The sequence below is a fragment of the Physcomitrium patens genome, chromosome 12, assembly GCF_059467195.1.
Source record: "Physcomitrium patens ecotype Gransden chromosome 12, ASM5946719v1, whole genome shotgun sequence".
NCBI lineage: Eukaryota > Viridiplantae > Streptophyta > Bryopsida > Funariales > Funariaceae > Physcomitrium > Physcomitrium patens.
Genome location: NC_143421.1, coordinates 14,072,859 through 14,144,947, shown reverse-complemented (window position 1 = coordinate 14,144,947; position 72,089 = coordinate 14,072,859). Strand labels below are relative to the sequence as shown.

Sequence of the window (72,089 nt, the reverse complement as noted above, 5' to 3'; positions counted from 1 at the left end):
TGGATATACAAAGAAGAAGACAAATGCCACCGCCTTCTATAGAAGTAGATAATAATGAAGAATTTGAAGTGGAAGAGATATTAGACTCAAGGCGGCGCCGAAATAAGCTGGAATATCTTCTTCATTGGCGCGGATATGATATTAGTGAACGCACATGGGAGCCATCCAGGAATCTAGGAAATGCATTAGCTAAACTCAAAGTTTTTCATCAACGACATCCATCAAAACCAAGATGAAAATCTCTCTTATAAAAGAGACAAGATTGAGGCAAGATAACATTCAATTTCCTATCCTTGTTTGTAACTTCTTTGCATTTGTGACGCTAATTAGATGGAGAGCCAACAACCAGTGGATTCAACTCAAGAACCTTCGTTTGCTGACCTGCCGGATGAGACATTACGATTGTCACAACCTTCAAGACGACGCAATCGAGATGAAGATCTTCAAGAACGACATGTTCTTCCTCGAACAGATGGTATAAACATACAACATGTTTGTTATCACGATTTGAGAAGGGACTCTCGATATTTGGTGATTTTGCTAGAGGTAGGAACAACTCCTGATGGTGTTCCAAATATTCTATTCGAAAGAAGTTACGAAGGCCTCAATAATGATCAAATAACTGGGTGGTCTTCCCGCCCTGGTATGGGACACTACCGATGGTTGAGAGGCCCTATCAATCATCTTCGAAGAGAACAGAGATCAGAGTATGTGGCGAATACAATTCGTCGCATCATAGATTTCCTCAACATATGATGACCGCTCCTCGTGGAACTCGTCTCTAGAAGGGGGGGTAATGTCACGGCCATAATCATGTAAGCTAATAATTACATATAGAAATAGGTAGAAGTAAGTAAAAGTAGATAAAAGTAAGTTAATTCTATAATATTTAATATAGAAGCTTCCTAGAAACTTCCTAGACGCTACTTTGACTTCATAGGTGTCTTTAATTGACTTTTTGGATTAGAAACGTGGTCAACAAGTTGGCCATGTGCCACACATGTTGTTAGCTTGAAGATCAAGCTAACTATGTGGCCCACACGTAGAAAAACTTGCCTTATAAGTCAAGGCATGTGTCCTACAAAGTCAACACATATTGGAGGTCCTATAGAACGTCGCCACGTAGCCCCTAGTTAGATAGTATATATAGAGACAAGAGTGAAGGCTTCTTCACTCTTGTCAACTCCTTTCTTGCTTCTAGTCCAGGTTCAAGAGTCTTTAGTTTCTTGTCTTGTAGCAATAGCCATTCCAGTTTCCTTTTAATATACCTACTTGTTTATATTTTGACTTATTATATCGAGATAGCTTTTTTGTGTATATTTTCCCTCATCGAGTCTTTGTCCTTGACATCAACTAGCCTTTGCAATAATTATAAATAAAATACAAGGACTAACTATGAGCATTATTGGTCCATCTACTGCATCTTATATTTACTCATGGGCAATTGTATGTGTCACGGACATAGAAATACAGACTCGAGATCTAACAAGAAGTTCAAGAAGAACTAGCAAGAATTAGATTAATCAGATGAGAACAAGACTAGAGAGGTGAGCTAGAGCTCCAAGAGATGTGTTGTCGAGACTGAAGAACTCTTCAGCCTCAATTCCAATATATACTTCTATTTAGGAAGCTTCTCAAGCAACTTCTACCAACTAAGAAGCTTTTAGAAGGTTCTAGAGACTTGCTTCTAGAAGGTTCTAAGGACTATGCCTCTAATATCTTCTACCAACTAAGAAGCTTCTAGAAGGTTCGAGAGACTTGCTTCTAGAAGGTTCTAGAAACTTGTCTCTAGAAGGTTCTAAGGATTATGTCCCTAACATCACCCCCTCCTTTAGCTTCGAGGTCTTTGAGAAGCAATGTTGTTGATCAATACCAATGCAAGAAAATGAAGATCTGTCGCATAACGTCTGCTATGAACTCCAACTGTTGTTCACGAGGCAAGTGGTTCATCGGCCCTTGAAGCCAACGGTAGTGGCCCATTCCTTCAACTTCTGACCAAGCATAAACTTCCGTGTCCTCATTATGAAATTGTCCAGCAAACACGCCTTCTGGTTGACCATCATAAGCAGGCTCGAACTCAAATACAATCACTAGTGATCGGTTACTCAGTATCCTTCATTGTCGTCGTGGTGTAGGCAGTTCTTCATCTCGGGGTCACCTTCGTGAGCTAGTCGGTTGAGATAATCTGACTGGCATAGTATCTATCTCTTGGCTATCCATATCAGAAGACCAAACTATGACTACTGAAAAAATTCTATTTTATCTTGGAGAAAATAACTGCATCAACTACGAATTTTGGTAGTGCTCTCTCCTTTTCTTATATTCTTGGATGAACAAGCTTCAGAAGGAAGCTATTGTCGAACCAGCTTAGGTTTATGAGGATGTTGTTGATGAAACTTCTATACCTTTTGTAGCGCATTGGTGAGATTTTTAGTTGGCTCCCACATTCGCTCATTAATATCGTAGCCGCACCAATGATCAAGATACTTCAACTTGTCCCACCTTTGCCATGAATCCAATACCTTTTCAACCTCGTATTCCTCGTGGTTCTCGATTTCAATACTAGGTGGCAGACATTCTATTCTTCTAGGAAAAAACGACTCTCGATAAGGCTCTAACAGAGAAACATAAAAGACTGGATGTACCTTCATAGAAGTCGGTAATTCCAGACGGTACGCCATTGGATTGATTTGCTTCTGAATGATAAATGGTCCCAATCTTCGATAGTCCAACTTATCACATGGTCGCTTGGTCTTGATATTCCGTCGAAGAAGCCATGCTTTATCTCCAATTTTGAAAGTAGGTGCTTGATTCCTAAATCTATCTATAGACGGCTTGTAGGATTCTTGAGCGGATTATAATTGAAGCTTCAACGTATTTTGAAGCTCTGATAATTGTTTCGCAAATCCTTCAGCTGCTGGATTGTTATTTGTTGACGGACTCAATAAATCAAGCTTTGGATGATATCCATAGTTGGAAAAGAATGGTGTGTATTGAATCGACGCATGGAGGGTGTTGTTATATGCAAACTCGACTAGTGACAGATATGTGGTCCAATCGTCTTGTTGATAGTTGATGCTGCATCGTAAGTATTATTCTAAGACTTGGTTCACCCGTTCCGTTTGGCCGTCAGTTTGAGGATGAAAAGCCGAAGAAAGCTTGATATCCACCTTCAGTATCTCAAAGAGAGATCTCCAAAATTTTGATACGAATTGGGTTCCTCGATCTGATATGATATCATCTGGTAGACCATGATATCGATACACATTATCGAGAAAGAGCCTTGCTGTGACTTCAGTGGACGATGTCTTCTTGCAACGAACAAAGTGTGCCATCTTTGTAAGCCGATCTACCACGACAAAGATGCTATCAAATGAGTTCGATGATGGAAGGTCCGTGATGAAGTCCATGGAAAGTGAAGACCATGGTCGACGTGGAATCGACAATGGCTGTAGGAGTCCATAAGGGCAATGCCGAGGATTCTTGGATCTTGAACAGATGTCGCAGAGGAGGATAAAATCTTTCACATCCTTCCACATTTGGGGCCACTAAAAATCTCGAGAAATAAGCTCCAAGGTCTTGTTGAATCCAAAATATCACATAGTTGGAAAATCGTGGCGAGATTGAAGAACTCGGAGTTGTGTTGGTCCTTTTGGGATATACAACCGCTCTTCAAAGTATAAAAGATCTCCTTCCACCTTGAATTTGTCGTCATTAGCACGCTGCTTGATATCAATGGCTACTAAATCTTTAATGGTCGCGGCACGTACCTGATTCAAGAAGTCAGCATCAATTGGCACAATAGTAGCGCAAAGCTGAATTTGCTCTAGCTTCAACAATATCGTACATTGTTGATCAAACGCTGCTTCTCCAGCCTTTGGTACAAGATACGATCTCCTCGATAAGGCATTAGATAGTCCTTGCTGCTTTCCAGGTTGATAAGTAATAACAAAATCGAACCTAGATAGCAACATACTCCACCGAGCTTGACGTCGATTTAGAACTCGAGCCGACATGAAATACTCCAAATTCTTGTGATTTGTGTATACGGTCACTGGATGTGCAGCTCCTTCAAGAAAATGATGCCATTCTTGGAAAGAATCCACTGTAGCAAGAAGTTCCTTATCATGGATCTCATAATTGATTTCAGCAGCAAAGAACTTTCGAGAATAGAATGCAACCGGATGGAGCTTCTTGTCTTTTCCCATTTGTAAAAGTACAGCTCCCAAAGCAAAATCCGAAGCATCAGTTTCTAAATAAAAGGCCTTTGTAAAGTCTGGATGTACTAAGATTGGAGCTGTAGTAAATGCGGTCTTCAGGTCTTGAAACGCCTTCTTCGCTAGAGGTCCCCATTCCAGCTTATCCTTGCATATCAACCGAGTGAGAGGAGTAGCAACTTGAGAGTAATTCTTGATGAAGATCTGATAGAAGTTGGCAAAACCAAGAAAACATTGTACGTCTCTCACTGTCTTCGAAACCTCCCAAGATATGATTGCTTCCACCTTCTTGGGGTCCATCTTCAAGCCTTCCATAGTCACAACGAACTCCAAAAATTCCATCTCTATTTGGTGAAATAAACACTTCTCCAATTAGGCATATAGTCCTCGCTCGCGTAGTTTCTCCAAGACCAAACGAACGTGCTTTTCATGCTCTTCCTCATTTTTGGAGAATATCAGAATATCATCCAAATAGATGACAACAAAATCATCAAGGTACTCTTGAAAAATGTCATTTATCATATGTTGAAAGACCGCTGGAGCATTGCTAAGACCAAAGGGCATGATATTATACTCAAAATGGCCATACCTTGTATGGAACGCTGTCTTCCACTCATCTCCTTCCTTGATTCATATGAGGTTGTAAGCTCCCCTTAGATCAATTTTTGTTAAAATCCTTGCACGTCCAAGTTGTTCTAAGACACCAAAAATCAAGGGTAACGGATAACGATTCTTCTTTGTTATCTTATTGAGGCCTCGCTAGTCCACGCACATCCGCAATGAGCCATCTTTCTTCTTCACAAATAAGATGGATGCTCCAGTCGACGATTTTGAATGACGAATGAAGTTCTTGGCTAGATTCTCGTCGATGTACTTTCGCAACTCCACTAACTCCATCTGCGATAGATTGTAGATTGGGCCAAAAGGTGGTTGTGCTCTTTCTTGTAAGTCTATGGCGCAATCATATGGTCTCTGTTCCGGTAGCATGTCGACATTTTTTTTTTGAAACACGTCTTTAAAATCCTTATATTGCTCTGGTATACTTGTTGTCGAGATCTTCTCCCCGGTAGTTGGAGCCGCATAAATGACAAACGGTGTGCCTTCCTTGGATGATCTTATAAACGCTCTTGCTCCAATAAATAAGGAATTCTCTATTCAGGTTTTTCTACTAGGCTTGCTCTTGGGTGGTTTTGTGGGAAACGTCATCTTTCGCTGTCATATTACGTGCTTTCTTGCTCGAGAACGCGCCGAGCGTCTGGCTATAGAAGGTAGTATGGAGATTCACCAATATTCAAGTAGTTTATCGGTTTTTGACTGTTTCATCATCATGCAATGTACCTAACTTGCGTAATTGTCCTTCAATATCATATCATCTTTTTCTTTCTTTTCTTTTAAAATCATCAACTTTCTTATACATAATATTTCCATTCTCCAATATATCAATAAAACTTGCATCAAACGGATAAGACGTTGTATCTTGAACAGAGAAATGTTGCTCCATCGCAACATCCCCAATCCAAATTTTGACATCTGGACAAGCTCCATATAATTCGCCCCGTGTGTTATTAACTGCTCGTATTGCCCATCCATGTTCCATATCAATTGGCCATTTTTGCTTCTTATAAAGATCTTTAGATATGAGATTTATTTCAGAACCATGGTCGATTAAAGCAACAATTGGTTCTTCTATATCTCCTACTTTCACCAATACCTCAGTAGTTGCCTTTGTCTAATGCTTTCGAGTATAATGGCTCAAAGCTTCCATTTCCTTATCACTATAATCTTCAAAACGTACTCGTTGATTATACCCATTCTTTTCATTTGTTGGTTGCTTATAACCAATATCAACCTCTTCTTCATCTTTATATATTCTTGCATCAATAGCATGACTCATTCCAGTTTCGCCCATTAATTGCCTTTTTCGCTTAATGATGTCAATGATAACATCATGAAACTCCTTCTTTGCAATTCCCAAGACTTCTTTCAATGTGAATTCCACCTTAGCGTTTAATATACGTTCTTCCAACACCCCTTTCAAATTTGTTGCCGCTTCAATGTCAGAAAGTAGCTTATAAGCAATTGATTTACTCTTATCTTTTGTATCCTTTGTTTTTTCTCTCAATGATGCTGAGGTATCCTTTACAGGCAATTCTTGTGAAGCTGCCTCCCGAGCCTTGTCTCCTCAAGTTTGCCTCTTAGAAGAATTTCCTTCTCTAGTATCATCAAAATTTCCTCGTCTCTTTTCTTCCATCAAAGCTTCATGTTGGCTCTTAGCAATATATGCATGAACTGAAAGAGACTCAACAGGATCCTCCCAACCTGTTCTACCTCGTATTGTAGCTGCAATCCTCAATAATGCTTCTCGAGGTAATATCCCTTCTTGCATTGTAGAAACGGCAGAAGCCCAAAACTCACTAGTTTCCATACTTCCACCAAGGTCATCATCTACTCTAGCACCATAACTTGCACTTTCTCGTGCTGCTGTTTCATGCTCTTATAGGTAATCTTGAACCAATGCTCTCATTCCTCCCTTGCCAAAATTAGTTTGAAGAAGATCATCCCTATCTTTTAATGCTATTTTTCCATCTTTTCAGCAAATAATTCCCTGCCGTATCATATTATTAAATTCATTGCAATCTTTTCTAGTGTGTGAAGCGTCATCACACCAAATGCATCTTTGTACATATCCTTGTTTTGAAACATTCTTTGAATTGTTTGAAGAAGTATTTTCTTCAAGTCTTGCCAATTTGATTTGAAGATCTCGCATTCCTCGTATAATTTCTTCCATCCCCATATTAGCTTTCTTCGATAAGGATGTCGAAGGTTGAACTGTAGGCATTGTTGGTGGTATTGTACGTACTGGAGCTTTGGGTGCTTGTATTGTTTTCGGAATATTACTCCTATCCTTCCTCCTTTCTCTTTTTGTAAGCAATCCCACCGCATCTTCAACGTTCTTCCACTTCATTGTCAATCCTTCATCTTCTTCTTTGTTTTCAAGGAGTTCTAATTTCCCTTGCAATTCTCCATCAGCAGCTTGAAGAAATAGGTCAACTTTGTTCGGCTCCAATGTCAATTTTTCTACCTTCGATAATTGAGAGTACTGCCTCTCAAATTTCCTTAGTAGCTCTGTTGCTTGCAAATTCTTATTGGGCCGTTCAATCCATTCCAAAAACAGCTTCTTAGTAACGCGATCAACATCTTCCAAGAAATATTCGTCTTTCAATGCATGTGAAAAAACCTCCCATGAATTCCCATAACGATCCGTAATCGATGTAATGTGGTCTCTTATCTCCGGTATCATGGCAAGTCCAAATAATTCAACCATTTTCTTCTAAGAAACCCGATTTAATTCCATTTCACGAACATAACATCTTAAATACCTTGAAATATTCCTCCCATCAAATTGATCAATTTTATTGACCACTGCTTGCAATACTTTGGTTGCCAAAGCTTCCTTTCGATCATTGCTTTGCTGTTGCTGCATTGATAATGAGAAGGCTTGAAACATACTAGCAATAGATGGATCCATGTACATACCTTGTCTTTTAGAAGAATCCCCACTAGAAACTCCTTCCAAAAATCCTTCAAAATTTTTATTTTCGTTTTCCATAAAATAAAGATAAAATCAACCGAAATCCAATACCTTCCACCTCAAGCTTTCAGGTCGGATTCACCACTTTTGTCGTATTACGTGCTTTCCTGCTCGAGAACGTGCCGGGCGTCTATCTGTAGAAGGTAGTATGGAGATTCGCCAATATTCAAGCAGTTTATCAGTTTTTGACTGTTGGAATATAAACAACTGCAAGAATACACCGTAAATCTATACGGATGCCCTTCGATTGCTCACCAAAACCCTTTTTGTCCCAGCCGGTAGGTCTCTAGACATTATAGAGAACCTCGAACAATCCAAACTGCTAATCTTCGATACCACTTTATACTCACAATCTTGTATCCACTAACTGTCTCGTTAGATTAACCTAATAAATTTAATTCACTCCGCATACTCAATCCTACAGACACCCTTTTAATTCTTCATCACAAACGTAACTCGATTTCACAAAACAGTCAAGAGTAATCAAACCCACTTTATTAAAAATCCCGATTCACCATTACAACACTGACTTCAGCAACGATTGCCTCAGTCTTCCCAAAACCCTATGAAGAAAAAAAATCCAATTCTCTGTCTTCTTTCCCCGCCCGAAGCATGAAGCTAGCTCTCCCCCCACAAACCCTAATGAAACCAAACTAGTGACCTTGAAAAGAGCTTGAAGCTAGCTCTTTGATCCAAAAAACCCCATCTGAAAAAAAACCCCCCACTTCAAAACCTCTCCAAAAACTTATTCCCTCCCCTAACCTTATCCTCTGAATTTCTTCAATCTTCCGTCTTGGATCCAGAATTGGCTCCCACCGTCAGAGCTTGGATCCGAAATTGCCTCTCACCGTCAGAGCTTTCTCTCCCGTTTTTACCTTTAAGAGATCTTTTTACCGAAAACAACGTTCCTTGAAATGGCATAGAGAACATGACAGCCTGAAATAGAATCGAAACCCCGTAATCGGGACCACATTGAGTCGCCCGACTAATTCAGGTCTCATATTGGGTAAGAAGACCAGGATTGGATTCTTGAAATTGGATCCAATTGGCTCTTCGAACCAAGCTCATCCGTCATGTGAATTGGTCGTTTCTCTTCCTGCTGACTCCCGTTATTGGAATCGAATGGAGCATTTCAGTATGCCCCAGCTGACTGTAACGGGGTGACTGAACCTGGCCACTCAGTATTTGCACTGGAGTTGGTCGTTGCTCCCAATATTCGAGGTAACTGAACATTAATAAAAGTCCCCTTTCTTTATATTTTCACGGTATACTCGTGTTACAACACGACACCGCAACTTCCAATCTATAGATGGATTATGCTTTTCCAACCAGGAAAGACCAAGAATAACAGGATTTGATGGGGTTCTAATAATATTGAAAATAATATGTCTACTATGGCCGTTAAATGTCACTTCTATAGATTTTGATTCATAGGTGATACTACTAGACAATAAAGGTCGTCCATCTATGACCTCAACGTGAACAGGTTTGGATTTTTGTACTAAAGGAATCTTATGATGCTTTGCAAATTCTTCGTCTAAGAAACAAGCAGATGCTCCTGAATCTAATAATGCTAAGGTTCTCAATTTCTGAGGGCCAATAAGCAAAGGGATTGTAAAGCAAAGGGCAGGTTGAGCGGAAAGAAAGGAACCTAGTTGTTGTTGCGATATTTCACTGTCCAACCGCATGGTTCTTATTGTGGCTGGGCATCCTCGTTTTCCTGAATAAACGTGTCCCTAGTCCTAACAATACGTTGATTTTGCTTCTTGGGGCAATTTCCAACTTTGTGGCCTTCTTCACTGCAATACAAGCATAGACCTCCCTCCATACGCCGTTTTTTTTCTTCTAGAGTAAGGGATTTGACACGTACCGCATCAATTTGTATGTCTTTCATCTCTGAATGTGAATTCATGCTGCTTGTCAATGTAATTGGGGCGTGGCAAACCATATGTTGTCTTGAACGTTGGTCTTGGCGACGTTGGAGTAGGTGGTTATTGGACTTCACAGCTTGGCTAATAGCTTCGTTGAGCGTTTGGGGATCAAAAAGAGTTAACAGCAAATCCTTCACATCATCTCTTAAACTCCAATAGAATTGACTCATCAACGCTTCTTCGTCCCAATTGATGTTGCATGCTATTTGCTTGAAGTCCGATGCATAGACTGATGTAGACCGCATCCCTTCTTGTAGTAACCGGATCTTTGTTGTAGCCCATCAAACCTTGTCGTATTCACCAAATGCTTCCGCAAATGCCTCCAAAAAGGTTTCAAAGTTGTTTAGTATGCACGATCATTTCTCAAACAAAGGAGCAAATCATGATACAGCTTGTCCTATAAATAAGGTTCCAACAAGCCCAACACGTGACTCCTCCATTGGATAGCATTCGGGCTGTAAAACTGTTATCAATCTGATTTGGTTGACGAATCCTCAAAACTTAGAATGCGTACGATCGAACTTGTCCGGAAGGCTAACTCGGGGCTCCTTATGTTGTAGAATTAGTGGTGCTTGTCAAACCTGAGGCAGAGTTGCTTCTCCAAGTGCAGAAGTTTGAGGCTGGTGCAACCTAAATTGTACCATCTCAGATGCTCCATCATTATGAAGCCTTGCCATGACTCCTTCAATCTCTGCAATTCTTTGCAATAACGTAGAGAAGGCATTCATGATAGCATCTAACTTGGACTCTGAACTTTCCGTCATACTAATGTCATGGCCCCCGGCCATTCTAAGAGAAGGACAGAAATGACTCTACAAGAAGACAATATTGGTTTAGAGGAAGGTACTCCGCAACCTCTAAAATGCCTTAAGAGCTTCAAGAAAAGGGGTAATCCACTCTTTCCAAGAAGAATAAGACTCCAATATTGTAACAAAAGAAGTATCAGTTTAGAGGAGGGTAATCCGCAACCTCTAAAATGCTAGTACACTTCCAAGCAAAGGGGTAATCCACACTTTAATGAGGAAGAAACTAGCTCTGATATCTGAGGTGAGTGAAGTCTCGACAATCTGTCATGGACAAAGAAATACAGACTCGAGATCTAACAAGAAGTTCAAGAAGAACTGGCAAGAACTAGATTAATTAGATGAGAACAACACCAAAGAGGTGAGCTAGAGCTCCAAGAGATGTGTTGTGGAGACTGAAGAATTCTTCAGCCTCGGTTCCAATATATACTTCTATTTAGGAAGCTTCTCAAGCAACTTCTGCCAACTAGGAAGCTTCTAGAAGGTTCTAGAGACTTGCTTCTAGAAGATTCTAGAAACTTATCTCTAGAAGGTTCTAAGGACTATGTTTCTAATATCTTCTGTCAACTAAAAAGCTTCTAGAAGGTTCTAGAAACTTGTCTCTAGAAGGTTCTAGAAACTTGTCTCTAGAAGGTTCTAAGGATTATGTCCCTAACAGTATGTGACATTATCATGTACAAGAAATTCAAGTACAATATTTGTGAATTGTTTACTTGAGTAAAAAATAATGAATGTGGTGTATGATGAATTGTTGAGATGATGTTAGTTAAGATGTAAGTACTTACAATGGTTTAAAAGGTTGAAAATCTTTATGACTAAGCCTAAAATGGCTACTAGAATTGCCATCTTTACATAGTAGTGGCTCTTTAAACCAAAGCAATCAACAAAGAATTGTGTGGCAAAACAACAAAGATTGTATTGTTTTGCGTTTTGTTGTTTAATGTTTTATTATTTTATGTATTTAATTTTTTGTTGTTTTATATTTGGTTTTTTTATGTTTTATTGTTTTGTACTTTGTATCTTATATAAAGAATTATTTTAAAATTTAAATGCTTGATTGCAAAGGCAAAGTCAATAGATTTAAACTCATACAGAAAAAAAATTACACAAATTGTACTATGTCAAAGACTAATCTGAAATTGATCTTGTCGCTGAAAAGACATCTCAATTACATAAAAAATTCCAAATTACTCTTTGACTCTATACTATCCATTTAAATTTTTTTAATTGCATTAAGGGGCACTAATTTTCTACTAAGATATATTGTGTTTTGATGTATATATATTTTTTAAATATCAAATTACAGATTGACCACTTGATATCAAAAAACTTTGGCAAAGGACTCTTAATCATAACTTCATTTGCCTTTATTGCAATTCTTACTTCTGAAGACGGCTCTTCATGGCAACTTCATTCACCTTCATTGCAACTTCATCACAACTTGATGTTCCCCTTACTGCAATTAAATATATTAAGATTGTTCAAAAGGTTGAAAATCCTCTGTGCTAAGCGTAAAATAGCTACCTTCATGTGGTGGTGGATGTTTAAACCAAAGCAATCAATAAAGATCAAAATTGTGTATATGTTTTATTTACTTTTTTAATGGACATTTTTTGATATCATGTTACATGTATTATGAAATTTTCATGTTTCTGTACTTTTTGTGTATTCAGTAGACATAACTTATTTAAGCCAAACGTACTCAACATCTTTACCAACTTGATAAACTTGATAATTTCAAAAAATATTAGGAAATTTTCAGATTATACACATAAAATTAAAAATTGTTACACAATGTTAACAATCATTAGAAGAAATCAATGTGTGTGTGTGTGTGTGTGTGTGTATATATATATATATATATATATATAGTATTAAAGACATATAATCTTCTATGGCAAAGGTAAATTGAGTTGAAGAAAAAATTGTTCAAGTATTTTAAAAGAAATAAATTCAAGAAATCCAACCACATCTTTATATTAAAAATAACTGTAAAAATACACCTCTAACTGCAGAAAATAAAATTAGAATTTCAATAATAAATTATTTTCATAATTAATTTTTTTTGTCAAATTATGTTAGGTGAACTGATACTATGAATGTTAATTTTGAAAATTTGAAATTCATCCTTCTTTATATTTTGATTATCTTTAATATCATGTCAAACTTTGTTTATTTATTGTTACATAAAATTATCATTATAATATTAACACTTATACTTTTACAAAATTACAAAATTAGATTTTGATATTCTACTATTTTATGTATTTTGTATCCATGTTTTATTTTCTGTATCTTTTTATTTTAAAAGAATGCTTATGATCATGATTTTCAAATTATTTTAGCATAATACAGACTTTTTTTTTGCAGTACTGACAAGATTCCATTTTTTTATTGTGAATTTTAAATGCTTATATCTAACTTACTAAATTACATATTCAAATGTTAGTGACAAACCATATGTGTCTCAAAAATTATTTCATAAACACATCATTATTCTATACTTCAAAAAACATAATTCAGAATTAAAATTCCTTTTTCTACCTTTTATATTTTTCCAATAACAATTCAATTTAAATACTTTAATCTTTTAATTATTGATTTCATTCACATCTTTTTAATTAGAGATTTCATTAGTTTGGAGGGTGCCCTAACCTTGCCCCTAACTCCATCCAGTCAGCACCTCGAATAACACACACCCAACATCATCATTGGTGAGTTCCCATATAAGCTTTGTGGGCTTTGAGAAATAACCTTGTTTGCTGTGAGTATAGTCTTGTGGGCTTTGAGGAGAATAAGCTTGTGGGCCTCTCCATGGAGAGAGCTAGCAAGGGAAAAGGAGGGAAAGCAGGAGAAAAACCAAGGCAAAGCAATCCAAGTCCTCGGGCATCGCTTACTCCGCCGCCTCCAATTGCTTCCGATAATGTTTTTCTTCGCTGCCTAGGCTGCGGCGTGTTCTAGGTTCTTTCTGTTCGCATCGGAACCCGTCGACGCTGGTTTTCATTGACTCTTCGTCGCATCAACCGCACCCAGAGTTGCTCAGTGATTACTTCTCGGGTGATTCGCAGCATTTGTATTTAGAATTAAGCGCCTGGAGAAAGTTTGGTGACTCGCAGCGCTGTCATCCGGGTCTTGACGCAAGTCCGCTTTGCCAATCCTAACTGAAGGTACTCATTCGTTTAAGGTCCGGGATTGATCGCATATTTACCTTGAGTGACATGTTACTCAGCATATTGTTACAGTTTTTGGCAACAAATTCGTGGATATTTTCGTTTGGAGTGGAATGATGTATATCCAGGCTTTTGCTGCAACATGCAGGAATTTCGCCGATGAGTAACTTAGCTCTCTGGACTGTCCTCGGAACTGCGTGTAGTCAAGATATTCGTAAATCCTAGGGTGAACCCTTAATCTCTCCATGCAGGCCTCTGATTTCGTCAGCACGCTCAGTCGATTTTTCTTCGTCCGCATGTTCACACAACTAGTAAATTGTGGAATGGCCGGAACCTGAGGGCTTCAGTTTCTGCTTTCTGGTGTGACTTTTAAGACATGCACATAATTCAGGCCAGTTTTCTCCAAGCTGGCATCTTAAGAGAGGTCAGATTGTCCAGTTGGTTTTCATGTTCATATCTGTCTAGTTGCAGTTGATGCGTGAAATCTATCACCCAGCCAAAGAGAAAATCTGACTCTCTTTCTTGGGCCCCCACTACCTACAAACCCCCACCCTAAGTTGCCCACGGATCAAGAAAGTTCTTTTTAGGATGAGTAGAATGTAGACATTCAATGAAAATGACAAATTGAACCAGTCTGCTACCAAGAATTCGTGACACAGACTCGTGTCGTTGTCGACTCTATGACACAGCTTTGCTTCGTGTAGAGGAGACATATGTTGGAGAGTTCGAGGGGAGAAGCAAACGAATGCTAACCGGGCGGTACCTCTTCGGAGCCTAAACTTTGCCAATGGTCGTTTCGTGCACTGACAGTTCTGTTGCAGTGCATGGATCTATCTCAACAACTTCGACAACCTTTCGAAGGCAGCAGTCTGACATTATCTGCGTGGAACTTAAAGTCTGATCTTATGTGATTTTCCTTAGATATGCGTCCCTTGATGTCACTGTTGGGTTACTTCAACATGCAGTTTCTGGATACCCTACACACGGGAAGCTTGTTGAGGAATTTTACTGACTTCGGCTTTGGGTTTCCGGTAACCCACACTATCCACCAATTTCACATCAATATCCAATTCTTGTTCAACAGCAAGTTGATAGTCCCTCAATATTGATGAATCAATCTGCAGTGTTATCTGTGTCAAAACAGAAACAACGCTGGCAACCCGAATGAGTGAGGCTATTCAATAGAAAGCATAGAAAGCTTGTGAGCACATCTTGTGGGCAATCTCCTATTATCTGCTTGACGATTCATATACTCCGATGAAAAGATTTATCCAGAAAATTGCCAACCACAAGAATGAATGGTTCTATATCAGACTTCCGCTGTCGATGATGTGAAGTGCTTCTCTAAAATGAACCTCTCAGTGTCATTGAAAGGGAACCTTGAAGGAAAAGATTGATAGTCAGGTTTTGATTCAGAGAACCCTCTCTTTAGTGAGCTGATGTGTTCCTGTGAAAGCTGTAGCTCAGTATGTGTGATAAAAGGTTGAAAGGCAGTAACAATAGCTTGTTTATGAACCAAAACAATTGTGTCAAAAGAGCGATTCCATACAGGTTGTAGCACCATTGTTTTATCAAAACTTCCAAAGCTTGGCAAAGAAGGAAGCTTTGTGAGTTGAGTCCTTCACAGTTGTGGCAGCAACAGCATGGAAAAATGAAGCATCCTCAAACAACATCCCACAACTAAGAGATTGACAGTTTCTTTGTCAATTCCTTTTTGTGTATATTGTTGTGTTTATTATCATGTCATACGGTAATATTCAAATAAAAGGTTGCAATGTATGTTACATTTGCACATGTAACTACCTCTAAGTCAACATTTCGTTCTGTGCGGATGTAAACGTAAAATAATTGAAGAAGGAATATTAAGATCAATCTTTTTGTGTAAAAATTACATGCAAGTATATAAACAATTATGAATAAGACCCATATTTATCTTAGTTATATATATATATATATATATATATATATATGACATTATACAAAAATAATTCTATTACTAATATTTAATTGATATCTTATTGATTACAAAAATCATTTTATGGTAAATTTCAATCTAATAATGTTGTTAAATAATATAGATGTAACTTAATTGAAAATTGTTTCAAAGATATACTTAAATTTTTGATGAAAAATCCAAAAAGTACAATGTTTTTATTTTATGAACTCTCTTGCAAAATATATTTTAATAAATTTAATAAATTTAAAACAAATATTATATACCTTTTAACTTCAATTATTTGAATTGATAGTACTTATAATATAATTTGTACTTGAATTATGTGCAATTGATGTGAATTTTGAAGGGAATTTGTTAAATAAATAAATAAAATAAACTTTTACAATGATATATTAAATAGATAATATATATATATATATATATATATATATCAAATAAAATCAAATGAAAAATATGGAACATCAATCAGTTTATAAGTTTAAAATAATATTTTATATAAATTATAAAATATTTAATTATTAATTTATTAAAAAATATAGTTAAGTTATTTTTAAATACATATTTTTATCTTAATTACATTCTTAATATGAAAGCCCTTTGATATAAGATATTATAAAAATGTAGGACATTGTCGACTTACTTTGCTCTTCTAATATAAGATAATTAGAACATCTACAACCAAATCTAGGACAACAAGTAATTATTGAATATTAATAAAGAACATTGCCCCCCTTATACAATTCTAGCATACACCAGAATTGAAGCCTTCTATTATGTTTTACTTATTGATTAAATCTTTGTCCTATACTAGATAATATAGAACCATATCCTATATTAAAATGACATGTTAATTTGTATCAAACATCTTATGAATATAAAAATAATCTTTGATCAAAAATTAAAATTTTCTTATTGTTCAAAATTTACTATGCATATGACTTTAGAAAGTAATAACAACCAACAAATAATTTATATATTTAATTCTATTTTTTATACCATTCTTTAAACTCAACTAAATACTATTCTATTAAATCTTTTTAGTCTACAATGATTTAATGTTTAGTTTTGAATGTTGTTTAATATTCTTAACTTTGACTTATATTGAAGTGATGTTTATAATAATCATTTAATGTATCTTAATTCAATTAATTAGATAAAAATTTAATAAATCTTTAAAGTTTATATAGATGTAATATGGTTTAGTTAACATTTTTTACAACTTTTTTGCCACTATTGTATTCACTCTTTTGATTTACAAGCATGTTTTAGATTTAATATTAAGCATAATTTTTCAAACTATGTAAATTCAAATTTTGCAATCATTTGGAAGTTAATTCTTTATCACTACCAACGATTACTTTTTCCATCAAATCCAATTATATTATTCATTCAAAAAAATTATATATATATATATATATATAGATATATAATAAATGAAGTAAAAACACAATTCCATGTGTGCAACTCTTGCCATGTTTCCACTTGAAACTTAGCAATAAAATTAACAGTTACTTTACTACATAATCTACTAAGTACATATCAAAAGAAAAAGAAAGAAAAAAGTTGAAAGAATACAAAGGAAAAAGACAAAAGAGCCAATTGAAGTCTAATCTGCATGCATCGACATCTGAATCACCGGTAACCCAACTTTTGGAGAAGCCGACTTTGGTTGGCCCTTCAAAACATATGATTTTTTTTTTTTTTTTTTTTTTCGCGATAACTTTTTGCGAAGGCCGGTTCCAATCCACACGACTCGTACTGCAATACTTGAGAGATGAGCTCACTCACTTGGCGACGAAGTAAAAACAATAAATTCTCGGCGAAGGAAGAAAGCAAGGAAGGAAGAGAGCTCAGTCAGATCTCTCTCTCGTGGCTTCCTTCCTTCCTTCCGTCTCGTGTTGCTGCTGCTGCTGCGATCTGCGTGGCTCCATGCCGCTTTCGCATCGCAATCGCTGCGATGAACGTTGCCTACTTGCTGGAGGGGGAGATCGGAGCTACATGCGGCACGTCCGCATGGCACAAGACGGCACCAAGTGTGAGCTGGCTGGTTTGACTGGAGATAAGAAGAGGCTGTGGACCCCATCTCTGAGATTGCGAAATTCCAAAATGAAAAGGAGATGGGAGCTGTAAGATTTCGGTGACGACGACGATGCTCGAATCTCTGGGGACTTGAGTGGCACAAACTCCACAACCCACCATGCAAGAGGAGATTCCCTGAAGGCTAACCTCCGGTTCCAGGATGAATCGAGAGTGAAACGTGGTGCCGTAGCCCTAACATTGCATGGATTTGTTCGTCGTCACCTCCATCATAGAATCATCGTCACAGATCGCATCTGCAAATGTGCGAAGGAAAGGTGGCCCTTGACGTCCCCATGTGGATGCGTTGGAATCTGCTCCCCGCCTGGAAACCTCAATTGGCCCAAATTGCTTGGCACAGCTCGAGAGCTGACGGTGGCGCCGAGGATAAAAGTTGAACAAGCTAAAACACCATCAGAATCCAGATCAACGGAGCTATTAACGATTCTTCACGTCACCCAGGCGTGTCGCCCCTCACCTCTCGCAAATCGATCCCACGCCCTTTCAAATCCCCTCGTCTACGAACTCTTCGCTGTTGGATGTGGAAGCAAGTGAGGAAGATTCTCGTAGAATGCCCTTCAGGACCACAGCGTCACGCGAACGTACGAACGAACGCCGCTTTGCTACAAAATTTCGTTTTCTCTTCGGATGCTGAAAATATCATTCGAGCAAAGAGTTTTGTTAAACTAGAGTTCTAGTTATCTCAGAACATGCTTACCTTTTACCTCTATTATAAGGTGAAAACAAATATTATGATCTTCTAAACAAGAGAGTGAATAATTACTTTGTAGGGATTGGGTACGAGGATTTGGTCGGAAAACAGCAGAATCATTGAAAGGTGGCCTTACTTTGAGGGATCGTCCACCAAATATGGTGGATTCTCCGAACGGACCAAGAAGGTGGTTGATGAGTTTTTCTCTTTCTCCCCTCCTCGTTGCAAGAACTTTACCAATTTGGAGCCACGAAGAGGGGAACCCTGGCTGGGAATATTCTACCACTGAAATGGAGAATATTCTATTGTAGGATTCTAAAAATGAGCATTCTGGTTATCTCCGTTCCACTTGATTTTCTCCATTACTTCTTTGTCACTGGTGAGTTTCTTTGACTGTTGACCCACTCTGCATGGTTCACTGATTAGGGCAAATAGAATCACAAATAGAATCACAAATAGAATCACACGTCATGAACTGAAAGCTAAGTACTGGAATTCTATCGTAAAGAAATGCATGAAACGGTATCACGTTTTTATTAAGATAGAATGTGGAAGATAAATGACGATACAACAGCAACTTGAATGCTGAGGTGTTCCATCTCTTTCCTATTTATTTTCTTCGGCGCACTTGCCTGCCGAGTTGATTAAACTGGGATCATCCATGATTAGCAGTAGCTACTTATCTTGGTATGGTCTCCAACCCAGGAGCAGGGAGCTGACACGGACACAACTCTCTTGTTATTTAATTCATAGTCCAAATGCAGAAGATTCTATTGCAATTACCAGTGTCTCCAATGAGAGAATCGAAAACTTAACGTTTATCATGCTCTGATTAACAAAACATGTACCGAAAAAACATGAATAGTAATTGTTTCGCTCTAATCAAAACTTAGCTGTGCTACTCACACCAAGTGGATTTGAAAAATGACTACGCAGACTTTGAGCTAGTGGAGCGAGCTGAAAAAGCTGACATGAAACGTAACAAATCCTAAATGACGGTAGATGAAAACAAGATTCATAGTGCATACATATAAAAGGAAAAGAGCCTTGTTTCATAGTGAAAGGACCGAACCCCCATCCAATCTGGGAAGGTGAAGAATCACTAAAGAAATCAGTTTGGATATCTTTTGGCCTGCGGTACAACGTCAAGCTTTTTCGCTTCTGTTTATCTTTGCCAGGCCAGCCTTTTTCTCGGGGGCTGAAAAGAAAGGACCTGTCGACCACGCTGAGCCATGATGAAATCACTCTCTCTGGAGCCAAGCGGCTATCTTCCGCAGCACCGCAGGCCCACCGAACCCGATTTTTCTCTGTATGCTCCTGGCAATTTTGAAGCTTGGGCTTGGAATTGGTCGGCCATACGGTTGTGGAATGATGGGTTAAGATTGGAATGACCCCTGACAAGGCTTTCATTTCTTTCTCTGCTGCTGCTTCATCTCTCTGCTCTCCAGTGCTGCAAACAAAGCTTGGCCCTCCAGTTCGATGAGACAAAGCGAATTGAAGAGCAGCCACTGGTCTCATGTCTCAGGGTGAAGAAGCTGGTGGGGGCCTGCTCATCTGCACCCAAATGCGACAAAGTCTCTTCATGTGATCTCTTCAGGCACATGCGCCTTGCCCTCCCTACACAGTAAAAAAGTATCAACCCACAGTTAAAAGCTGTTCTTTTGGGTCATGTCTGTGGATGACAGTTTTGATCCGAGTTCGATATTTTGAACCCAACTTCGTTCTATACGGGACATTGGTAACAGTGTTAAGATAAGAACATGGAGATTTTATGGATTTCGATTGTTAATAATATTATTATATGTTGTTATTATCATCATCCTGGGCAATTTTAATTCCTTTGAGGTATCTTTGTTTCAATGGGATGGAGATTAGTGGTTGTGCAATCAACACAAACATCGAACCACTCGAACGTCACCAACCCATATACTCTTGTTTATTGTTAAAGAGCCACGTCTGAATGTTCTGCTTCTCAGTTGTTATGGTATCAATTTTATATGATTGACCTCTCAAAATCTGTGCATCCGAATTTATAGTCGATGTGTGGGCAAATTTGGTATATTTGCAGTGTGTTGACTATATCATAATTTGATTTCAGTTGATATGTGTATATATAGAATAAAATTTCCTCTTCAGAAACAGATTAAGGCCAAGTCACATGTCATGTAGGGGCAAACAGGTCGAGGATGGATCCAACAACCCTATGGAAAAGGACAATTCCTTCTATTACATGTTGTTTTAACAAGCATATCTGTACATCATTTTTATACATGTTCAATCGTGAGTAATTCGCCAAATAAAAAATAAGAATTAAAAAGAAGTTAAAAAAAAGTTAATATAATTTTAAAATCAACAGAAAGTGACAAGCAACATTCAATCAAAAAGTCTCTTGAAATTACTTCGTTTATTTCTTGTTCAGTATTAGGCGTTTGCTTTATTTTATATTTTAGATAAATCGAAAAAAAAATCACATGGAATATAACATCGTTTTACTACAAAACCACGATTCAAGTTCACATGCTAATCTAATGCATAACTTTGTCAAAAGAACATAACAAAATGAGATTTTTTATTTTTATTTTATTTTTTATATTTTTTGCTGTGGTGTCGAAAAGAAGTAAAGATCTCAGTCTAAGAGGAGGAGGAGGATGAGGAGGAGGAAGAAGAAGAAGAAGAAGGCACATGGAAGGGCAAGAGGGAAGAAAGCTCCTGAAGAAGGAGTCAGGCACTCAGCTCAGCTTGTCAAAGAGGCAACGGTGCTAGTAAGTGTAGTTGGCGGACAAAGCTGGGGTGGCTCATGTCTCGGTTGGATAGGGCGAAGACGGATGAATGCGAGTAAATATGGATGAATGTGGTGACAAGAGCCAGGGTGGAAGGGGAAGGCGGTTGCGGGAGGAACTGTTTTAATCGGGACGGGGACGGCTTGACATTTACGTTGGCGCCGGAGAGCGGGAGTGGAGATGATGGGTGCGACGAGAAAATACGGAGGCGTGAATTTGAAAGTGGAAATTGGGGGGAAGGAGGCGGAGGGAGAACGATTCGTGGCCTTCACGGCCGATTCATGATTGGGGAATGATTGTGATTGACAAGTATGCTCGCCGGCCCTTTAGATCGTGCGGGGGACTCGAGGGGTTGCATGCTAAGCGTGGGGCGGAAAAGGGAGAGTAGGGACTGAGCAACATGGCCGGCAGAAGGCACTAGGCTAGTGTAGGAATTGGCTGCGCGATGATGCGCAGAACGAAGCAACAGGACAAGAGCAGTACTAGTCGGTTGCGTGCGAGAGGGGCAATCGAAGTACAGGTGATGGCGACGGTGACAAAGACCCGGAGGCATTAGACACAAAGACTGGTGGATGGTGCATGCAGGGACGAGGAGGAGGCTGGGAAGGAAGACCTAATGCAAAGGAGGATGTAAACATGGGGCGGCGACTCCATCTGATGAACACGACTACTTGCAGACAAGGGATGTGGAATAAAATAGACACGGAGATTCTGTACCTGCTTGTGTGAAGTGTAGAAGGATTTTGCTAAGCGTACTTTAGAAACGGGCCGCCCGTTCTGAGCAGGCGGAGGGGAGTGATCACGTAGTAGGCGGAAGTGGAGCATCATCGTCAGTCCCGCCACGAGGATGAGGCGAGGGCGCCATGGTGGCGCTTACCTGGCTGAGGGTGGGCAATCCACCGTTTGGCGTACATGCTGCACTGATTCCCGGAGGGCGTTGAGATTCGCCAAGTATCCATCCAATCGTTGCTGGATTTGAAACCATTATCCAGAAAACATTCTTCCCTGTTAAGGTATTTTTAGGCCTGCAGCCCTTTCATCGTTATACACATATAGTTGCACCAACGACTCTGGCAAAGGAAGTGCGGATTGGATACTCAGGTATATTTTATTTCCAGCCAAGTTCTAACTGTTTTGCTTAGAGTTTCTTGAGATGCTCGCCCCCTCACCTTTGACCCCCCAACCACGCGGAAGCAGATAGTTCTAGATAGTGGAAGTTCAGGTAGAGTGCGTGGTAGTTGATTAGGAACATTATCGAGCGCGAAGCATCATAGTTCTCACAGTTTTGATGTTTGCGGTATGCGCGGGCTCACGCTGCCGGCTTCTCGGGAACGACTCTTGAATCTTCTTACGTCACCCGTGTGGATCTTGCCCAAATCCATCTTGTTCACCCTGTGACAATAATTCATGTTCCATATCAGACGATCAAGTGGTCATAGTTTATGTCAGCACGTTCCCACATATAACATTCTGCTGATCCTCACGGGTTTATTTCTAATGAATCTTCATATTTGTGTATGAGGGAGATCGTCACTGGCGTTTTTTTTTTCGTTTCGTTCAAGACTTCATTTCCAGCTGCGTTCAGCTTTGCACGATAGTTCTGGTTTTAAGGAAGGGCAGTATGTAGAATTCGGACACCCTAGAAGTCCTTGTATATTAGAACTCCGGACCAATCTAAAGATCATCTGGATTCGCTCCTGTTGGATTCAGTGTTCAACTCCCTGACTTTCATAGAGCTACGGTAATTGTGACCCAGTTTAAGCCGCTGAACTCTAGAGGTGTGTTCCACGAATGCCCAGGAAGAATGCAGACTCCAGCTTGTGTCTGCTAGATGCACATGTACTGGACGCACTTGAGTAAATTTCACTCATATCAAAAGCGCATTCAAAGCGAAATTGTATGATACGTGTCCGTCGAGAATATGGTAGAGGCATAGACGTGATTTTTTTTTTTTTTTTTCACTCTGCCTCCTTACTTGACGCAATTTGTCTGTTGGACAAGAACCGAATGCCATTCCTTAACCACTTTTCAGATTCATCTGTGACGCTTCTCATAGGACAAGTTGGATTAGTGGAGATTACTCCTTTTGGGTTTTTAGGTTGATGAACGGTGTCATTACAGAGTCACTCGATTTGAATCTTCATTCCTGAAGCCTCTCAACTAAGAACTCAGCAGTGCTGCTTGGGACAGCGATAGAATGAGGCGTATTTTTCTGAAGGGCCACTTGTTTCTATGACTACGCCTTCGCCACAAGCAGAAACTGGTTAGTATATCGTAGGCCGGGATCTGAGTTGCTTCCGTTCTACATCATACGCACCTCTCGTGGATGTAGTAAGGAGGTATCGTAGGCGAACCGAAATGTTTCCACTTAAGTTGTACTTAATAATTTAATTGTCTACCTTTGAGAGCTTTCCTCACCTCACTGGAACTACGAAGACAATAACTGACTGGCTTGTCCTTATCCTTGATTATCCTTCAGCAATGTTGGCAATAGCCACAGTGACCTCTGATTTTAGAGAAGGTTGGATCTTGGTAACATATTCTGGATGCTCCAGTGATATCTTGCAGATTTGTTGCGTTAATGTCCCATTCCCACTGGATCACGTGGTGTCAAACAACCTCCGCATCCGACAACCAGATGTAGTGTTTTGTAAAACCATGCACAATCGCACTATATGTCCGGAGTGCATGTTGTGGACAGTCGTTTAGCTTTGTTTAGTCACAGTGTGTCCCTGGAAGAATTACCTCGGGAACATGATGTTGATGATTGAACTAGATCCTTTTGAAACGTCGTTAATGTCGATATTGAGCCCTCTTTCAGGAAGGACGCATTCGCTAAACCTTTCTACTAGAGGCAGTTGCGATGAGAGGCCATGAAAGTCATGATGCAACAATTTCATTTGAGAGCATTGTTGGATCTCCCAACTCTGAAGTTCATAGAGCGCTTATACTTGCGAAAAGTAAGTACTTGCGAAAAGTAAGTACGTGCGCAACGATACGAGCATTTGTGAATTTCGGGCGGGCTGATATGCAAGTTGTATTTTACATCAAGCAATATCAGTACTGTACAACATGATCTTTAGTGAAGTTTCTGAGGGTTTAGTTGATAACTCAAAAACCATATGGAATGCTTTGGTTTGCAGGTCGTTTTCACGCTTGGATTACTGAGTGAGCGATCCACATTTTCAAGCTGGAATCTGACCTTGATGTTGAACGTTTATTAATGTATTCGATTCAGATACGGTCTTCGAGATTGCTGAGAAACAAGAATTGATTTGATCTTATCAAGGAAACAATGGATCGAATATCTGAAACAGTCATGAGCCGACCACTTGAGGCAATTGGCAAGACGAGCTCGACAGAAGTCAACGAGGTTGCATTGTTGGAAAATTTTCTTTCAATTCCAAGTATAGAAAAAGCGTGGACCAGTCCATCATGGAGAGGTGCGGACTTCGAAAACGTTTTGGGAAGCGTGCCCTCTGATTTCGTGTGATTTATCAGTTTCTCAACCCAATGATGCGAATTTATCTTGCAAGTTTCAAAGCGTTACCGGAGCGTAATTCCCACTCCTCCTTGTGTGTGGAGTTTTCAATGTCTCTCATATTAAAAAGCAAAAGTAGCATTGACAGTCCAGATATTCATGCTCGTGCAGTCCCAATGTTGTGGAAATTGCGCCCTTGGTTACGTAGAGTTCTCTTTGGCTACTCAGACTACAATTCAGTATCGTGAATGGAGAACGTTCAAGAGAGATCAGTTCTTATATATTTTTTGTGTGTAGTCTTTATCCTCTGTTAACTTTTGAGTGAATGGAAAATACACAGGAGACGATGGATTTGACGTGATGGTGACCATAAGCCAGATGAATATCTCTGCTAATGCGACACGGATATTCATGTCAACAGTATTTATTCCTGACGTTGAATCTGGGAACGTTAAAAATTGTCGCTGGGCACCATTTCCATTTGAGCTCAGTGGGGCTGCTCTTGTAGTTCCCTCGCCGTCGGGGACGAAATTACTGGTAGTTCGTAATGACGATGTCAAGAATGGAACAAGCCAGACTAAACTTGAGATCTGGGGTCAAGGACAGCTTCTCAAAGAGGTGCACGTTCCCGCGTCAGTGCATGGGTCCGTATACACGGATGAGTGGTACTGCCGATCGATCCTCAACTTCATTTCTTCTTGTCATGATCGACTATTTTAGATGAACGTCCCTATCCTTCAGTGTTGAGCATTTAAGAATTCAAAATTCAACCTAATTCCTAAGATAATGTATGTGTTTATTGCTTTGTTCACGAATCCATGCTTCATTCGTGTCGAATAAAATCGGGTTCTTTGCGAAGTTTGTAATATCAAACTTTCTGATTTTGACAACTTAATAATTAGAAAATTCATTTATAGGTTTCAAGGTGCTTCATGGAGTCAAGATGAGGATTACATTGCCTATGTAGCAGAGGAACCTGCAAAACCAAGACCGGAGTTTGGTCAAGGATTTCTTGGGGCAGGGGCATGGAAAGGACAAGGAGAATGGATAGAAGATTGGGGAGAGACCTACACTGGAATGAGAAGGCCCATCATTTTCGTAGCCGATATTGAAAGGTAAACTGGTGTATCTTACCTCTCCAGGAGAACATGACTTCAAGTAATTTGTGACATTTAAAGTGAATCTAGTTCTTCAATTGAAGCTAATGATTCTGGTATATTGATAAATAAACTGACGTAGATTCATTTACATTGAGCTCCCCGTTTAAATATACGAGCTCATGGTTCTGATTCCATCTTAGTTCTCAGTGGAGCTGTGCAAGTTGTGGAAGGCATTCCTGAAGATATTAGTGCCGGTCAAGTTGTGTGGGCTCCGCGAATGACCACGCGTTCTTCATGTCCTGCGGAAAAGAGTATACTGGTGTTCGTTGGTTGGACTTCCTACGCGTCTAATTTCAACTCACCAAGAAAGCTTGGAATGGTTTATTGTCAAAACAGACCCTGCCACCTTTATACTGTTGAGGCTCCAGTTCCTGGAAGGTATACAAACTTCTTCTTATTGGTCTTTCTTAAATCATACATGTTCTGCAGAGCAATTTATCTAACATGTTAGTTTTTACAGTGTACCTATCGTGATCCGAACTGGAGTTTTTTGTGTGTGTGATAGGTTGTCAATAAGCCTTCTTATAGATAATGAAACTTGTGTTTCAGAGATTGTTTGGTTCCTGCTTTACCAGCTGTCAAACTTACAGAAGGCATCAACAGCGCAGTGTTTCCACGTTTCAGGTTATTTCGATCTCCAGAATGTTTACGGCCTTTTCTTTTTCAGTTTTAAAATATTTTGGTTGGTTTTCTGCTTCTTTGCGCATATCATTCAAATTTTAGTAATTAGGAATTTAGAAGTATCTTGTAGAACTATAAGACTTACCCGGTGTGAAACCTCCAATAGAATTAGACGACATGATATTTATGAGGGGAGAGAGTAACTTTCTCTTGAGTCATTCCTGAGGTGAATCGTAACCGTCCAGATTGCTCTTCTTGTTTACAGTCCAGACGGGAAGGTGTTGGTTTTCTTGTCATGTGAAGCAGCTGTCAACAGCGGGGCACATGCTGCGACGAACTCACTGCATTCGATCAGCTGGTCATCTGGCAGGGTTTTGAGCATGCCCATGCAGATCAATGATGTGGTACAGTCTCCGACCTCGATCAGGCTTCTCTTAACGTAGATAAATGTTCATGTCATTTTACTGAACCTGGGTGTAAAATTTAGCTGCTACAAGTCCCTAGAACATCTTTATTTCTTGACATATTTAACGCCTTTGCACAAAGCCATGACCAGTGTTTCCTGGATCTTTTAGTACTTCTTCAACCTTAACAAATTGTTTAGATATTTAAGACCACCGTCTCAATGGAAGAATTCAACGAGCTTTGAGTTTCGTTCTCCTCCATGTCTAGAAAGCTAAATATGCATTATTTTCCAGGTCAAGATTGTGCAACATCCGGACAACGATGGTTTCCCAGGTCTGTATTGCTCAGATCTCATTGCCAACCCGTGGTTGGCTGACAGCTGCACATTGCTCCTTACTTCAATGTGGCGGAGCCAAGAGGTTATTCTGGCTATTAATGTTGAAAGGTTAGTACAATCCAAATGATGAGCTGCTGATCCTATTCATGGGCATTTAACATTTTAAGAGTGGGATGTGCTTTGATTCCTACAGCCATGTTAAGTGCTGTTAGTGATTGTAAATTGTACATTCGGCCAATTAAACAGAAGTTTTACCTTCAATATTTGCAGTGATGTCAGATAATGAAGCTAAGTAGCTCTGAGTATATTTAACAGTCTGATTTTTCGATTGTTGATGCAGCGGCAATGTGGAAAGAGTCACTTCTTGTGCTTCATCATCTTCATGGAGACTACTTGGATTGCAATCTAGCTCCTTGCTAGCAGGTAACTTTGTGCTCGCAATCATTCGTGTACTTGCTTGATCTGTATGATGTTGCATGCCAATTTTTCTACTATGGATTTGTACTGAATTGAATTAGTTCTGTTGTGCATAGTTACACTGCTGATTTAGTTTGTTTCTTTAATTTGTTGCTACAATCCCTCCCCTAAGTTGATGAATATACTGCAGAGAATTTCATCACTTGTGTGATTGTTAATTCAAGGTTTACTTGTTATTTCTGACGAATAGTTTCGTTGATTTATGCCTTCTGTTGGGGGGATGATGATTTTTGTAGTTGCAAGCTCCCCGCATGAGCCAGATATCTTGATGCTAGGTAGGCGAGTCGAGACTAACAACGATTGGAGCTGGGTTAATATTAGTGTTCCGTCTCTTAAACTTCCGAAGAAGGTTCGTACTGTCTCAGATGCTTCCAACCTGGATTTTTTGCTATGAAGTTTCTTTTCTTTTCTTTTGGAACGCATGATGCATTCATCTGTAAGGAGCACACGATGCGCCGTGTGCACAGAAACTGCAATCCTATCAATCGTGATAAAAGCAGCTATTCCAGGAATCCAGTGTACAGTAGTGGCCATGCACATTTTTAGATAGGATTAACTTAATCTCTTCTGGAATTGGTCACCAAATTACCACCGCAAATCACTGGTTCAGTATAAATGTGATTACATCGTCATGCTATCCTTCGAAAGCACGGTGAGGTGCAATCTCAAGGTCATTCATTGATTGAAGTTTTCCGTAAGCGGCGTGACTGGTGATGAATTGTGTTGGGTTACGTGGTGCAAATCATTCCAGCAGCATGATATCTCTAATCCAATATTGTTTTTACTTATTCCACTTCGAGTACACAGTAGGATATGACTAGTCTCGTCTTCCAGGTGGAAACATCACTGAAGGAGATGCTGTACAAAATCATTCAAATTCCCGTTCCCAGTACAGAAGTCGGTGATACTCTAGCTGAAGGTACGCTGGAAGCTCACGGTGGTTTTATAGTTCCTCTACCTACTTCAATCATGTGCCATTAAGAATATCTGCTCATAATCAAAGAGTACTACAGCATTGTAGTGTTTCTGAAGTGTTTGCAAACATGCAGGAGCAAAGCAGCCGTTCGAGGCTGTTTATGTTTCTCGGAGGAAGGGGACGGTTACAAAGTCCCGTCTTGGACGTGGGGGCGGGTCACAAAATAAAATTCCTCCACTTTTGTTGATTTTACACGGGGGTCCTCATTCCATAGCACAATCAAGCTTTTCGAAGCCGGCAGCATTCCTTTCAGCACTTGGATACAACCTACTATATGTGAATTACAGGTGCTCTGGTGCCACCATATTTAGTATCGGTTTTCTGATCCTCAATGCAGATTGTTGAATACATGTGTTTCGTGGCGATGCTTCTGGTATGCATTGAAAAATCAATAACGCAAAAATATAAGTGGTACTCAACATAATCTGAATCGTGCAGAGGCTCAGTTGGGTTTGGGGAGGAAGCATTAAGTTCTCTTCCTGGAAACATCGGTAGACAGGTGACATTTGAGTTAACAATCGATTGACTATACTAGTTACTTTGTTTTGACTGGACCAATTAAGAGTAGCTGCATTTTTATGCCATTTTACATTTCACACTTTCAGATGCTGTACGTGTCTTGAAGACCGTATAACGGTCGCACCTGCTGTATATTCCTGATTGTCGACGGTATGTGTTTTAGGATGTTGGGGACGTGCTTGCTGCACTGAATCACGTCGTGAAAAACGGGATGGCAGATCCTAATAAGGTTTCTGTAATGGGCGGTTCCCATGGGGGATTCCTGGCGTCACATCTTTTAGGGCAGGTCAGTGAATACCGAGTTTTTTTGTCCCTTCCTATTGACGATGAGTTTCTCGCTTGGTTAGATTTGTCGGGATTTGGTTGTTAGTTCACAGGAAAAGTTAAACGTTATATCCTTTAGTATCCCGTGTAGAGTCATCAGGAAATCTGATCCACACTTGGTAAACAATTGCTGGTTTTATGTATGCAGGCACCAGATAAATTCAGAACCGGTATCTTAAGAAGTCCCGTCTGTAACCTTGCTGCAAATGTAGGTACCTCTGACATACCTGATTGGTCTTACTTCGAAGCGTTTGGAAAGGAAGGCCTTACCACCTACTCAGAAGTACCTTCTGCAAGTGACCTGAGCGTCCTCTACCAATGTTCACCTATAGCCCATGTTTCCAAGGTAATAATTTATTCTTGCCCTTCTAGAATTGTTATGAACCAAGAGAATGTATTTATCTCCGCAATATAGAAAGTAACTTCAAAAGGGATATTCTCAGGATGTCTGAGGTTTTGCTGCAAAATTGTATGCTTGACTTCGGTGAATGTCTTTCACCTAAGACTCGTAACTAACCTCTCGAATCCTTGCAGGTGAAAGTTCCAACTTTGATCATTGTGGGAACCCAAGATCGAAGAGTACCTGCAATTTCAAATGGACTACCGGTAGGTTTGAATATTCAATAGCTGTGATTGTCTTCAAATGATCAGTCACAAAACTAGGAACAGCCTTTCTGCTATGCTAACATCGGTCAACTGCATAAATTGGTGGAGCCGGGTCCAGTTTCTGTCGTCATTATATCTTCTTTCTTATCAATTTGAGCTACTTCGTATTACAGTATGCACAAGCCTTGCGGGCAAGAGGCTTAGAAGCTAAGGTTATTTACGTTCAAGATCGGCACTCTTTAGAAAGGTAATTTTTTCTGTGTTTCCTTATCCTGGTGCCCTTCATTTTGTTCACAAATGTAAGAGAAAGAAACCAAACCATCGTGTTTCAACTTGGCCCAACGATGAAGGATTAGCAATGGGCTCAATCATGGAGTTCATTTACTCTTACTGATATTTTTGTGGTTTGGGTTCATGCATATGCAGACCTCAAACACAATTTGAAGGGTACTTAAATGTCGGACTCTGGCTCAAGAGGTTCATGTAACAATACATGACGGGGAAGAATCTCCTGTGTCTGTATACGATGTTTATAGAAACTGAAGAACATGGCCCTGGCGGTATGTCCAACCTGATCAACATGTCGAACTTCCGTGCAGCAGAATTCCACAAATGCTTTTTTTACACCTGAAACAAAGTAGTCCGTGGTCACTCGCGTATCTCCTTCATAACAAGCAATTCAGGTGCCTTGATATTTAAAGAAGTCGATTTTATTTGAAGGGAAGTTGGAGGACGGAAGGGGAAACACACATATACATTTTTCTACGCTAGTAGGGCTGGTTTAGATTCCACCCTTTAAGATATCCAAGATAAAGTCAAACATGAGTTTAGCAATATATTGAACTACCCTTACTTGATTTGTAACCATGTATCATACCTTATCTTAGGTTTGTCACGGAGCTCAAGTGTGACCTAAATTTGGGCATTCTGTTCCAAAAGAAGCACGCAGCCCTAATCTAATGGCATCAAGCTTCTCCGCAGGTTCATGCTGAAACCATCGTTCTGTATGTGTTGGAATATTGATCAGTTTACTGCCACATCCTGTGTAACACTGCTGTCGTTACTAATGATGCCGTAATATAGCAAGCTCTCGACTGTACCGTGAACATTCTATACCATGACGAGTTTTTCACTAATGTTGAGAAACTCGAGTAGACGGAATGCAGCTTTACTGAAGGGCATTGGATCCGCCATCCAACCATGACATTTTTATAATGAGACCAATCAGCCAGGGAGTACTGATCAGAACTGAATCCCACAATGTTGCAGTTCTCCAACATTGTATTTCAATGTGACTCGGATACTGGTGGATGAATCGATGAAACAACGGCGCCAAGCACTGCAGGACATCGGACACGACCCGAGGTGCGATTGACGGAAAGTAACTTTCTACACGCAGGCTAATCAACAATTCTCCGTCCATCGCACAAGTGGCTTCGAGTTTTGTAGTGTTATTATAACTGCGAGACCAGCACCAGAGCCGAACAGAAGCACTGCGGCCCTAGTTCCATTGTTTCATCCATATAGTCCATCACGAAACGCTGTGGAAACTAGAGTCCGATGACTCGCCTTCAGGGCAGAGGGACTGTAACCATCGGACCAAATCGAAGATTCGATCCGAGGACGACGGGACTGCAGATATTTGTAACTAGCAGGTGCTGCGTTCCACCTGTATTCTCAGTGGAGCGTCACGTTTACCTGGCCCGGCTAAGTCCTATTGGCTATGGAGCTGACGTGGAAGAAGATTGGGTCGGCCTGGATCGAGCAGGGCGGTGAAGACAAATCTCTGTCACCCTCACGTTGAGCTCCCCATCCTGTAAGAGGAGGGCTTGACAAGTACCCAGAGAAAAGACTTGTCTGCGATATTGGGCTTTGTGCTTGACCAAGATTGGTGAAATTTATTCAAAACCAAACCTTGTCGATTTGTTTCATTACTCCTCACATTATGGGGGAGTAGAGTAGGGGATACAAAACCATGCGCTTTTATTATAGACAATGTAACATCCTCAAATGAAAGGATAGAACTGTCTTATTTTCTTAGAAAAAAATTAATGGTGGTAGGCTGGTTGGACTAAGGTAGACCTCCATCTTCTTGTATGAAATACTTTTTGTAATTCTCTATTGTTAACAATGGTTGCTATTTTCAAGAACATCAAGATGTCTTGAGCTCACTCTAATAGAAAATATTGGTCCACATCAATTTATCCACTTTCTTTTCTCCACCCCTTGCCCCTACTCTACTGCCCCACAATGTGAGGAGTAATGAAATATTCGACAATTTTTGGTTTCGAATGACTTTCACCAATCTTGGTCAAGCACAAAGCCCAATCCCAATGTTGCAGGCAACTCCAACTTTTCTCGGTACATTTTCTAAAAATAAAATCACATGAATTTGAGATTGATTTATTTAAAATTCATAAAGTTTAATTTAATTTTTTAACATAGCAAATGTATAAATTGGTTGCCTATTGATATTTGGACTATACTTGTATAGACTTTTAAAACTACTTCAATTTTTTATTCTACATTGTGGAATTTTAATTTTAATTTTTAAATCTAAAAATATTAAATTAATTTTTTATAAATTTTCTATTTCTTTTGTATATTTTTCATTATAGAACTACAAATAAATTTTATTTGTTGCAACAATGTTTGGACAACCTTATTATTGCACCTTGCTACGAAGTTCAAAGGACAGCAGCATGTGTTATAATAAGGACTTTTTAAGATGAATTTATTAATTGATGACGTAAAAGAATAATAATTATTTTAGAACTTAGATTTGAATTTTTTTACTAATTACAACACTATCAACTTGCAAAATATTTTTAAACATTTTAATCTCTTAGTAAAAATTTTTAAAAGCTTCTATAGAAGTTTTTATAAAACTTATTTCTTACAAAATAAATAAGAAGTAAAACTAGGATGCATCTCAATTGTGTCAATATGCTATGTACAAAAATTAATGTATTACAATATTTTTAGTTTAATAGCCATTCTTAATATTAATTTAACTTATTATTTCTTTAAAAAATTAATTCATTTATGATATATATATATATATATATATATATATGGAGAGTTCTTAAAGTTACATCCTAATATTGTTAAAGCCACATCCCCCTTACCATCTCATAATTGATTCCATCCATCTCCTATCTGAATACTTTGTTTCTGTTTTCTTATCTCTATTCTCCTTCGTTGTTCCATATCTCCCATCTCAACCCTCCTATATCTCTATTTCTATCTCTTATTTTTTGTTCCATGTTTCATGTCTCAATCCTCCCATATCTCTATTTCTATCCCTTGTTCTTTGTTCCATGTCTCCTGTTTCAACTCTCCCTTGTTCTTAGTTCCTTGTCCTCATTTTTTTCTCTCACTCTTAGTCCCATGTCCTTGTTCTCTTATTTCAGTCTTTTTTCTTTCTCTTATCTTATGTCTCCATTCTTGTCTTCCATTTTTAATTCCATGTCCATGTTCTCCTCCTTTATTTCTTGTTCCATGTTCCTTGTTCCAAACCCCCTTCGTCTCCATTCTCATCTTTTGTTTCTAATTCCTTGTTCCTATTCTTATCTCTCATTTCTAATCTCCCATCTCCATTTTCCTTCCTCATGCTATGTCCCTTATTCCAAATTCCCTTTCTATCTCCATTCTTGTCCATCATTCCTTCTCTCCTAATATTTCTTTTATTCAATTAGCATAAACTAGTATACTCCATCTTCAATTCTTTCAAGTTCCTTGCATCATAATATATTGAATAATTTATAAAACCTTATAAAAAATTCTTGCAAGATCTTTTTAACACAATTAAAGACTTGATATATGTATCCAATACTAAAGAAGATAAAACTCTAATTCTTACACTATTGATAGTAGAATATCTAATTTTGACAATAGTGGTCAAAAAAGAAACATAATAAAAGTTAGTCAAAACTATAGGTCTACACAAACTTCTTAAATGTATCTCTATTTTAATTTTTTTTGCACCATGCATGAGAACAAGGAATGAGGGATGGAAAAAAGAAGGAGAAGGAAGGGAGGAGAGAAGAGAATTTGGACGAGAGACAAAGCAAGAGGGAAGAAAATAGAAATAAAAAACAAGGGAAAAAAACAAAGGTATGGAGTTGGGAATGGGAGATAGAGATGGAAAATAGATGGCATCAATTATGAAATGGTAAGAAGGGGTGTGGATTTAATAACATTGAGGTGTGGCTTTAATAACATTGGGTATGGCTTTAACAACTCTTTCTTTCTTTCTTTCTTTTTGTCTCTCTCTCTCTCTCTCTCTTTCTCTTTCTCTCTTTCTTATGCTATATCTATATATATATATATATATATATAGAAATAAATGTACAACTATTTGATGGTAAAGTCTACAAAATTTACTTATGATTTCAAAATATACTACAAGATTTTATATCATTTTTATAAAATATTAGTATTATAAATGCCAATTAGAATTATTATTGAAAACATATTTATAAAATTTAATTTATATTATATTTAGATTGATCTTATGCAAGATAAGTTTTCAACATGTTCTTTTAAAAACTATGTATTTTATTGTGGTTGTTATATTAATAATTTTTAAAATTTTAATAATTTTATAAAATTAATTAAAATATCTCAGAAATTATTTTAGTAATTTTTTAAATAAATATAAAATTTAAATAATAAAATATAAAAACATAAAAATTAAAACTAAAAAAACTTAATTTTTTAATATAATTTAGAGTTATAATAAATTAAATATTATATAGTTTTTATATCAATAAATTAAATAAAAAAAAATTAGATTTAAAAAACAATGCATATTAATTCTAAAGCATTTAATTTGTGATGTACAATAAATACATTAGAATATCTTTAGGTAGTTTTAAAGATCCATCTTATCTTATTAATATTAGTAGATAACTATTAGTCATGTAGACAAATTTGACTAAATTATCTAATGTTAGAGAGACATATATAATTACTCAGATAAGAAATATTAGGTAGAAATTAAATGTAGGTAGAATTTGATAATATCTTATGGTGAAGCTTCTTAGAATCTTTATAATTGCAAATTTGATTTTAGACATGTTTGAAAACTTAGCCAATAAGTTGGCTACAAGTTGCACATCTTGGTAGCTTGTCATATAAGTTGGCCATATGGCACATATGTAGAAAACTTGTCTTGCAAATTAGTCACATTTTTTTTAAGTTGAACACGTATTGAAGATTCTATAAAACATTGCTACATAATTCCTAGTTAGATAGTCTATATGGACTAAAGAGTGAAGCCTTCTTCACTCTTATCAATGCCTTTTTTGTTCTTTGTCTTGTTTCTAGAGTTTCTAATCTTCTTATTGTTAGAAATAGCCTTTCTTATTTCAATATTATACCATCTTTGATTGATTATGTATTCTTTTTGAATGACACTAGAATATACTAAGGTTTTATTTATTTCTGATTCATATCATTGACATCTAGTTATTGGTCTTTTCTAATTCATCTAATAATTTTTTTTTTAAAAAGCTTTAATTTATTATTTATTATTTTTAAATATTTTTTAGCTTAAAAAACATATAGATAAATTAAATATTTTTCTACTATTTGATAATGTTCTTTAAAATTGACTTTACTTCATCTTAAAAACTTCAATATTATTTCAAATATTATTAAATTTAATAATTTTTAAAATAATATTCTAAAAATTTAAATATTTATTTTAATTAAAAATATTTTAAAGTATATTGGTATTTTTTATTGATTAAGAAGTAACTACTAAAATAATTTATAGTCATTATAAACTATAATATATTTTTAATAATTATTTATTATTTAAGTCTTATATTGATATTATGTATGTATATATACATGTATATGAATTATCAAAATTATAATGCATATATTAATATAGATTGATTTTATTATTGTAATATTTAATTTTTTATTATTGTTGTATTCATTGCATCATCTTATTTATACATAGATAATAAATTATCATAAATATATTTAATTTATTTCATGTTATATCTTATTACTATAAAAATAAAATAAATAAATAATAAATAGATCTATTGAATAAAATTTCAATAAAGTTGACATAAAATACTTAAATTGGATAACTAAGAGGTTGAAGTTAAATAAAGAGTTGTATTTAATTGATAAATCTTTAAAATTTTGATCTAATACTATCAATTATTTTTAAAAGAACATCTTTTGGTTTTTTAGGTGGCACACTTGTATGAATTATTTGAAGTAGTGCAATCATTGAAGTATCTCTAGTCATATCTATATCTTTATGATTAACCATTTTAAATGTTAGTTGATATAGTAGATAAACTTAATGCATAAAAAACATCAAATTTCTCATTTATGTCTTATGTATGTACTATAGAATTATCCTTTTATTTAAAATAAGCCATTTTTTTGAAAACTTAGAAATTTTGCATAAAAAAATGGTGTTGAAAAATATCATTGATTTAAAAGAAATCAATCTACAATTTTTGTAACATTTTCATGCATTCAAGAGAAAAACAAATTCACTTTTTACAAAAAAAGATCAAACTTCAACATTGTAAGTATTATTCTTTTTAAATTACCAAGGATATAGATATATATACAAAATTTAAAGGACAATATACACATGTATCATTGACGGTGAGAAAAAAAATAAAAATAAGAGAAAGATATCAAATTAGTCTAGTTAAAAAACTTATTTAGATAGCTTTTTGTAGTAGAATTATCAAGAAATCTAATTTTTTAACAAGTTTTAATATAATACATAGGATAAATCTAAAAATAAAAAATAATATTAATAAATATTAAAAATAAGATATTTTATAAGAAAAAAGACCCTCTTTTAATCACTACAATCTTCTTTTATTATATTGCTTGCAAGCCTATTACTACCTTAAAAAAATATATTTATATTAAAATATTATATTTATCAAAAAGACTGGCATTAAAAGATACTTCTAATTTATCATGATTATTTTATTTAAAAATAATAATTTATTCATATATTAAAAATTAAGTTACAAAATTTAATTAAAATGGACAATTTTGGAGTTGATAATGGAAGAAAATGATAAAAATTCATCCTATTCATATCTTATTTGTAATCAAAAACTGCATTCACTAAAAATAATTCTAAATCACCTAAATTTAATCCACTTCAATTTTCTTGTGAAGTTATCATTATTTATAATATTATAAAGCATCCCATTAATTCAATCAGATGACACTTTAAATAGTTGGTTTATTTTATTCAAATTTCACCAAAAATCAAAAATTAATATCAAAATTAAAATAGCTTCATTAGAGGATTTCAAACATGGCACTTTTGCAAAATCAAATAATTAGAATTCAACACCTAATATTTCTAAGATCACTCAAAATATCAAATTCAAAGTATCACTAATCAAACTTTAATACTATCTTCAAGTTTTTAAAATATCATTTGATATTTTAGTGATGTTTTAAGTAATATCAAGTCAACCTAACATGTCAATTTAACATTCTACATCCACTCTTTTAACTTTTTTTTTGCTATTCTTTATGCCTATAAAAAAATTCTTGAGCCCTTTAGATAGTGGAAAAAGAGATCATTTTGGAATAAATGGATATGTATTATGGACATATATATTTATTCTAATAGTTATCTAAATAATATGAATAGATAGAAGTAGATAAAAGTAAATTAATTAAATAGAACATCTAAAAAATATTGTTGTATTATGTGTTTTCTTATTTGAAAACACACCAAGTACCTAGCTATGGAAGGTAAGTAAAAATGAAAGAATAATCCTACCAAGTCTAACAGAATCTTAAATAACCTTAAGTAGACCTTAATAATCCTGATTGAACTTTGGCCAATCTAAAATAAATTTAAAAGAACTTACAAAAGAAACATAAATAATCCTAAAATATATTAAAAATAAAAACCTTAATATAATCTTAATTAAAACCTTAATCAAATCTTAATCAAATCTTAGGTCAAACCTTAGGTCAAATTCAAATTAAAATCCTAATTTAAATTCTAATTGAGCCTTAATCAAATTTTAGATCAAATCTTAATAAAATACTAATGAAATCCTAATTTAAATTCTAATTGAATCTTAATCAAATCTAAATCAAATCCTAATAAAATCCTATTGAAATCCTAAACAAGTTCTATATCAAATCTTAAGTAAATTTTAAACCAAATTCAAAACCAAATCCTAATCAAATCCTAGGTTTTTAAATAAACTCTTAATAAACTCTATAGCAAATAAAACCTTAACAACTAATAATCAAACCATTGATATCAACTCAAAATTTGCACACTTTTTAATATCTTAGTTAAGAACAAGCATAAGAAAGTTGAAATCAATTGTATTACCAATTGAAAGAAATGCAAGATAATTCGATGATGTGTTAAACAACCATCTACTTCAATCTAAATGCTAGACTTTTAACACCAATATCTCATTCTTAAACCATTGAATTTCTTCCAAATTTTATCAAAAAATTTGAAAATTGAATTTAATATCCATATAAAAAAAATTCACTTCAACTCAATTGATAACTTGTTGAAGGTCTTAGAAATACTCACCAATCTTCAAACTCTCATTTGACACCTTAATCTACTAAAACCTTTATATACTTCAATCTAACTATTTGATTGACTTCAAAATTTGCATACATATTAATAATTGGCACATCAACATATTGTCTAAAATTAATCCATACATACATCAAAAAACTTAAGAAATCCTCAAATTTATAAATATATTTTATTTTTAAAAATATAAACCAAATAAAAATATTAATAATTTTGAAAATTCTTTAAAAACCCAATATTGATTAAATTGATATAATACTAATGCCTAAAAATCTCTCTTCAAGTTAACTCTCAAATCTTCTTTTACGATCTATTAAAGAATCCTAGAATCATCATAGATGTGTAGTTTTGTGCCTTGGGATCTAATTTCAACCTTGGTTGACAATCGGTCCTCTCTGGATATTAATTCTTAGCTTCTTGAGATAAATCTTACTAAAATATACTCTTAATTCCTTCTTATAAATGTATATATTGATTAATTTTCTAATCTACATTATTTTGCCTTATTTATGAGTTTAAAAAGTAAGTAGAAACCTATTTTGCAAAAGGGCAGCATTAGCATCCTTAAATTTTACTATCTTTTCGACTATTATCTATAATTTTAAGATAATTTTTTCTAATATTTTAAAATAAGATCTTCTATAATATATATATATATATATATATATATTAGTTATGTTATATCATGATAATGTTATGATTGCATTGCACTAGACTTTATGATTTCTTTACCATACTATACCACCTGATTCATTGTTATGTCTATTTCTTGTTGTCTAGAACATGTATGGCCTCTTAAAGCTATTACAATTTGTGGCACCATTCATAAAATCCAAATTATTCTAATAGCTCATAGATTGAAACAAAAATACGCCTATTTATTTTATGGAGAAATAAACAACTTCAAATGGAACTTGACTAAAATTCAATGGAAGTCCTTAAGGGATGCAATTCCATTCATGTCATATATTACAAAATTTAGCTGAGATATCTTATGGATCAAACATGTTATCTCTAATTTTGTAGAACAAAAATCAATAAAAGTGCTTCTAGGTAATTATTGTCTTTGTTAGCAAATAATATAAGTGAAAGCTCAAACAAATAAAGAATTAGACCTCCTATGGCTTTTATGACAATGTGATATTACAATCAATACCTCAAAAGATCATTAAATCATATAATTATTTTTTAATACTTGGTATGCCCTTAAAAGTTAGATAAATTGATATTACACTGATTTTGGAAATGTTCCTTTGTCCAATGAATTTGGTAGTAAAACATATATATTTTGAATTTATTATTCCATGGATTGGGTGCCTTTGGTCTATAGCAATCTTTTTTGTAGAAAAAAAGACTCTTTGTAGATTATATTTTGAGAAAATTTAAACATAATAACATAATCTAATCTTTGATTTAGATAATTGTGCTTTAAATAATATAAAAAGAAATAAATGGTAACATTTTCAACAATATTGCATGGCCTCTAAGTAAAATAATTCAAAAAATATGGCTAAAGATTGTAGATTATAGATGGTTGAAATAGGCTATTGTAAGCTACATTAAAAAAATACAAGTAATAATGAATGAAAAATTAAATTGACAATTTGAGAATAGGAAGTGTTGTCAAAATCTTTTTTTGTTTATAGGTCCTTTGTGGCTCTACTGCTGACTTTGTATTTCAACTATTGTACAAGATGTAGCTTATACCATATATGAAATTGGCCTACAATTTGGCAAAGTATTGCAGCCCTCCTGAGACTATCTAGTCAAAAGATAGATGGTATATGTATAGAATATTCACATAGATAACATAGTTCAGACAATTTATTATTGTTTCTATCTAGACCACATGTAGCTTAGCTGATTGTAACTTATTCTCATAGCAATGAATGTCTTTTTTTTTTCTTTTAATATATATATATATATATATATATATATATAAGTATTTTGATTAATATATAATTGAATTTTTTTAACATTATGAAAATTCAATCAATTTATGCATAAAAAATTTGGATTTATAAAATAATTATATTTTATTAGATATTTTTTTATTTTTTATATCAATTATGTGAATATTTTTAACTTATAATTTTTTAATTTTTTAAAATATAATTTAAAATAAAAATAAATATAAAAAAAAATTGAGTTAAATTTTGAATTATCCTTGCAGACTTGTAATTGAATGGACTTGTAAACGGATTTTTATCCTTATTAATGTCATACCACTCATAAGTTGGTGCTTATGATATATAAATTTTGTAGTAATATTAAATTTGATGTTCTTATGTCACAACCATAAGACTGTTGATAGTTAAAAGTATGTAGCATAATGAATATAATATTAAATAAAAAGATGTTAAATTAGTTCATAACTTGATTCTTCTTTTTGATATCATGAATCTTATTAAATAATTTTTGAAAATATATTTCAATACATATTTTTTTATGATTTTGTTTTTTGAGGTGTAATGATGGAAGTCATTCATAATGCATTGTTTGTCAATTTTTATAAGATATTGAGATAATGTGACCTAAAAATAAGATTATTTAGTATTATTTATATGATATATAAAAAAAATATTGAATGTTTATCTACGCAAAGATGAAATTGTAAAAGTTTATTGGTTTTGCAAATTTTTACTACTCATATGATTTTGTATGAGTATTAATAAACTATTGTAAAATCTAAAATTTATATGATTTTGAGCTTTGATTCTAATAATATAGATATCAAGCAAAAGTAGTTAGATGTATAAATAGTTTTTATATTACAATAAATAGATGCTATATTTTTTATAGTATATATATATATATATATATATATATATATATTAAATTTCTAGTATACGTATGTCTATACATTTTGTAATGATTAAATATGAAATTTTAAATGTAGCTTTTTTGGATGATATTTTATATATGATACACACTTGAAGCATTTCATGCTATTGAAAAATAACACTTGATGCTTCACCAAATCATTATCATGGACATATATATTTATTTCAATAATTATCTATATGTTTAGGTAGAAGTAATTAAATATAGATTAATTTCATAATATCTTCTAAACAAGCTTCTTAGAAGCTTTGTAGATGCAATTTTGACTTTAAATGTGTTTATAGTTGATTGATAGATTAGAAACTTGGTCAAAAAATTAACCATGTACCACATATATTGGTAGCTTGAAAAATAAGCTAATTATGTGGCTCACATATAGAGAACTTACTTTATAAGTTGAAATACATGTCTTACAAAGTCAACATGTGTTAGAGGTCCTATTGAATATCACTACATAGATCTTAATTAGAAAGTATATATGGAGGTGAGAATAAAGCATTCTTTACTCTTGTCAATACCTTTAGTCGTTAGTCTTATTTCAAGAATTTTTAATCTTCTTGTCTTTGGTAGTAGCTATTTTAGTTCAATATATTATCATCTTTGAGTGATTTTTTAGTCTTTTCAAGTGATACAAGAGTGTATTAAAGATTTCTTTCTTTGAGATTTATATCCTTGAAAATTTGACAAGAGTGTTAACTTATTGTTCTTATCCTATTTTAAAAGTGAGTGAATTATTCTAATCCTATTATTGTATTTTGAAGATTGCAAAGTATTCACCTTTAAACAAATAGTTTAATTTTCTAACATTGATTTTTTTCTTAAAAATAGTAAATTATTCTCTTTTTTAAAATTTTCATTTGATATTAAAGGTTGTTTACTACTCTCTTTTAATTTAATTTTATGAATTTCTTTGAATTGTCTATAAAAAAAGATTATAGATGCTATAATCAATAAAAGTGACAATAAATTTACAACTATTGTAAATCTTCATGAACTTGTCAATATTCTAAGAATAAACATTTCACATATTTATAATGTGAATCATAGAGGTATTATTTCAATATATATATGGAAAAAGTTTAGATTCTATACGAGGAAGTTGTACAATTGAAAGAAGCAAGTAAATCAGCCTCACAACCAAATTCAAGAAGTTTAGCTTCTACAAGTACAAATGAAGCAAAGATTAGCATGCATGAGAATTTTGATGGAACAAAATCAAAATTTTGAGGATTTTTACAATAAGTTATGCTTTATTTGAGGTTGTATCTTTTCCAATATTTCAATGGATTTACTTAAGTTGGATTCAAATGTGCACTTCTATTAGAAAGTACTCTCTCTTGGCTTGCACTTTTGATGGAAAAAGATTTACAAATACTCTATGATTTGAATTCATTATTCAAAGTATTTATAGCTACATTTGGAGAAAATTATTGTAAAAAAATAGCAGAGACCAAATTTGTATTGCTACAATAAAAATCATGTTTAGCCACCATATATATTGTTGAATTGTAAAATCTTACTTACAATATGGATTATAATGATAAAGCCCTTATTAATCAATTTTGATTTGGATTAAAAGATAATATCAAAAATTTATTGTTAACATTATCAAGAACAAATTTATTAAAGCAATTTATTGTTCAAGCTATTCCATGCAACAATCAACTCTATGAAAGATATTAAGAACAAAGATTTGGTTGAAAAAATTTAATTTAAGTTATAAAAATACCTTCTAAGTTTTTGAAAGCTTATTTTTTTAGACTAGAGCCTATGCAAATTAATACAATATATTTTTGACATTTTATTGAGTAAAAAAAGATTTATCATTATCAAGAAGGTTTGTATTTATATTAAGGAGAATCCAAACACACTGCTCAATATTGTCCAAAGAAGCAATACAATCACAAAATAAAGAGCATGGTTGATAAAGAAGACAATGCATTAAAAAACAAGTTTTTTTTTTGCTACAATAGGAACCATGTGGCTAAAATCTTGCATAACACATAATAAAGATCTTATTCTTTCTTCAAATCCTTCACCTTGATTCATGATAGAAGTTTATTTAGGATAAAAAAATCACAAAGTCTAAGCCTTTTTAGATTCAAGAATCTTAGCTTATTTTATAAGCAAAGACTTTATCAAAAAATAAGAAATATTATTAATCAAGAAAACTAAATCCATATCTGTAGAAGTTATAGATGGTTGTTTGCTATCTTTTGGATATATTAACTATAAGATTGTTTTTTTAGATGTAATAATTAAAAATTATAATAATATAGTAATAATTAATATGATAAGATTTTTTTTGAATTCAATTATTTTAAAATTATAGTGGTTAGAAAAGTATAATCCTTAAATAAATGAAATTTCTTGTAACTTCAACTTTTCTTATAGTTTGATTCAAAATTCGTAAGTCAAGTAGAAACAAATAAATCTAATACATCCAAATCTTTACTAATAAATACAAAAGCTTTCATGTATAGAACAAAAAAAATGTCATCTTTTTTAATATATGCCATGTCTATTTTTGATAGTAAAAAAATGTCAAGTAGAACTTCTAACCATTATTAAGATTTTTGATATATTTTTAAAAAAATATATAGATATTCTTTGAAAGCATTGATCCTATGATTGTTTAATTGATTTATAAGAAAGAGTTGATCTATAGCTTATTGCAAAATGAATTGGCTAAACTAAAATGATATATAAATAAAAACTTCGCTAAAAACTTCATACATCATTTGAAATCTCTAGCAAGAACTCTTATCTTATTTATAAAGAAAAAAGATGGATCTTTGTAAATATGCATAAACTATTGAAGACTTAATTATTTTACCATCAAGAATATATATCTTCTATCTTTAAATTTAGTACTTCTTAAGCAATTCAATTAAGAAAAAATCTAAAAAACAAAAATAGATCTATAAAGAGCATACAACTTAGTTTGCATCAAAGAAGAAGTGTCAAGGACAAAGACTCGATGAGGGAAAATATACACAAAAAGGCTATCTCGATATAATAAGTCAAAATATAAACAAGTAGGTATATTAAAAAGAAACTGGAATGGCTATTGCCACAAGACAAGAAACTAAAGACTCTTGAACCTGGACTAGAAGCAAGAAAGGAGTTGACAAGAGTGAAGAAGCCTTCACTCTTGTCTCTATATATACTATCTAACTAGGGGCTATGTGGCGACGTTCTATAGGACCTCCAATATGTGTTGACTTTGTAGGACACATGCCTTGACTTACAAGGCAAGTTTTTCTATATGTGGGCCACATAGTTAGCTTGATCTTCAAGCTAACAACATGTGTGGCACATGGCCAACTTGTTGACTACGTTTCTAATCCAAAAAGTCAATTAAAGACACCTATGAAGTCAAAGCAGCGTCTAAGAAGTTTCTAAAAAGCTTCTATATTAAATATTATAGAATTAACTTACTTTTATCTACTTTTACTTACTTCTACCTATTTCTATATGTAATTATTAGCTTACATGATTATGGCCATGACATTACCCCCCCTTCTAGAGACGAGTTCCACGAGGAGCGGTCATCATATGTTGAGGAAATCTATGATGCGACGAATTGTATTCGCCACATACTCTGATCTCTGTTCTCTTCGAAGATGATTGATAGGACCTCTCAACCATCGGTAGTGTCCCATACTAGGGCGGGAAGACCACCCAGTTATTTGATCATTGTTGAGGCCTTCGTAACTTCCTTCGAATAGAATATTTGGAACACCATCAGGAGTTGTTCCTACCTCTAGCAAAATCACCAAACATCGGGAGTCCCTTCCCAAATCGTGATACCAAACGCGTTGTATCTCACCATCTATTCGAGAAAGAACATGTCGTTCTTGAAGATCTTCATCTCGATTTCGTCGTCTTGAAGGTTGTGACAATCATAATGTCTCATCCGGCAGGTCAACAAACGAAGGTTCTTGAGTTGAATCCGCTGGTTGTTGGCTCTCCATCTAATTAGCGTCACAAATGTAAAGAAGTTACAAACAAGGATAGGAAATTGAATGTTATCTTGCCTCAATCTTGTCTCTTTTATAAGAGAGATTTTCATCTTGGTTTCGATGGATGTCATTGATGAAAAACTTTGACTTTAGCTGATGTATTTGCTAGATTCCTGGATGGCTCCCATGTGCGCTCACTAATATCATATCCGTACCAATGAACAAGATATTCCAACTTATTTCGGTCCCACCTTGAGTCTAATATCTCTTCCACTTCAAATTCTTCATTATTATCTACTTCTATAGGAGGCGGTGGCATTTGTCTTCTTCCTTGTATATCCACTATCTTATATGGTTCAAGAAGAGACACGTGGAATACAGGATGGATCTTCATTGACTTCGGTAGATGTAACGGATATGCAACTGGGTTGATCTGTTCAGAAACAGAAAAGGGGCCAAGCCTACGATAGTCCAACTTGTTACAAGGTCGAGTAGTCTTGATATTGCGACGAAGTAGCCATACCTTATCACCCACGTTGAGTTGTGGTTGCTCCTTACGATATAGATCTGCGTTTATCTTTTGTCGTTCTTGAGCTTCCTTCAATTGTGTCTTCATTATTGCATGTAACTCTGACAACCGATTTGCCATATCTTCTGTCGCAGGATTATCAATTTTTAAAAAATCAAAAATATCAAGTCGTGGATGATAGCCATAATTGGCAAAGAAAGGTTTTTGTTGCATGGAAGAATGTACCGTATTATTATAAGCAAACTCTGCCAATGGCAGAAGGGTTATCCAATCATCTTGTTGGTAGTTGATAGTACACCTTAAATACTGCTCCAAGACTTGGTTTACGCGCTCTGTTTGTCCATCAGTTTGAGGATGAAAAGCCAAAGATAGCTTTATGTCCACTTTTAAAATCTTGAAAAGGATCCTCCAAAATCTTGACACAAATTGAGTTCCCCTATCCGATATGATATCTTTAGATAATCCATGATAGCGATAGATATTATCAATGAAAAGCTTAGCTGTTTCTTCACCTATGATAGATTTTGTGCATGGCACAAAGTGTGCCATCTTGGTGAAACGATCTACTATCACAAATATAGAATCATAAGATCTTGAGCTTGGAAGATCTGTGATGAAATCCATAGAAACAGAAGACCATGGTTGTTCTGATATAGGTAATGGCTGAAGAAGTTCGTAAGGTCGATGACGAGGAATTTTTGATCTTGAACAAATATCACATGATTGTACAAAGTCTTTGACTGACTTCCACATTTGTGGCCACCAAAAATCTCTTGATATGAGTTCCAAAGTCTTATTATATCCAAAGTGCCCTGCTGCTGGAAAGTCATGACGTGCTTGAAGAACACGTAAACGTGCTTCTTCTTCTGGAACATATAGGCGTCTTTCAAAATATAATAGATTATTCTTGAACTCGAACTTAGAAGGATCATGAGACTTGGAAGAATTATTCTCGATATCATAAACAAGAGGGTCTGAGGACATACTGGACTGGATTTGCTTAAGAAAAGTTGAATCAACAATCAATGTTGATTTCATTGCTCGGAGATGAAATTGCTCCGGTTTCAAGAGGACCGTTCTTTGTTGCTCAAAAGCTGCATCTCCTTCTTTTGGTGCAAAATAAGAACGACTAGATAGGGCATCGGACAAACCTTGTTGTTTTCTTGGCCGATAAGTGATAATGAACTCGAATCTTGACAAAGACATACTCCAACGAGCTTGACGACGATTCAACACGCGTGCTGACATGAAATACTCGAGGTTCTTGTGATCTGTATACACAGTGACTGGACTAGAAGCGCCTTCTAGATAATGACGCCATTCTTGAAAGGAATCCACGATTGCAAGAAGTTCTTTATCGTGGATCTCATAATTGATCTCGGCTGCTGAGAATTTTCTTGAATGAAAAGCTATCGGATGAAGTTTGTCATCTGTTCCCATTTATGATAAAACTGCACCCAAGGCAAAATTTGATGCATCTGTTTCCATAAAAAATACCTTGGAAAAGTCAACACGATATAAGACTGGTGCAGAGACAAACGATGTCTTCAAGGCTTCAAATGCTGCTTCCGCTTCTTGATTCCATTGAAATTTATCTTTACTAGTCAAGCGTGTAAGTGGAGCTGCAACTTGTGAAAAATCTTTGATGAAGATCCGATAGTAATTGGCAAATTCCAAGAAACATTGGACATCTCTTACTGTCCTTGGAATCTTCCAATCCATGATTGTTTGGACTTTCTTAGAATCCATCATGAGACCATCATTTGAAATGATGTATCCTAAAAAGTCAACTTGAGTAGTGTGAAATACACACTTTTCCATCTTGGTGTACAATCCTGCATCTCTAAGTTTTTGTAATACTTGACGAACATGTATTTCATGTTCTTCGACGTTCTTAGAATAGATCAGGATATCGTCTAGATAGCAGACGACAAAATTGTCTAAGAATTCACGAAATATATCATTCATGAGATGTTGAAAAGCAGCTGGTACATTTGTGAGTCCAAAGGGCATGACATTATATTCGAAATGTCCATACCTGGTTCGAAACGCAGTCTTCCATTCATCTCCTTCTTTGATCCATACTAGATTATATGCTCCTCTTAGATCTATTTTTGTATAGATCTTAGCTTGATTCAACTGATCAAGGAGTCCTGATATCAAAGGTAATGGATACTTGTTCTTGATTGTGATCTTGTTGAGTCCTCGATAATCAACACACATTCATAAAGATCCATCTTTTTTCTTTACGAATAGAATTGGAGCTCCTGTTGGAGATTTTGAATGGCGTATGAAATTCTTCGCTAAATTCTCGTCAATATATGTCTTGAGTTCAGCCATCTCATCTTGCGATAATTTGTAAATTGGTCCAAATAGTGGCTAAGTTCCTTCCTTGAGGTCGATTGAACAATCATATGGGCGATGCTCAGGAAGAATATCTGCATTCTTTTTCTCAAAAACATCTTGAAACTCCTAATATTGACTTGGAATGCCAATTGAAGTCTTTACGTTTTCAGAAATAGGTGCAGCATAAATAGCAAAAGTTGATCCTTCTTTTGCTGCGTGTATAAATGCTTTTGCACCTATCAGTATGGGTTCTACTATACTAGACTTATAATTTTTTACTTAGCTAGTAGAACTATTAATAACGCTCTGAGAAAAGTCAAGTTTACGCGAATTCCAATCTATTCGAGGGTTATATTTTTCTAGCAGGATAAACCTAAAATAACTGGATTGGACAGGGATTTAATTATGTTAAAAGCTATGTAGCTATCATGACCGTCTATTGTTACTTTTATAGGATGAGTTTCATGAGTGACATCTCCAGAAGACAAGGGACGACTATCTATGACTTCTACATGTACTGGTTTAGGTTTCTATACAAAGGGTATTTTACGACTTTTAACAAATTGTTCATCTAAAAAACATGCTGAGGCTCTTGAATCTAATAAAGCAGAGGCTTTGTAATTCTTAGGTCCTAAATATAAGTCTATTATAAAACAAAGAGAGGGTTCTGAGGAGAGGATAGGACCTTCATTAGGAATTGTACAAGGTTCCAGCTGCACGGTCCCTATTGTAGCTGGACGAATCTATTTTTCGACATGTTGTTTTCTTTGACCGTCGTACCCCTCATTTTATAGTTGCGTCGCTTCTTTGGACAATGTTGAGTAGTGTGCTTAGGTTCTCTGCAATATAAATATAATCCTTCTTGACGACGACGAATCTTTTCTTGCTCAATTAGGAGTTTAAAACGTACCGCGTCAATTTGCATGTCTTCTACTTCCGAATGTACGTTTGGCAAAGATGTTGATGTTGCCATTGAGTAATAACGTTGAGGGTCCCGTGAATGATTCTCAGATCGAAATTCGAAAAGTCGATTATCACATTTTACTGCAAAATCGATTGCTTGACTCAAAGTTTGAAGATCAGGTAAGTTGAGCATCAATTTCTTTACTTCGTATTACAATCCATAAAGAAATTGACTGATGAGTGCAGCATCATCTCACTTGATGTCAATTGCAAGTTGTCAAAATTGTGAAGCATACACTGTTACTGAGCGATTTTCTTGTCCCAGAATTCGGATCTTATTTGTTGCAACACGAGTTGCATCGTGTTCACCATACATAGATCGAAACTCCGCCAAAAAAGCTTCCAAATTGTCCAATATTTGATTTCGTTGTTCAAGAAAAGACGAAAATCACGATAATGCAGAACTAAAAAGTAGAGTGCCAATAAACCTGACTTGTGATCCTGGAGTTGGATAGCTTTGCGGTTGAAGTTCAATTGCCAATTGTACTTGATTGATGAACCCTCGAAACTTAGATCTCGTACCATCAAATTTTTCGGGTAAGGCAATTCTTGGTTCTCTAGTGCTTACAAGGTGTTGTACAATTGGAGAAGAAACGTGATTTGTTGTAGATGTTGAAGCAGCTCCGATCATCTCTATATCTTGACTTTCTGCTATTCTTATTTTTTCATGTGTTGGTGAATTGAGTTGATGCATCGCAAGCATTAACTCCCTCATTTGCTCTTGCATTTGTGCCATTGCACTCTTCATTTCAACAAGCTCTGCCATAATGACACTAAGAAGAAAAATTTGTTTGATACTGCTCAAGACAAAAGAAAAGAAAGACTTGATAACAAAGAAGATACTAAGAACAATATCACTTTAGAAGTGGGTAATCCGCAAACTTCTAATACGCTTATGTCTTGTCAAGAGAAAGGAGTAATCCACTCTCACTCAAGAAAAACAAAGCTCTGATATTGTAAGTGTACTCTTGTCAATCTGTCAAGGACAAAGACTCGATGAGGGAAAATATACACAAAAAAGCTATCTCGATATAATAAGTCAAAATATAAACAAGTAGGTATATTAAAAGGAAACTGGAATGGCTATTGCCACAAGACAAGAAACTAAAGACTCTTGAACCTGGACTAGAAGCAAGAAAGGAGTTGACAAGAGTGAAGAAGCCTTCACTCTTGTATCTATATATACTATCTAATTAGGAGCTATGTGGCGACGTTCTATAGGACCTCCAATATGTGTTGACTTTGTAGGACACATGCCTTGACTTACAAGGCAAGTTTTTCTACATGTGGGCCACATAGTTAGCTTGATCTTCAAGCTAACAACATGTGTGGCACATGGCCAACTTGTTGACCACGTTTCTAATCCAAAAAGTCAATTAAAGACACCTATGAAGTCAAAGCAGCATCTAGGAAGTTTCTAGGAAGCTTCTATATTAAATATTATAGAATTAACTTATTTTTATCTACTTTTACTTACTTCTACCTATTTCTATATGTAATTATTAGCTTACATGATTATGGCCGTGACAAGAAGATGAATGGAAGACTACTTTTTAAATTAGGTATGGAAATTTTGAATATAATGTCATACCTTTTGGACTCACAAATACATTAACTACTTTTTAACATCTTATAAATGATATTTTTAATGAGTTTTTTTGATGATTTTATTGTTTATTATTTAGATGATATTCTAATTTATTCTAAAAATATAAAAAAGATGAACTTCAAGTTTGTTGTATATTATAAAAATTTAAAGATACAAAATTATATGCCAAGGTAGAAAAGTGTGTATTCCACACTATTCAAGTTGACTTCTTATGGTACATCATTACCAACAAAAGACTAATAATTGATCCAAAGAAGGTCTAAATTATCATAGATTAGAAGATTCTAAAAATAATTATAAATGTATAATATTTTTTAAGATTTGTTAATTATTATAAGATCTTTATTAAGAACTTTTTTCAAATTATAGTACTTCTTACATATTTAATTTATAAAGACAAACTTAAGAAAAGAAAAGAAGCTAAAGTATCTTTTGAAGCCTTGAAGACAATATTTATTTCTACAACAATTTTGTACCCCATCAATTTTTTCAAGGCATTTTTCATAAAAATAGATGCATCAAACTTTGGTATAGATGTTATTTTTTTACAAATAGGAGCAAATAATAAGTTCTACCTAATAGATTTCTAATCCAATTTTTTTCAATAGACGAGATCAATTATGAAATCTAAAATATAGAGCTTCTTATAATTGTGGATTCATTTTAAGAATGGCATCATTATCTGAAAGGCATCTTAATACTACTCATTTTATATATAGATTATAAGAACCTCAAGTACTTCATGTTGACACGTGTTTTAAATTGTTGTAAGTCTGTTGGAACATGTCTTTAACAAGATTTGATTTCAAGATCACTTATCAATCCAAAAAATAATAAGGTTTGTCAAATGTCCTTTCTAAATATTCTTATCTTGCATTAATAAAAGGAGATGCATCTTTTGATCAATAAAAAAGAATTTTCTTGAAGCCAAAGCATTTTCACCTTGAAGCAAAAAATTCAATATTGACTATTGATTAAAGCTTTTTCAAGCAAGTTTAATCAAGTATGTCATCTGATCTTCTTGTTTGTGATATTAAAAGTAATTATTTTTAGTTTCATGATACTTTTAGGTTTGGATTTAAGAATAATCTATTCTATTTTGAGAGAAAATTATACATTCCAAAAGGTGAAATACAATTACTTTTCCTTCAAGCTTATCATGATTTTCTAGCAGTTAGATATTTTGGATACAATAAAACTTTAAAACTAATATCAAGAGGTTTTTGGTGGCCTCAAATGTAGAAAGAAATCAAAGACTTTGTTCAATCATATAATATTTTTTTAAGTTCTAAAACTTCTCATCATCAACCTTATAGACTTCTTTAGCCATTATCTATTCTGGAACAATCATAGTCTCTTGTTTCTACAGATTTTATCATAGTTCTTCCAATCTTAAGTTTATATGATTTTATATTTGTGATAGTAGATTTTTTGATTAAGATTTCATATTTTTTATAATATATAAAATCTATCACAAGTAAAAAAATGACTAAATTTTATCTTGAAAACTTTTATTGCTATCACGGATTGCCTAAAAATATTATATTGAATAAAGGGACTCAATTTGTATCAAGATTTTGGAGAATCTTTTTTAAGATTTTAAAGGTAGATATGAAACTTTCTTTAGCTTTTCATCTTCAAATTGATGGACAAATAAAATAGATGAATCAAGTTTCAGAGTAATATTTAAGGTGTATTATCAACTATCATTAAGATGATTAGATAATTTTTTTACCATTGACAAAGTTTGCATGTAATAATTTGATATATTTTTTTATTTAGCAAACATCTTTCTTTATCAATTATAATTATCATCTATGATTTGATACTTTTGACCATAGAAGGAGAAATAATATCATGAACATATGTATTTATACAAATAATTATTATACCTATATGACTAAATAGAAATAGGTAAATATAGATTAATTTCATAATAACTTTTAGAAAAGCTTTTTAGAAGCTTTATAGACATGGTTTTAATTTTACACATATTTATAGTTGATTAGTAGATTAAAAAATTAATCAAAAAAGTTAACTACATGTCATGTGTTGGTAGCTTGTAAAACAAGCTAACTATGTGGCACACATATAAAAAACTTGCCTTATAAGTTAAAATATGTATCTTATAAAGTCAATATGTATTGGAGATCTTATTGAACATTTTCATATAGCTATTAGTTAGATAGTATAAATAGAGGCAAGAATGAAGTCTTCTTTACTCTTGTCAATGCCTCTCTAATCTTTAGACTTATTTTGAAACTTTCTAGTCTTCTTATCTTTGAAAATAACAATTCTAATTCAATATATTACTATCTTTGAGTAATTGCTTAGTCTTCTTAAGTGATATAAGAATATATTGAGGATTTCTTTCTTTGAGATTTATGTCCGTGACAATCACCTACCTTACTAGATAGGTATTTTTGAATTTAAAATATCAAAAGAGAGATGAGTAAATATCAAAAATCTTATTGCATGTGTTTTTTTTTTTTTTTTTTTTTTTTTTTTTTATAATTCCATACTACATTATCAAATACCATGTATTTGTATTCTTAAAAATAATAAATACTTCAAAATATAGAAATATTAATTACTTTTGGAATTAATGAGAAATTCAATGAATTATTTAAAGAACATTGCCAACAAATTGATAGCAAGTTTTATAATGTCTTTTTTAAGTTTAATGATGTAGAAGCATTTGCAATGGTTTGTGGTATAATAAAAAATCTTTTTTTTATATTTATTAAAAATCTTATATTTAAATTGTACAATTTAATTTTAATTATTTTATAAGTGAGTATAATACCAGGTTTTACTTAATAACAAGAATATTACAAAAATATTATAAATATTTGAAGATCATTTCAAATGGTACTTTTATCCATAAAAGACCATTCTATTTTTAAAAATAGGAGTCACTATCCACAAATCAATATTGAATAGCAATTAGCTTTAGTACTAGAGTGTCTTAGATCAAACAAGAATGGAGCCAATTTTAGAAGATTAAAAAAGATTTAAGATATTAGCAATGGCATCATGTGCCTCTTTACTAGCTTATTAATTTAAGCTATTTTGTCATATTAAAAATAATATATTTGGTAGCTAGATATTATCCAAAAGATTCAAATTAGCCAATCTTTTAGATAACTTGGCTTTGAACTTTATATTGGATCTATTGACGTGATACAATTCTTTCTAAACTAATAATTGAATCATAACAAAGATATATTCTTCGACAAAAATAAGATGTTCTTTATAAACATAAAAATTATTTGTAACATTGTCTGTTGCATAATTAGTCTAATTACTAACTAGCTTAGATCCTATGGAGACACAATAATATTCAAAAAGATTGAGATATTTAAAAATTCGAAAAAATCATTTAAATCATGGACAGTACTTATTTGTAGACTTAAATAGTATATTAGGATATTAACAAGCAAGTATGCTTTATTCAAAAGAATTTGTACCTAACTCAATTGAATAAAAGATATGAAATGCATTGTAGATTTGTATCTTTGTTTATTGTATTTTTTATAATATGCTACTTAATTTATACAATAAGTAGTCAACTGAATTCATTGAGACTACATCAAAGTATCATGTTGCTATGTTGGAAGTAGCAATTCTCTCAAGAAGAATAGTTTGAGTCAAAACTATGGCACACAATTATGCATTGGATGTTTTATTAATATATGATTCAAATTAAAAGATTGCAACTAGGTTTGTTGCAATGTCTTCAACCACCATAATTTAGTTTGAATACTCATAATATTCTTTATATAATATATAAATAAAAACAAAAATAATAATTTTACAACTTGTAGAAATTTTTTTCTTCTTTTTATTATTGTAAAATGCATTGTAGAATTTAAGCCTTCAAAACTTTGTACTTGAAGCTTCTAAAATTATAGAAAATAGAATAATACATAAATTAAAAGATAAATTAATATAAAATAAGTGAACAAAACTCAGCTCATCTTATACAACCATTATGCCTTGTATAGCATATACGTCTATATTACTAAGTAAAAACATGTATACTTATATCTCATATTCAATTTATTTAATATAAGATAGAACAAAAAATAAATACATTGGAAATAATTTGTTGTGGGTGCTTTTGATATAAAAGAAGTATCATCGATGGAGCAAAATAGAGAGTGTAGTGAGATATCATTTACATGAGGTATTTGGAGGATTTTCTCAAGACCTCCTTTCTTCTTCCTCAATCCAATACCTCATCATATTACAATTGATGTTGTATCAACTAACAAAAAATAGAAGTTATAGGGTGCCATAAAATATTCATCAAAGAGCTATCACTAGTAAGAGTTTATTTTTAATTTTATTTATTTAATTTAGTTGTAATGATAACTATCTAATTTATGATTATCCTTTGATGCATGTAGATCTAATTTTACTCATCATATAGTTTTTATTTGTCTTTTCTCATTAGTTTTAAAACATATTATTTTCAAATATTTTTTCTTTTTTATAGATTCCATGTACTATCATAATCCATAAGTTGAGAGCAAGAGCAATGGAGAAACAAGAAACATCAGAACAAAGTATGAATACAACTCCTAGCTTTTAATTGAAGCAATTACATCACAAGGACATATTCTTTTGTCTTTGGTTGGAGTGAATTCTTTATGAAAATATTTCATTTTGCCATCAATGAATTTATGTATGTCACAAGAAGGTTTAAGGAGTAGTAACAAAGTTACTGATCAGTAAATTCATCTTAAGAAGAATCTATGAAGTTTTATACAATTCATTGAGATTAAATTCTATAGATTTATCTTATTTGGATAAATTGTGTTTTTTAAGTGTTTGGCTTCAATGGAGCAAAATACCACCTTTTTAAGATTCTATATGATTGAGAGTCTTAATTTCATTTGAATAAGTCAATTTTATAATAAAATTTTAGGATTTTTTTTTTTTTTTTTTTTTTTTGCTAAATTTTAGATTATATATAGAAAAGACTTTAAAAGTAATAATTTTGTAAGACTACTTATTTTGTAAGAAATGCAATTTATTATCTATAGAATTTATAACAAGCCTTGGCTTATAGAAGCTGCAGCTTGGATACTAAATGTATAAGTCAGAACTGGTTGAATTTTACTTTCTTATGTAGTGGCTTATGGGGATGTCACTTCCAAAATATTATATCTAACTTATGTAAAATCTAACATTATTTTTATCACCTCTCCTTGTATTAACCTTGCACAATCAAATCAAGACCAATATATTAGGTTTTAGAATTAACAATGGTGCAATCTCACAATGTAAATTCTAAAATTTGAAACATGATATATAAATCACAATCCAAGTCTTTAACTTATTTTTTATTTATATTCTTTATTCACAAGAATTATAATCTATTTTATTTCTTGAATATCCTTTTATTAAATTAACTAAAAGTAAATCAAATCAAAGAGCTTGTCTTTTCTATTATATTTTCAAATCACATTTTTTTTCTTTCTATTGCAAAATTAATATTTTTCTCTCAAATGCCATCTTATTCTTCTTCATTTTTTTTTTTTTTTTTTTTTTTTTTTTTTTTTTTATATTTCTAATACCTTTTGAAAATAAGCCTCAAATCTCTAACTACTTTATTTTAATAAAACCAAATATTTTATTATTAAAAAAATTTCAATCATGATGACTCTACAAATGCATTGGCTATCATGTAATGTTTTTTTAGAGATTCGTTTTTGGACTCTAAAACAAGTGGCTAACTCTTTATTTTTGAAGTAATGGTAGTGGTGTTACTAAACAATGGACATCTTATAAAAAGTGATGATGGTGATAAAGATGGAACTAAGAAGAAATGGAAGAGAGCAAGAAATTATTATCCTCCTTGCTTACTTCATTTAGTTTATCTTATGTTAAAGCCTCTCAAATATCATTGAGTAGCAATTATTTATGAAGTAAATTTAAATTAGACAATAAAAATGGTGAATTAGTCATCGATATCATTATAAAGTCTTAGAATCATATTTATAAGATTATATTTGTTATAAAAATTTAAGCTCTATTAAAGAGAAGGATTATATTTGGCCTTATATTTGTATAAAGCATGCATCCTTTTAAAGAGCGGACATGTGTCTTCCAACTTTTCAGCTATGATGTGTATACCTTGCTTTTGATCTTTTTCATTGATGCAAGCATTGATACTACTTAACTAATCATACATAGCTAAAAATTTTGTTTAGATAGCAGAAAGTTGATTTAGCATATTGACCACAAAAAGGTTAAACTTTCCTTTCAATGTTTTATTCACCTAAGCAACTAATTATACCAAAGTACTAGTCTTAGTTATTTACTTCCCGCATATTTATATTTTGCTAGAATTGTGCAATTTTTGGAAATTTGATGAATCTTCTAACTAGCATATAGTTGCAGCATAATATCAAGGATAAGAATTCAAAGAAGATATATAAATAAGTGAGATAAGTACCAAAGAGAGATAACAAACTAATAATAAGAAAGTATGTATATTAAAGAAAAAATTGGAATTGCTATTGCCAAAGACTAAAAATCTAAAGACCCTTGAAAATAGACTAAAAGTAATAAAAGAATTGATAAGAGTAAAGAAGGCTTCATTCTTGCTTCCATATATACTATCTAACTAAGAGCTATGTGGCAACATTCTATAGAACATTTAATACATGTCCAATTTGTAAGATTCATATCTTAACTTGCAAAGTAAGTTTTTTATACTTATACCACATAGTTATCTTATACCATAAGTTACCAATACACACAACATGTGGCTAACTTATTGGCTAAGTATTCAACCTATCAATCATCCATAAATATTTATAAAGTTGAAATTACATCTTTTTATCAAACTTACCATACTAAAAATAAATGGCTATTTCTATCAATACCAAAGCATCCAATCCATTCTTCTTCTCTAATTAGAGATAGTATATTTGATAGCAACAAATCTTAGTGATTAGTTTATATGTTCATAGTGGAAGTTCATAGATGGTGCTCAAAAGTCTCTACCCTAAAGTTTATGTTTACCTCTTGGGCCAAAAAGAACCTTCATCTTCTTCTTGCATCTCTCATGTACCTAAGTCCAATATGATAGAATTGAAAGGCATTTTTCTTTGAAAAAATTGCCCTGGTTAATAAGTAGGATATTAACCACTATAGTGACTCATAGTTTACTTCTTCTACTAGTTGAGGTTATATTACATGAAGTTCTTTCATGAAATTCTTCTATAAAGCACTTATTCATGTCTATACTTTTAATCGTTGCTTAGCTTAGAAATGTGGAAGAATAAAGTATTCAAGGCTAAGTCTTCATCTTTCTTTAAAATAAAGTTGGAAGTGACTAAGTCTAAATCTCAACATGATGTAAAAATTACACATGTTGGATTCACAAGCCTTAAGGATCTACTTAGCTATTAAAAAAACTAAAGCATCTATAAGATTAATCATCTAAATTCTCCTATTCTCTTTGAGTTGGCAATATTGCAACCATGACATCTTCATACAAGCTGATTGTAAGTTATCAGATCACATATAGCTTTAGATCTAAAATCTATTTTTTATCACATCTATCTTAGTACCTTTCCATATAGCTATAAAAAAAAAAATAGAAAAAAAAAAGTCTTATTTGTAACTACAAAACATCCTATAGTATTGACCTTGATAGTACTTTAATATTAAAGATTCTTTTCAATTCTAATTTTTTAAAATTCATCTACTACTAAAGATGACATATAGAGGCCAAATAATATGCCTAGTAATTTGCTAATGTATCTATTATCTATCTAAGTAATTTCTTAGAAGTTTGTGCAAATTAGTCTACAAACCTCAACTTGCTAATATCCACATGATTTCTTTTAGTTGAGAACTAATCCAAAGCTTAAGCAAAAGTGATTCAAAACTTTGAACAATTCTTAGATTGGATTCTTTTCATCTTTTAAACTAAAAAAGATATTATTTATAAATTGAGAAATCAATTTTTATCTATTTTCTATTAAAAGAACTATTCTTTGAATTAAGCCAAATTCTATCATTGATTTTATGATATAATTCAATACTTTTACAATAATACAAAAGAATTATGATGTTAAAAATCACCCTTAATATACTTCTCTACTAATTTCAAAATATAGAGCTTGAGAACCATTAAATTTGATACTTGTAATTGTATTATGAAATAAAATCTTAATTAAATCTATATATTCAATTAAAAATTTAATTTTTATCATGGCTTAGAATTAAAATGACCAATTTATCATGTCATAGGCTTTTGAAAAGTCTAATTTAAAAAAGATAAGTAATTATTTTGAATACTTGGCCCAATCCTTAAATTTATAAATAAAAAGGATATTATCTAAGATAAACCATGTTGATAAGATTACAAATTAATCAAAAGATATCACCTTTATTAAAATAGGTTGCAATCAAATTTATAGAATCTTTCCAAATAACTTATAAGTGATATTGAAAAGGGTAATAGATTGCCAATTTATCAAGTAAATCTTTGTATCACTTAAAAATAATAGAGATATAATACCACTTTAACACCTTTTAAAAATTGATTCTCTTTAATAACCTTTGTAATCATAAAAAAATTGTTAACTTTAATGACATCCTAGAAAGTTTGAAAAAACTCTATAATTACTTTATTTAGGATCAAGGCTTTCTTTAGAATTATTGTTTTTAGAAAAAATTCTAATTTTTTTATTACAATTAGAATCTATAAGTTAGCTTACATCTTTAGAGTTAGGCACTTACTGACATGAGCCAATGTCTATTCAATTGCACTTTGCAACTCTATTGATGTATCAACTGATATGTATAATTTTACAAAAAAATGAGAATAAATTTTCTTGAGATCTTATTAGTCAGTATGAATTGTTCTAATTTTGATTTTTAGAGCCAAAATTATGGCCGCCTTGGAATGCTCTCAGATAGCTTAAAAAAAATCTTTTGATTTAGAATTTCTTATCTACATCTATTAAATCCTATTTTAAGTCCATTGACCATTATCATACAATTACTCAAGTTTTTGCAACTTTTCTATTACTTTGTCTAATCATTCTAGCAAATCCAAATTGGGTGGAATAAAATAAAGCTTTGCTATAGTAATTACAAGATACGATTGTAATTGAATTTCTCCCTATAAATATTATTTCATTTTTTCAATACAAAAGCCTTTGTAGAACTTAACTTCTTGTTGTAATTTTTTGAAGAAGTCTAACTAGGGATGAATTTTCCATATCTATGCTATGTATTTTTTAATTAAAAAGTCATTCAAGTAGACAATATTTATCTTAAATGATGAGATTTTTTGAGTTTGGACTTTTAGGTGAATCATAAATTTGATCAATATGTAGTTATCAAATACATAATTTCTTTAAATAGTATATTTTATGAGTAATTGAATTTTTATATTTTTTGATTTAAAAATATATATTCTATTTAGATATATTATAATCTAAGCTCTAGTTTTCTTATGATTATTCTATGAATAATAAATCTGATTTGCTATTGAAAATTTGTCTTTAATTTGAAGTGTTTTAATGAATGTTACAAATGCTTAATTTTTCCTATCTTAAATTATTTTTTCATATTATGATAATTTATCTTATCTCCTCTCTATAACATTCTAGTCTCTATAGAGGACCTTTTAGCAATTGCAAAAAAGAAAAGAGGCAAGTTTCTCCCAAAGTGTATAGTGATTGATAGAGAGCATGGATACATATAAAGTTAGCATCACAACATCATGTCCTAGGAGACCTCCAAATCTAATCCATATTGTCCTTCCATATCAAGAGTGACATGTGTTTATGATCACATATTAAAGGTGATGTGTCATCCATATATATAAACCTCCTTTGCCAAAACCAATTTTGTTAATATCATGACTATAATCTATAGTAGCTTTTTAATTCATAAATGTTGCTCTTAGCCAAAAACAATCTTTTAGAACTAATAAATGCTTTCTTTGCCAGCAATTTTTTTGAAAGCACAAAATATCCATCTTATATAACTGCAGCTAATAGTAACTACATATTAATTATATCTTACAAGGATCATTCAATCCCTACATGTTATGTGTCACAATGAAAATTAACATTTTGAAGGTAGTAAAAAAAAAAAAAAATTGCATCACCCTCAGACTTGCTATCAAGATTCTTTGTGGTATTTGATATCTTTGCAACAGTAAGATATATTATCTTGTCAACATAATAGATATATCTTAATGTTGTAATAACTGATAATTGATAAGCTTTTGTCATTGAAGAGTTAAAAATCCTTTGTTTTCTTTAAATATATTTATCTCACTTAATCAATAAAAGAATTGAAGAAATAAGTGATCTAAGATGCCTCCTAGTAACTTTATTGATGCCCTTAGGATTAATACACTAGATTAAAGAATTAGGCACCTATTTGTATTGATATACAATTTAGAGAGATAAGTTGTAGACATCTCTCTAATGCTACCAATATGAAGAGATTGAGATTATGAAGCTCTCTCATTTAGGTCAATGCTTGGCCTTTGGATTGAATCTAAATTATTTTCTACAAGTTCTAATTGATTCACATTAATAAGAGCAAGAAGCAACATGAGTGCTATCATTAAGTTTGAAGTGTTGACAATTCTTGCTTGGAACAAGTTTCATTGGTTGGTTCCAACTTCTACTAGGAAGGAAGGGAGGCTAAAGCAAGATACATCATTTCTATTTTTTAAAAAGGCCACAAAGTCTCTTGATTGAATATCAATTATATTAAGTAGCATAACTAATTATATGTATAGCTCTTCATTAGTTGTGGCTACCAGGTGTACAATGTCTTAGTCAATTCTACATAAATCTATGACTTCAATCACTATAATGTCTTTATTTTCATTACACCTTCTTATTGAGAGGTAGTTTGGCATTTAATAGAAATAATTGAGTGGCTCAATGTGGAAAATTATTGTAGATGGATCTATCAAAACTCCCATCAAAGCCTTTGTAGTTGCTCTTTGTGTTAGAATTTGCGACCAAATTATATTACCTTTTCTTATACTTTAAATCAAAAAAAGGACCTAATTATTATCCAAACTAGCATTTGAGATGTAGCAACTTTATTAGAAGTATCAAATTGAGCTCATATTAATTAGCATTGGATAGTATTATTGATAGAACTAAGGCACGTAGCTCAAATTTCCTATAATCAATCATTTTTTTTTTTCCACTTTATGATTATTTTGAAAGAAGTTGTGGAATTACATTGGATTTAGAGTCAATGCATAGATGGAATTGTGGTCTTCCATACATGACTTTTCTCTTTCTGTAGACCTTCTGGCATAGACATACACATATAAACTAATAATTACATATATGATTTAGATAAAAGTAGGTAAAAGTAGGATGATTTCATAATATTTTCTATAAAAGCTTTGTATAAGCTTCATAGATATTGCTTTGACTTTATAGGTATCTTTAATTGACTTTTTAGTTTAGAAAAAAAGTCAATAAGTTGGCCATGTACCACAAATATTGGTAGCTTAAAAAAAAAGCTAATTATAAAGCCCACATGTAGAAAACTTGCCTCATAAGCTAATGCATGTGTCTTACAAAGTCAACACATATTAGAGGTCCTATAAAACATTGTCACATAGCTTGTAGTTAGATAGTATATACAGAGGCAAGAATGAAGCCTTCTTTACTCTTCTCAACTCATTTCTTGCCTCTAGTCTAGATTTAAGTGTTTCCACTTTCCTTGTGTTTTGGCAGTAGCCATTCGAGTTTCTTTTTAATATACATACTACTTTATTGCTATATATATATATATTTTTTTTTAGCACAAATTTTCCAAGTTTATGCATCTTCTTTCAGTTCATGTCTTTGATAGCTTGACATGAGTACAATTATAATATTAGAGCTTTGTCTTTTCTTGATTAAGAGTGGATTATCTATTTTTCTTGATAAGACATAAGTATATTAGAAGTTACGGATTATCCTCTTTTAAACTAATATTATTCATAGTATCTTCTTTATTCTCAAGTCCTCTCTTTTGCTTGTCTTGAGTAATATTAGACATTTATTTTTAAAGTATTATTATGCTAAAGCTTGTTGAAATAAAGAGTGCAATGGCACAAATGCAAGAGTGATTGAGGGAGTTAATACTTATGATGCATCAATTGAGTTTACCACCACAAAGAGTAAAAAGAATAATAAGAAGTGATGATATAGATATGATTGAAGTTACTTCAACATGTGCACCAAATCATATCTCTTTTTCTATGATGGAATATCTTCCTGATACTAGAAAACCAAGAATTGCTTTGCTTGAGAAGTTTGATGGCACAAGATCCAAGTTTCAAAGATCAATCAATTAATTACAACTTACGATTGAACTTCAACTCCAAAGCTATCCAATACATATATTCAGAAGTAGAAGATATATAAATTGATGTAGTACATTTCAAACTTCTTACTAAACAAAAAAAGATTCATTGCCATCATAAAGGATTGTACTTATATTATAGAAAATCTAAGCACACTGCTTAACATTGTTCAAAAAAATGACGCAAGTATAAAATGAAGAGTACGAATGTCAAAGAAGGCAATACATTAAAAAATGAGTTTGACTAGCTACAATAGAAATCGTTGTCATATTATATGTTTTTTTGCTCAGGAATGCACCAAATACCTAGCTGTAGAAGGTGAAATTGTGTTTCACAAGTAGCCAAGAAATCCTAATAGGTTTCACTGATACGAGAAGAATATAATCTGAATTTTAATTCAAAAGTGCTTAAAACACTCTTTTTAGTAGTCTTAACCATACATAAATCTCAATTACCTTATTACTTTCATATTTAAGCAATGTAGATTTTTCTTGTAAGCCCTAATCCTAATCAGTGAGCTTTAACATGCTATAATATCCAATCCAGCTATCGACTTGATGTGGAATTCTGTATGCAATTGTCAATATAAGTCTTCTATATGCTCAAGAATTTTTAGCCCAATCCAACTTACGGATTGTAAAAAAACCTCCAAAAACTGCATTGATGTCACTCGGCCGCCAACTTGAAAATTGAAGTGGAAATTCCAACAATGATTTCTTCCTTTCCAACCGTTAACTTTGTCTCAAAATTGGTGTGTAGCTTGATCTTCAAGTCTTTCAACACCATGCCAATTTTCATCTTAATCCAATTCATAGATCTTTAGATATCATAGAAATCCTACCCAACCTCAAACTGACACCTTCTGAAACCCTCTTGTGCTAAAAACTAGATATTCCTAAACCACGCCATTAGATTATCACAAAATTTTGTATACACTTAGAACACCCAATAATCCAAACAGTACCAAGATTTCAACTATAGATGTCACACCAATTGCACGAACTAGCTAAAATTACTAGCCGTAATTATATTATATATAATCCAAATCACTAATACAATCCTAACTTTGAATAAAAATTACTAAGTCCTCCAAAACCTTTTCAAAAAAAATTCTTACATCTCTAAAAAGAACTTCAAGCTAGCTGTCAAATCTTAACCTCCGATCTTTGAATGACTCCCTAATTTGCCCTCGGTGGTCATTTTAGTGACTAAAGATTTGATTTTGATCCTGTCTCACAAACGATCGACCCCCGGATATCAATCTATCCTATCCTAAGAATTTTTTAGTCCAACCATACTCTCAACTTAACCTTAGTACCAACTATACTAATTATTTACCTCTTCTAATCTGATTTCATCAATTTATGGTCATTCTAAGGTAGTAGAAGAGTCTCTACAATGTAGAAGGTAAAATTATTAACTAACCTTCAATCTACTAACTATTAAGATAAGAAAATAACCTAAAAGGCTTTTACAAAAGCCATGTTTAGATACCTCAAATTATAATTGAACTAAAATAATTAGATATTAATTAGAAATTTAATTTTAATTATAATTTTAGTATATAGTCATATTACATCACGACATCGTGTGGTTGGAACATTTTATAATACCTAATAAAGGTCCTATTCTCTCCTTAGAATCCTCTCTTTATTTTAAATTAAACATTATTTTAGGATTTATACATTACTAAGATTCTACCTTGTTACATTCAGGAGGCTTAGCGTATTTCTTAGATGAAAGGTTTGCTAAAAGACTTAACAAATTTTTAGTAAAGAAAACTAAATCTATTTATGTAGAAGTCATAGATGGTTGCATGTTGTCTTTTAGAGATGTTACTCATGAAATTCTTCCTATAGAAGTAATAACTAATGGTCATAATAGCTTTATGGTATTTAATATTATAAGATCTCCCTCTAATCTAATTATTTTAATTTTATTATGATTAAAAAAATACAACTCTCAAGTAAATTAGATTATTTGTATCCTTGATTTTTCTAAAATTATAATTAAGAGTGTAATTAATCAAGTAAAAAATCACAAGTCTAGTACAATTAAACCTATGTTTGTAGATGTAAGAGCTTTCTTGTATGCTCCAAAAGGAAGGTCATCTTGTGTCATTTATGCCACATTCATTATAATAGTGCAAAGACTTCATGTGGTATTTCAAGCCGATATCAAGATTTTCAAGATGTATTTGAAAAAAAGAATGCAAATATTTTTCTAGATCATTATCCCTGTGATTGCTCAATTGACCTTCAAGAAGAACCACAACTACCATTTGGATCAATCTATAGTTTATCACAAAATGAATTGGCTGAACTTAAGGAATATATTGAAGAAAATCTAGCCAAGAACTTCATACATCATTCCAAATCTCCAGGAAGAGCCCTAATTCTATTTATGAAGAAAAAAGATAGAACATTGTGGATGTGTATTGATTATCAAGGACTCAATAAGATCACCATCAAGAACAAATACTCACTATCTTTAATATCTGGATTTTTTTATTAGTTGAATCAAGCTAAGATCTATACAAAAATAGATCTATAAGAAGCATACAATTTGGTATATATCAAAGAAAGAGATGAAAAAAAATATATTTCGAACTAGGTTTAGATATTTTGAATATAATGTCATACTTTTTAGACTTATAAATGGAGCAACAACTTTTCAACATCTTATGAATGATGGTTTTTGAGAGTTTTTGGATAATTTTGTTGTCTGTTATCTAGATGATATCTTGATTTATTCTAAGAACACAGAAGAATATGAACTTCATGTTTGTGGTATATTACAAAAATTAAGAGATGTGAGACTCTATGCCAAGATAGAGAAGTGTGTATTCCACACTATTCAAGTTGACTTCTTAAGTTACATCATTTCAAACAATGGACTTATGATGGATCTTAACAAAGTTCAAACTATTATGGATTGGAAGATTTCAAAAATGGTCTAAGATGTCTAATATTTTTTAAAATTTGTCAATTACTATTAGATCTTTATCAAGGACTTTTCTCAAGTTAAAGCTTCACTTATACATTTGACTTATAAAGAGAAACTTCAATAGAATGAAGAAGGAGAAGGAGCATTTGAAGCTTTAAAAATAGCCTTTATTTTTGCACCAATCTTATATTGCGTTGACTTTTTTAAGGTATTTTTTATGGAAATAGATCTATCAAACTTTGTTTTAGATTTTGTATTATCAAAAATAGGAATAGATGTTAAACTTCATCCAATAGCTTTTCATTTTACAAAATTTTCAATAACTAAGATTAACTATAACATCCACGACAATGAGATTTTTGTAATTGTAGAGTCTTTCTAAGAATAGTATCATTATCTAAAAAATACTTTGAATCCAATCATAGTATATACAGATTACAAGAATCTCAAATATTTCATTTTAGCTTGTATTTTAAATTATTGCTAGGCTCGTTAGAGCATGTCTTTGTCAAGATTTGAGTTCAATATCACTTATCGGCCAAAAAATTAATAAAGTTTATTTAATGCCCTTTCTAGACATTCTTATCTTACACTTTAAGAAAGAGATGCATCTTTTGATCAACAAAGGTCAATTTTATTGAAACGATAATAATTTCATCTTCAAGTAGTGAAATCAATATTAACTATTGATTCAATTATTTTCAAAAAAATTCAATCAAGTATGTACTATAATCCTTTTATTCATGATATCAAGAATAATTCTTCTAAGTTTTATGATACTTCTAAGTTTGAGTTCAAGAACAACATATTTTATTTCAAAAGACACCTATATGTACCAAAAAAAGATGTACGTTTATGTGTTCTTCAAGTGTGTCATGACTTTTTAACATGAGGACATTTTAGATTCAAGAAGACTTTGGAGTTAATAGCTAGAGATTTTATGTGGCCACAAATGTGGAAAGCTACAAAAGACTTTATTCAATTATATGATATTTATTCAAGGTCAAAAACTCCTTGACATTGACATCATGGACTTCTTCAACTATTACCTATTCTAATACAACTATGGTCTTCTATTTCTATAGATTTTTATTACAAAGCTTTCAGTCTCAGAATTATGTGATTTTATATTTGTGATAATAGATCATTTTATCAAAATGGCACTTTTATACCATGTACAAAATCTATCATAAGTAAAGAAATTGCTAAGCTTTTTTTTAACAATATCTATTCATATCATGGATTGCTAAAAGATATTATATCAAATAGAAGGACTCAATTTGTATCAAGATTTTGAAAAACTCTTTTTAAGATTTTAAAGTGGACATAAAGTTTTTTTTGGCCTTTTATCTTGAAACTGATGGACAGACAGAGTGCATAAATCAAGTTTTAGAGCAATACTTAAGGTGTACCATGAATTATCAATAAGACAATTAGAGAACCTTCTTACCATTGGCATAGTTTACTTATAATAATATGATGCATTCTTCTATGCAATAAATACCTTTCTTTGCCAATTATGGTTATCATCCACGACTTGATACTTTTGACTTTTCAAAAGTTGATAATTTCGTGGCAAAAGGTTTGGCAAATCATTTGTCAAAGCTATATGCAAAAATGAAGGTGCAATTAAAGGAATCTCAAGAATGACAAAATTTCAACACAGATGCTTATTAAAAGGAACAACCACAATTCAATGTAGCTGACAATGTATGATTGCTTTGTTGTAATATTAAGACTACTTATCCTTAGAATAAATTAGACTACCCCAAGCTTGGATCTTTTTCTATTTTTAAATAAATCAATCCAATTGCTTATCTATTTCATCTATCAAAGGTAATGAAGATCCATCTTGTCTTCTACGTGTCTCTTCTTGAACCATATAAGATTATGAATATACCAAGAAAAAGATAAGCTCTACCTCTTCCTATAGAAGTGCACAATAATAAAGAATTCAAAGTGTAAGAAGTTTTAGATTCAAGGCAACATCGAAATAAATTGGAATATCTTGTTCATTAGTATAGATATGATATTAGTAAATGCATATAGAAGCCGATAAAGAATCTTATAAATACAGCAAAGAAAATGGAGGCTTTTCATCAACGACATCTATCTAAATCTAGATGAAGAATATTTAGACATTGCAATCGTCACAACCTTCAAGATGACAAAATTGAGATGAAGATCTTCAAAAATGACATATCTTTCCTTAAATAGATGGCAAGATACAACGTATTTGGTATCACAACCTTAGAAGAGACTCCCAATGGTTGGTGATTATATTAGAGGTAGAAACAACTCCTAATGGTGTTCCAAATGTTTTATTTGAAAGAAGTTACAAAGACATTAAGAATGACCAAATAATAAGATGATCTTCTTGCCCTAATATAAGATACTATTAATGGCTAAGAGGGCCTATCAACTATCTTTGAAGATAATGAAGATCGAAGTATGTGGCAAATACTATTTGTCGCATCATGGATTTCTTCAACATATAAAGATCGCTTCTTGTAGAACTTGTCTCTAGAAGGAGGAATAATGTCACAGACATACATATGTAAATCAATAATTATCCATATGATTTAGATAAAAGTAGATATAAGTAGATTGATTTTATAATATCTTCTTTAAAAGCTTCCTAGAAGCTTTATAGACACTGCTTTGACTTTATAGGTATTTTCAATTGACTTTTTAGATTAGAAACATAGTCAATACGTTGGCCATGTGCTACACGTGTTGATAGCTTAAAGAACAAGCTAATTATGTGGCCCACACATAAAAAACTTGCCTTGTAAGCTAAGACATGTATCTTATAAAGTCAACACATATTAAAGGTCCTATAGAACATTACCATATAGCTCCTAGTTAGATAGTATATATAGAGGCAAGAGTGAAGCTCTCTTTACTCTTATCAATTTTTTTCTTGCTTCTAATATACTTTTAAGAGTCTCTAATTTTTTTGTCTTTTGGTAATAGCCATTTCAATTTCCTTTCAATATACAAACTACTTTATTGCTATTTTGTCACTTTTCTTTTAACAATTTTTTTTTAGATTTATGCATCTTCTTCCAGTTCATGTCTTGATATCTTCTTCTAAATATTCCATTCAAACTCAAAGATGAGTATAAATTCTCTATTGTTATAGTGGTTACCGAATCATAGTGTATCTTGATTCAAGAGATTTATTCTACAATGAACTCCACCTATTGATGAATCAAACATCCTACTAATATGATAGGATTCTTTCTTGCTATGGTTGGAAGTAGAGGGAATACAACCTCTTCAATATTGTGTGTGGTGGATGTAGATGTATAGACCTATCTTAAAGTTGGAACTGAGATTGTCACATTTTCAAGTAGAAACATTGTCGCATCCCTTGCTCCTCTTCTTTTTAATAATTTAGTAACTTTATACTCATTAATAAAATGATAAATACTGAGGCAAAAACAACATCTTATAAAAGAATTGTAGTAGTCATCTGATATTAAAGATTTTCCTAATATTACTATTTTGATTACAAAATAAAAATACACCATCTAATTCTTGCCTCTATAGCAATACAAAAGTTTTGTTCTATAGAAGCTGAATTGTATAAATCATTGTTAAGCATAACATCCAACCTTCTCGCAATTTCAAATATAATTTATATGAATTCATAAGAAATACCTTTTAATGTGATTCAAATAGGAACATGTAATTTTCACAATCACCTAAAATCAAATCATGGCATCTAAATTTAAATAATACATGTGATCAACTAAAAACAATGTATGTGAATATGATTAAATTTTATATTGTATAATTTTGCTTCTCAAGGATTTAAAAAAGGTCCTAACTAAGATCTTATTGTCATATTACATGTGATCCTATTTGAGAATGAATGAAGTATCTAGTTGTAGAAGGTGAGGTTGTATTTTATAAGTATCAAAGAATCTTAATATGGTTTACCTTTTTAAAAAAATCTAACTTGAATTTTAATTTAAAAGTACTTAGATCCAATATAAAGTATACAAAAGCACTCTTCTTAGTAATCTAAATCATACATAAATTCTAATTACCTTATTACTTTTATAATTAGATAATTTTGATTTTTCTTTACAAGCTCTAATTCTAATCAAGAAGCTTTAGGAAGCTTTAGCTCCTAATCTAACCATCCACTTGAAGCAAAATTTTGCATACAAATGCCATTATAAGTATTTTATGTATTTAAAAAGAATTCATTCTAATTCAACTTATAAATCGTGAAAAAACGCCCAAAAACCACACTGATGTTACTTGGCCTTCAATTTGAAAGTTAATGCAAATGTTCCAACATTGATTTCTCTTTTTTCAAATATTAACTTTAATTCAAAATTGGTCTATAGCTTGATCTTCAAGTCTTCTAATACCATGCCAAATTTTACTTTGATCAAACTAGTAGATCTTTAGATATCATAGAAACCCTACTCAATCCCAAACTGCCAACTTTTAATATCTTCTTGTACCAAAATCCAAATATCTCTCAATTGTATTATTAGATTATCATAAAAATTTATACATGCTTAGCACATCCAATTAACCAAGCACTATAAAATTTCAAATTATAGATGTAATACTAATTTCATGAACTAGCCAAGAGTGGTAGTCCTAATTGTATTGCATATATTTTAAGTTACAATACAAATCTTAACTTTGAATAATAATTTCCAAGTCAAATCAAATCTTAAAAAAATGAGCCTTACATCTTTGAAATAAACTTTAAGCTAGCTGTCTAATTTTAATCACTAATCTTCAAATGCTCCCTTCGTTTGCCTTAGGTTGTTATTTTTATGGCTAGAGGTCTGATTTCGACCTTGTTTCACAAATGGTCGACCCTTGGGAATCAACCTAACTTATCTTAGGGATTTTTTAGCTCAATCCTACCTTCAACTTAATTCTAGTATCAACTATGAGAATTATTTATCTCTTCTAATCTAATTTTATTAATTTATGGTCTTTTTAAGGCTGTAAAAGAGTCTCTATAAACTAGAAGCTAAAATTATTAATCAGCCTTTAACCTACTAACTATTAACGCAAAAAAATAAACTAAGAAGCTTTTATAAAAGCCATGTTTAAATATCTTAAACTATTATTGAGCCAAGATAATTAGATATTAATTAGAAATTTATTTTTAATTATATATTCACCATATACTTATATTACAACACAATATTATTTAAGCATTACTACTTCATCCATCAGTTTTTTTACAATAGCAAGTCATTTGACTAAAATTGAAAAAATTCACTTATCATCCATAAAATAAGCTACTAGTGTGTAATTTATGAAGTACTCTATTTCTATTTTCATTGTACCTTAATCAACCTATCCCATCTATACCTCTCTATGTAATAGGAAGCCTATATAGCTTTTTACATATCCAATAGAGAGTTTATCATCTTCTATAGTAATCATGGTATAGAACTGTCCATCTTATTTTATATTGGTATATGCTATCACCAACTCTAGCTTCGTTTCATCATCCTCACATACTTCATTAGAGAAGTCATTACTTGCTTCTGAGTTATTTGAATCTATTGAGTCATGTGCAAGTTTGGCTTTCATAGAGTCTCCATACAATTGTCCTACAATCATGGCAACAAATGATGCTCCTTTCTTAGTTAATCTTAATCCTAATCCTAATACAAATTTTAAATTTTTTCTATCCTACTTGCTTCTAGATTCTAGACTCTAATTTTTAAATAAGTATGTCTTGAAATAAGTTTCCAAAAACTATCTATTAAGGTTCATGATATCAAAAACAA

The 72,089-nt window shown here is 32.9% G+C and overlaps 2 protein-coding genes and 1 long non-coding RNA gene across 14 annotated transcripts; 2 read left to right on the top strand and 1 right to left on the bottom strand.

The window, feature by feature from the left end:
- The first annotated feature begins 12,806 nt into the window (after positions 1–12,806).
- On the top strand, positions 12,807–14,136 carry LOC149988049 (uncharacterized). The gene is made up of 2 exons (XR_016505834.1): positions 12,807–13,710; positions 13,862–14,136. It is a non-coding gene; the product is annotated as an uncharacterized LOC149988049 (long non-coding RNA).
- A 3,030-nt stretch (positions 14,137–17,166) lies between these two features.
- Positions 17,167–20,419, bottom strand: LOC149988048 (uncharacterized). Its single transcript, XM_090254953.1, has 3 exons — positions 19,531–20,419; positions 18,595–19,173; positions 17,167–18,397 (listed from the first exon to the last, which is right to left on the bottom strand). Exons 1-2 carry the CDS (start codon positions 19,974–19,976, stop codon positions 19,134–19,136), a joined length of 486 nt encoding a protein of 161 aa, XP_090111079.1. The 5' UTR covers positions 19,977–20,419; the 3' UTR covers positions 17,167–18,397; positions 18,595–19,133.
- Positions 20,420–21,578: 1,159 nt separating this feature from the next.
- On the top strand, positions 21,579–32,328 carry LOC112289886 (acylamino-acid-releasing enzyme). Of its 12 annotated transcripts, none has more exons than XR_016505833.1 (20): positions 22,402–24,215; positions 24,382–24,681; positions 25,060–25,384; positions 25,637–25,834; positions 26,027–26,257; positions 26,429–26,503; positions 26,766–26,904; positions 27,199–27,350; positions 27,583–27,665; positions 27,956–28,068; positions 28,554–28,638; positions 28,769–28,982; positions 29,134–29,194; positions 29,378–29,500; positions 29,687–29,884; positions 30,073–30,144; positions 30,318–30,391; positions 30,571–30,827; positions 31,032–31,125; positions 31,414–32,328. XR_016505833.1 is itself a non-coding variant. In XM_024535585.3 (19 exons), the coding sequence occupies exons 3-19, from the start codon at positions 24,534–24,536 to the stop codon at positions 30,629–30,631; spliced, it is 2,352 nt and encodes a 783-aa protein (XP_024391353.1). In that variant the 5' UTR covers positions 21,579–22,339; positions 24,060–24,215; positions 24,382–24,533; the 3' UTR covers positions 30,632–31,138. The 12 variants fall into 12 exon arrangements, 10 of the variants coding, with proteins under 10 accessions (XP_024391353.1, XP_024391355.1, XP_024391352.1 ...); XR_012218734.2 differs by having other exon boundaries at positions 31,300–32,328; XM_024535585.3 differs by lacking the exon at positions 31,414–32,328 and adding an exon at positions 21,579–22,339 and having other exon boundaries at positions 24,060–24,215; positions 30,571–31,138.
- Positions 32,329–72,089: the final 39,761 nt, after the last annotated feature.

Bases quoted from the DNA above. Each gene is read 5' to 3' on its own strand.
- LOC149988048 (XM_090254953.1), bottom strand. From the start codon at position 19,976: ATGAGACCAGTGGCTGCTCTTCAATTCGCTTTGTCTCATCGAACTGGA. The intron at 19,174-19,530 runs GTTCGGTCCTTT...TGTCCGTGTCAG, and splicing joins CCTTCCCAGATTGGATGGGG to CTCCCTGCTCCTGGGTTGGA.
- LOC112289886 (XM_024535587.3), top strand. From the start codon at position 24,534: ATGGATCGAATATCTGAAACAGTCATGAGCCGACCACTTGAGGCAATT. The intron at 26,504-26,765 runs GTTATTTCGATC...TCTTGTTTACAG, and splicing joins GCAGTGTTTCCACGTTTCAG to TCCAGACGGGAAGGTGTTGG. The intron at 29,195-29,377 runs GTGACATTTGAG...TATGTGTTTTAG, and splicing joins CTGGAAACATCGGTAGACAG to GATGTTGGGGACGTGCTTGC.